The 71876-nt window shown below is 41.0% G+C and overlaps 3 protein-coding genes and 4 non-coding genes across 7 annotated transcripts in view; all 7 read right to left on the reverse strand.

Moving 5' to 3' along the window:
- Nucleotides 1-3690: 3690 nt before the first annotated feature.
- Nucleotides 3691-43352, reverse strand: BAZ2A (bromodomain adjacent to zinc finger domain 2A). Its single transcript, XM_053455684.1, has 29 exons — nucleotides 43250-43352; nucleotides 27044-27181; nucleotides 25970-26494; nucleotides 24427-24612; nucleotides 23692-23877; nucleotides 20714-20881; nucleotides 20008-20068; nucleotides 19656-19764; nucleotides 18362-18463; nucleotides 17678-17885; nucleotides 17161-17222; nucleotides 16900-16944; nucleotides 15942-16172; nucleotides 15559-15813; nucleotides 15158-15372; nucleotides 14798-14872; nucleotides 14441-14597; nucleotides 14286-14348; nucleotides 14007-14151; nucleotides 12753-13264; nucleotides 11366-11603; nucleotides 9461-9634; nucleotides 9099-9259; nucleotides 8214-8491; nucleotides 7960-8092; nucleotides 7674-7820; nucleotides 7217-7419; nucleotides 6641-6784; nucleotides 3691-4595 (listed from the first exon to the last, which is right to left on the reverse strand). The coding sequence occupies exons 2-29, from the start codon at nucleotides 27177-27179 to the stop codon at nucleotides 4427-4429; spliced, it is 5088 nt and encodes a 1695-aa protein (XP_053311659.1). The 5' UTR covers nucleotides 27180-27181; nucleotides 43250-43352; the 3' UTR covers nucleotides 3691-4426.
- On the reverse strand, nucleotides 29664-29850 carry LOC128481126 (U2 spliceosomal RNA). The gene has a single exon (XR_008350894.1). It is a non-coding gene; the product is annotated as a U2 spliceosomal RNA (small nuclear RNA).
- A 6410-nt stretch (nucleotides 43353-49762) lies between the features above and the next one.
- On the reverse strand, nucleotides 49763-54472 carry ATP5F1B (ATP synthase F1 subunit beta). The gene is made up of 10 exons (XM_053455685.1): nucleotides 54312-54472; nucleotides 53203-53385; nucleotides 52810-52984; nucleotides 52353-52474; nucleotides 51986-52170; nucleotides 51438-51596; nucleotides 51214-51336; nucleotides 50706-50918; nucleotides 50427-50628; nucleotides 49763-49990 (listed from the first exon to the last, which is right to left on the reverse strand). The coding sequence occupies exons 1-10, from the start codon at nucleotides 54427-54429 to the stop codon at nucleotides 49893-49895; spliced, it is 1578 nt and encodes a 525-aa protein (XP_053311660.1). The 5' UTR covers nucleotides 54430-54472; the 3' UTR covers nucleotides 49763-49892.
- Nucleotides 51815-51886, reverse strand: LOC128476030 (small nucleolar RNA SNORD59). Its single transcript, XR_008347058.1, has one exon. It is a non-coding gene; the product is annotated as a small nucleolar RNA SNORD59 (small nucleolar RNA).
- LOC128476031 (small nucleolar RNA SNORD59) lies at nucleotides 52236-52310 on the reverse strand. The gene has a single exon (XR_008347059.1). It is a non-coding gene; the product is annotated as a small nucleolar RNA SNORD59 (small nucleolar RNA).
- LOC128476029 (small nucleolar RNA SNORD59) lies at nucleotides 53050-53122 on the reverse strand. Its single transcript, XR_008347057.1, has one exon. It is a non-coding gene; the product is annotated as a small nucleolar RNA SNORD59 (small nucleolar RNA).
- Nucleotides 54473-66007: 11535 nt separating the features above from the next.
- PTGES3 (prostaglandin E synthase 3) overlaps nucleotides 66008-71876 on the reverse strand; it is an 8689-nt gene continuing 2820 nt past the window's right edge. Inside the window, exons 3-8 of the mRNA XM_053455687.1 lie at nucleotides 71604-71673; nucleotides 70897-70995; nucleotides 68011-68100; nucleotides 67238-67300; nucleotides 66366-66390; nucleotides 66008-66279 (exon numbers count right to left, since the gene is read on the reverse strand). Of these exons, the coding sequence (XP_053311662.1) occupies nucleotides 66260-66279; nucleotides 66366-66390; nucleotides 67238-67300; nucleotides 68011-68100; nucleotides 70897-70995; nucleotides 71604-71673 (367 nt within the window). The 3' untranslated portion in view covers nucleotides 66008-66259. The remainder of the gene's footprint in view (nucleotides 66280-66365; nucleotides 66391-67237; nucleotides 67301-68010; nucleotides 68101-70896; nucleotides 70996-71603; nucleotides 71674-71876) is intronic.

Raw genomic sequence — 71876 nt, forward strand, 5'->3', positions numbered from 1 at the left:
AGGTAAGCAACACCCTGTGATGCACTGTGTGTTCTGGCACAAATCAGAACCAGCATTAACCTTTTTAGGAATCTGAGCTACAGCCTTTGCCCCCACGTGCATCAATGAACCATGGCTGCCCATGGTTCACCGTTTTTCCTTCCTTGGACCACTTTTGATAGTTAGTGACGACTGCAGACTGGGAACACCCCTCATGAGCTGCAGTTTTGGAGATGCTCTGACTCCGTCATCTAGCCATTACAATTCGGCCCTTGTCAAAGGAGCTCAGATCCTTATGGTTGCCCAGAAGCAGGTTTTTCCTACTTCTAACACATCCACTTGGAGGATGAAATGTTTGCTTGCTGCCTAATACATCCCACCCACTGACAGGTACCATGATAAGATTATCAGCGTTATTCATTTCACCCGTCAGTGGTCATAATGTTATGGCTGATCGGTATATAAAAGTAAATACACCACCCCCCTTGACAATGAAAGAAAAACACATTTCAGTCAAACTTTTCTTGTTTTTATTATAGTTCAGCTGCTAAAAGGGCACACTACAGCACATGTGCAACAACGTGAATTTCTAAACTTTTTTTTTTTGTTTGTTTGTTTCTTAAAAATGAGATTGGTCCTAAAAATATAGAAAGAAATAAATTTAAATTCACAAAAAAACTGTACATTTATCAAAAAGTCACCATAACACAAGTTTGGTTACATATATATATATAAAAATAATATAGGAGAATGTGAGAGCCAGTGTGGGTTATTTTAAAGCCTAGTACAAAGAAGCTTTAAGCCGCAAAACAGAACCAAAAGGAAATCACACATTTAAGATTGGCATTTTGCAGCAGAAAGCCATTTAGTACCAAGTTGTAAAATGCCCCCCCTCACTCCCATTCAGTGTAGCAAAGACTAAACCTGTGTTTTCCTGTCCTGTTTTTATTATTTTAAGGATAAATCTAAGGGGGGAAAATCTGGTACCAGTTCAATAATGAGCCCCCATCTAAGTGACTTCATTCCAGAATGTAAATATATATATTTTTTTAAATAAACCCTTATTACAACCAAAGAGGCTTGCAACATGAGTAAAAGCATTTAGGCCTCATTGATGGAGAACTTCTTCAAAACAATTTGAAATCGGCTCAGTATCACTGAAGATGAGAGATAATCAAGTTCCTAAACAAAATGTTTTTAGTCGGAAAATTCTGGTGCGATCATGAAGACCAACCTCTTGAGGGCTTTGAGTGACCAGTCAATTTATCACATGGAATACTCTATTGTGGATTGCTCTGTCAGGTCCTGGGTTCTGGATTAAATATCAGCAATCGAGAACATTCTACATGGAATGCTTTCTCTAATAGTACCCCAAAAACCCAGCGGTATCCAGTTACACCAGACCTACAAAATGCTGGAATAAAATACGCCTGCCATTCCAGCCTTTAAATAAACAAAGAGCATTTAGAGAGGAAACAAGACCAAAAGTGATAATACATCATAAAACAGGAGCATCACATAACTCAAAATATGTAACAAAAACCAATTAATTTGTTACAGCGCCGCATTTAGATAAAATATAAATATTTATGCATAATATAAAGTCTATCATCTCTCACTGGGAGGAAAAAAAACAAAACCTTGAGGCTCCAGGATACAAAAATAGTTTTCTGCAGCTATGCCAGCATGGTCTCCATACCAGCCCAGTCTTGCCCAGATCTGCCAGGAGGATTTTATACCGCACTGAATTTTGTTCACCACCAAGGCCAAGCAGAGGAAAGGTCACACACTGATGTTTATTCAGTAAAGGGAGTTGCCGGAAGGACTGGCAGGAGATCTGCAGTTCCATTTTACATGGTGGGCCAAACCTAGCACGCTTCTGCTCTAAAAACTAGCTTGGATGGCCTGTATGAAACATTTAAATTAGTGAGACTTCTCAAAAGCCAACTCCTGTGAGCCAGTCTGACGATAGTTGTTCCTTTCATAATCTGATTCAGTATCTTTTGCCCTTAAATTCACATTACCTAGAGATTGAGTGCTCCTGACATCAGAAAGATATGTGTATGGAAAGAATGGGTAGGGTACATTGTTTATTGCTTTAAAATGCAGTATACTGCACCTCTAGTATTGCTTTATGTACTAAAACCTGCACTATCCCAGTCCTAACAACATAATTACATCCTGTAGGATTTGTTTAAGTACGTACAGATATCAAACTCGTATTTGTATTGCCCAATACAGAAGCTTCCATGTCAAAAGATGGAGATAAACACGCTATTTTAGAACACTTTATGCCGGGACAAAGTGTTTAGCCAATTGTGTATGTTGGTGCTATTGGAAACTTCTAGCCAGTTTGGATACATATAGAGAATAAACTGAACTGCTAATAATTAGAGCCATAAATGCTAGTGATTTTTAGGGCTCACATCATTACAGCTGCGATAAGCTACGGCAGGCAGAACTGGGCATAGAAGAGACATCGCACGCGGGCACTGCTGTCTAAGGGAAAGAAAAGCTAAAAAGAGACTTTTTGTAGAATTGTATAAATATCCTAGGATGAAAAGCATTTCCCCCAAAAATGTAAATGTTTACTTCTTAAGAGGCACCCAAAGCATTGTTTTGTCAAGTGGTGCCCCCTCCCTAGGGAGCCAAAGGCTAAGCTTTTTGCTTAAAGAAACCCAAAGAAAACTGAATGTTTAAAACATACAAGGTGCTTTTTATGCTATTCTGCAAATCCCACTACTTTACACAAACAGACAGGGCTTACACAACCCTACGGGGGAAATGTGAGAAAAAGAGGAAATAAAGACACGTATCTCCTATCAACGCTACCTGAAAGTTTTTGGAGACAGAAGGCTGTCCCCAATAGAGGACATCTGCCAGTATGACGATGATTTAGCAGTATATGCCACTAAAATAAGCAATTGTCATGGACTGTCCAACACCCACATTAGTGCCCAGTGAAATCATGGAAATGTAGCTGGGATTTCCAGCCACAGTATAGTTATGGGCTGGGTTTAATCATATACCATAGCCTGGTCCTTTGTAAAGTGTTATATCTATCTAGATGGCCAGAACACAGGAGCAGAGAAAATTAGTATGTTGCTCGAAAACAAGACATAACATGTTTACCTCTGAACACAAAAGCTGCAGGGAAGTTATTACATATTAGAAGCCTATACACTACAATGGACTATACATCCACAGTAAAATAAATACGCAATGTACATACAACCGGCAATGTACATGTAACGTCCCTGCTAATCAGTACAAGAGCTAAGAACAAATAGCAATGATTATCCTCTAGGAAGCATGTAGTGCTAACTGCCTATAAAAGCGGTGTAAAGGCTAGAGGCACACGGCCTACTATGTTTTTGGTGCCATCTATTGGCCAAAAATGGGGTAGTTTAAGTATTAAAAAAAAATACACAGGGAAGCCAAGAAGGGAACAGGAGGAGAAAAAAAAACACAACAAAGGGATGTACAAGGAACAGTGATCACCAGTGGAAGCAGCACGTTAAAGAGAGTCTTGAGTGGGAGTCCAGCCCAGGGCACCTGGGACTATTGTTAACCCTCACAGGACTGACACCCAGTATACTGGCCTTACGTATAGAAATGCAGCTGAACAAGTACTCTTCAGCAGTGGCCCCTTCTATTGCCCCCCCACCCCTAACAAATACAAAATTCAAAAGAAAAAACACACATTCACTATTGCTATTAAATATCACTCACTTTTTACTCTGCCAATATAACTAAGGACAGCAGGCAAGAAGTGAGTGGCTTTCAAATGTTACATGTGGTACATCTATGTGGAAGAGATCACATCATGTGACATACTTTTCCAAAGTATTATAGTAGTACATAAATGCATACTCATTAGGTAGCATCGGGTGCCCATACCCTCTTAATCATGTAGATCTGTAAATAGAATCATTAGTCCCATCCAATTTTGCACATAATGTACATGTAGGAAAGTAATATATGTAAAACACTCGGGATTGCATTGTGCCACGCGTACATGTGCACTCCAGTAGCATGGTTTCCTGTGCACTGATGTGCTTCATGTAGTTTGTTTTCTGAAATGTATGTACACGATGATGCCCTTGGCAGTAGGGTAAAATGCACTATGCCGGAGGGCACACATAAGACTGCTTGATGCTCCACTTCCCCGCTTTGTTTGGTGCGACACATTTCTTCATGATTTCCTGGGGCTCTATTCACCAAGTAAATAGAAGCAACGACAACATTTAAAAGGATCCAGATGAGATTTGGTGAGGAGGTCCGGTTCAAGATATTTTATTAACCTCTGAGTTGCAATATAGCTGCCCTCAACGCGAAAAGCAGCACCTTAAGAGCTCAAATGACAACCAAGGGGCTGAACCCGTTTTCAGTGATGCAGAGATGCTCAAACATGGTTGATTGAGAGAGCAAACAATTCTTGTCTCACTCAAAGTGCACCCTGGTTGCGTTCCTGACTGAACTCCTCCCAGCGGCTTTCGTAGAACTTTCTCATGGCCAGGCCGGCCTTCCCCACTTCAGAGTCATCCTCGTTAAACAACTGGCAATTGCTGAACACCAGCTCAGCATCCTCCGCAAATTCTTCACAGCTGGAGTACCTTATGGAAAGGTGAAAGTGTAAGGGTTGGCAGAAATTATGGATATCGATAATGAGAGTAAAGCTATTCAGCTTAGGGCTAAATGGTATAAAACCAGAAAACCAAACAAGGGTGGTACAAAACTATGAATGACAGATCTATATGTATGTATAACAGACACAAATGATAACTAAAGACATCTTTACATATCAAATGAAACCAATCTAATCTCTGACAAGTCAAAAATAGCATTAAGAACAGATAGTACCACTAACACTTTACTGTGCAAGTTGCAAGGAAATCTGCCTAATAACCCAGATCACCCCTTTATGGGGGGAACCCAGTGTAAAGTTTTAGCAGTATGTGAGCAATGTATCCCTAAACCTATGATCATTCATACAGACAGGAACACAACATCTGACATCAGATAAGAGCACACCTACTCTGTCCATTATTCCTATTTTAAGTTTCATTCAGTGTTTTTTTGCCTATCCCATACATATGTTTGTATGATCCCTTTAATACTTAAGGGAATTTAATACCCCTAACACTGGGGAACTTAAAGATTTTACCTGACCTAGAAGCTTCAGTTCTGGTGCTGGAGCTGCCCTCTACACCTGTGGTCTGACGATTCCTGCCATTGATTGGCTGTTTGAAGCAGCCAATCAGGGGCAGGAAAGTGCTCTCATTAAATCAATGGGAGTGCTTGCTGCACATGCACACAGGGGTCTGATTAGACTGCTATCCACAGCGTTTGCAAAGCCAGGGCTGGAGCAGAATGATGGTAATTATATCATGTGCAAGGAGGTACTTTGGCTGAACACATCTCCTGCATGCAAAATACCTGGGGGCAGTTGTAAGGGGCATCTGCAGATATCAGTATGGTATACTGAGTATCAAAAACGTAAGGCAGGACACATCCAGCTATGATTAATGCACAGCTGAACAACTACTTCTTGTGAGACGCAAAAAGGCTCAGTTTACAGATATCCAATCTTTAGCACAGTATCTCAATTTAAAAAAATCCTTAAAAGCTACCGTCAATCAAGGATACACACAATACATGGCCTGTTTGGGGCTCTGGAGTCCTAGAGCTGCACAACTCTGATTTAATGTAAACAGCTCATGGATCTGGTCGACAAAACTGAACGAACAAACAAGAAAAGAACGCGCTGCCTCAGACTGTAAAGAAAATATCATTTGCAGACTTCTGTCTTTGTAATTACTAAACCACATTTCCTGAAACCCACTGCCAGAAATGAGAGGTCTTTACACAGGTAGCCAAGTCAGATTTACCAGCATTTGTAAGATTACGTTTGAAAAGAAAGAGGTATCTTAACCCTAATTTACAGTGGGCCCCCAGTGAACACAAAGGAGCTTATTCACTAAATGGTGACTTGACAGGAGTGTTGTCATTTTTAACCTGCTTGCTTCACTATACATTACGAAGGACAATACATTGCCTCTACAATGCATAATTCCATGTATGAGTTAACTTTGAAGAAACCTCACTGATTTAACAGGCCTGCTGGAGAAGCTGCAGATTTTGTTTGAAATCACCTCAAACAAACTCTCCTACAAAATAAATACCTGCCCGCCTACGTGTTTCACGCGGACTTCAAGCAGGAGAAAGCACACGTAAGCCCTCACTTATAGTTACAGGTTCCAAAAACCTATCTACAATGTTAAGTGAAAAGACCTAACGAAGTTCCAAAGTCTTCCTAATTCCCCCCCCGACCACTTTTGTCCCTGTCTGCATTTCATAGGTTGTTCTTTCTTGGTCCGTGTGTCTGGCCTCTCGGTGCACTTCCGGGAACATCCTCCCCACCGACTGGAGAAACAGGAGAGGAAGCTCGGCAGGAGGCCTGATTCATGGACACATGGACCAAGAAAGAAGAACCGATGTAAGGCGACGAAGACAGTAGACTAACAAGCAAGAAGATGTAAGATCAGAAGGTAGGTTGCAGGAAAGGAGACATGTACGTTAGGTGTTAAGTTAGGACTTACTGTATAGCTAGTTTGCGACATGGCAACATGATTCTACTAAACATTTCCAATTCACTTACTTGCCATTCAGAAGTTTGTGCCTCATTGTAGAGAAGTCCATAGGGTTTTTGATTATTTTCCTATAGCCAGGCACAATCCGTGGATTCACAGGTTCTAAAAATGGCCACGCATCATCGTGTGACTCCATCTCCATTAAGATTATCCTGTGGACCCAAAAAGAGATATTCAGAGGGTCAAAGGAGACATTTTACAGCTTGTAATACTAAATCTCCGAATAAATAAAAAGGATGCCAATCCAGTATATCGTCTAGGACACCTGAAAAACTCAGCTACTCAGGGCAGTTACGACAGATAACGTCACTGAAGAGGAACTGTCATTTGTGAGACAAAAACGTAATGTAACAGGTTATTACTTTAATTTTGCTTTTATATTATTCAACTGCAAAACCACTGTCACAAATATCTTATTGTGAGCTAACAGTTTAAAACAGCAAAAGGGTATGTCTCACAGCACAAGAGACAGTAACAGAAATACTTTTTTTTATAGTAACACTAAGAAAAATCTCTAGACTAGAAAGATCCCTCTAAAGTAAAAGAGTCTTGCTGTCAATATGTACTGTGTTCTGGCTACTTACTCGCAAAAGGTTAAGTCAGGGCCATGGCTCCTTGTAACAATGCGCCGTCGCTTTGAAAGTGGAGCATCACCCAGTGAGTATTGGGATATTGTGGCCTGATCTCGTCGCCTTGATGATTTTGAAGGGCTGTCATCCTCTTGGAAGCATAACCTGGGTTTTTTAGCCCGCCGAGAAGAGCCATAGGATTTTATGAACTCACCTTGCTGCCAAAATAATTGAACAGTCTTAACAGCCACAGAATGATACAGTGTACGTAAGCTAGTACATGACATTAAATTTCAACATAAAAAAAGAACATATAACTGTAATGAAGTGTATGAGATGGACTCAATAGTATTTCTGCAACAGGTCCTGTATAATTTGCTTTGGATATTTTTTAACCTCAGCCATATATAAGAAAGATTTTTGTAAGTATGCGGTGTTTAAACAGATTTAGCTCAGGACCATTCCCACTTACCAATGAGACACAGGTAGGGCAAAACCAGTCACCTTCTGGAATCTCCATCATTCGTGGCCTGTGGCAGTAAGTGTGGCAGCCACGGTCACAGTTGTCACACAGCAGCAGGAATTCATCATTGTCTCCCTTCCGACAAACTATGCAAATCTGTAACACACATTTAAAGTGTTCATAAAGCGTAGTAATGAATGCTGTATACAAGTGCAGTGAGTTCTCCTTTAAAATTGAACGCACCACTAATAAACCATGTTACATTTGCCTATAGTGTAAACACTATACCACTTACCACTTTATTAACGGACCTCTCCCAGGCCACAGACCTCTCCAGCTGCTGTAGGCACAGCGATACCTGAGCAGCACTTCGACATCTTTCCAGTGTCTGTCGCCACAATCTTAGGCGTGGTGTAATACTGTATTCACTGACAAAAATCACACGGAAAATACAGGTGTAAATTACAAGTGTATTTTTTACCCAGACAGGACAAAAGAAAAAAAAAATAAAGAAAGAAAAGCTAGGATAGATATATAACCCGTCCTTACATCTCGGTGGTAGAGAGAGGGTTCTCTGGGTCTGTGAGCACAGCCTTCTCATGTTGGACTTCACTCAACACCCAGAGTGGTTCCTTAAGGTATCTTCTCTCAACGTTCTGCTCGAGGTCCAAAAGCCGCAGTACTGCTAGATCCAACGGGTTACATGGTTCTCTGTAAAGGGGCTCTTCTTTTTTCACCTTCACTGTAATATCATCAGTAGCCTCTAGATGGTGTTCAAAATACTTCAGATCACTCCGAACAGAGTCTAAACTTGGAGGTGTCCAGCCCTGTGAACAGCAGAACGTTCAAGCCATTTCCAAGCAAACGAATGAGATCATGGGTGCACATGATATTACTGCCTCATTTAATTTTCACTTCAGAAACTGAACATGTGTTATAATTTCCTAGGAGTGGAATCTTTAGAAACGTATCTCATCAATCGGCGATCGACCAACAGTGTGTTCAGCACACGGATTCATTACATTAACACTACATCCATTGTACTGGGGAGATTACAGGCCAGTCCCATTTACTGGGCCCCATATTAAATTAAATGAATGTAGAAGAAAATGGAAATTTCTCCGATGCCTAGCTCCATCAAAAGTAAAGGCCACATGAGGCCACATTATCCCCCCCCCCCCGCAATTAGTTTTAATATCACTGAATACTTAAGAGACCCATGTAAAATGTTGAGGAAAAACATTTCTGGAACAAGTAAACCATGTAGGAAACTATATCTTACAGTAATGCTACGGTAAATTATTAGCATAAGAAACACACCTCTGCCCAGAGGCATAGGTCTGGAATGACCCGTCAACTATGGATTGAAAGTAAGGAGCACAACATGTCTTTTCCCTTCTAAGATGGCATTATGACACACACAGAAGGACTGACCCTTTGCTGTAGATCAGACATTAAAACCCGTTGCTCCAAGTCCTCCACCCACTGCAGAATTGACAGGTCCACCTGGAATGTCCAATCTGTAACTGACCACTTGTCCAGTGTCTCCTGGCTCACAGGATTTCCTTCGGTGGGGTTGAAGCTGAAGATTGAATCTGTGTAAGGCAAAGGGGATGGCGATCATGAGAGATAATCATCAAATAAATATACATTTGGTTCAAAGAAACATCATGCTTTTTACAAGTAAAACACTAACAACGCTCCTAGTTTTACAACTTTACGTCCACCACTAATGAGAACATGCCATTTTATTAATAAATTATGCCGAAAGGACAGTTTCGCACAACACTGTAAACTTTTATGAGACGTCTTACCACTGGCTGGCCGAGAACAAAATTCCTTGAGGTGCTCCAAATGTTTTGTGAGATGTTTGTGCAAGTTTTTCTCCCGTATGCCTCTAGGGTGCAGAGCTTTGAGCATGGATTCCATCATCGCTGGGTCCTTTATCCACCACCATTTCTGCTTCATGTCTTCATACACCACAAAATGAGCCCAGAAATTAAGGCGTGTTATTACTGAACACGTATATACTTGGCAGAATACAAATACACAAGCTATGTTGTCAATACATCACAACTTTCCGAAATGGACATTGTACATCAAATGTAATCCTATGACTAACCATACAATGTAATCAAACATTTAATAATCTGATGACCCGGACACCTTTAGATGGAGTCAAGGAGAAGTGGAAATGTTCCAGAGACGTTCTGCTAAAGGCAGCAGAAAATTGCATTAAACTTGTTAGTAAGACCAAGGGAAAAGGAGATGAAGGTGGCATTTACGACTGAGAATGACAGAAGCAAACTTAAAAGACTAAGGTTAAGAAGGCAAAACATTATTAGATGCACACACAGGGAAGTAAATGGTCAGGTTAACAAAAAGGGTGATAAAGCTTTTGTAGATATAAAAGGGAAAGGAGAAAACATAAACAAGGAATACTTAAAAGACAAATGGAGACTTAAACAAAAATACTCCTGCTCAGGTTTAACAGGGAAAGGCGAAGTGACGTCATGAAGGAGAAACAAAGAGGCACATAGAGCGTGTGTATTTACAGAGGAAGACGTTCTACTTGAACTCTCCAAAGTAAAAGTTATCCAGAAAACTCAAAGTTTGCAATTGCAGTACCATTACAAAAAAGCAGTAGGGAAAACTGCCTTACAGACCAGTATGTCTTAGAGACCAGTTAGTTTCTAAAGGGTTGGAAATATGGATGTAAATGGTTTGCAAGATCAGAAACAGCATGGTTTTACTACTAAAATGTGAATATTGAATTGACAAGGCAATAATTGAGTGATGGGTGTCAGAAGGTTGTTAATGGTGTATATGCAGAGAAGGGTCTCTTAGGTACTTTAATATTGTTCTTAACGGTACCAAGGTAAAAAATATCAAAGCACAATTTAGCACTGGGGCCACTGTCAGCGACATCAGAAGAGACTGACTTGGAAGTAATTATTTATGAGGACTTAATGGTAAGCAGGCAATGCAATGCAAGCAGGCAAACCATTGGAAAAGGCATGCAGGATGCTTGGTTGTATAGCCAGAAGCTTTAGTAGGTTGAAGAGGGTGGCGATTGTGCCACTTGGAAGATCTCTGGTCAGACCTCAGGAAAGACTACATCTAGAGCTTGGAGGAAAGAAGAGGGAGGGGAGATGTGATAGAAATATTCAATGAACAAAACAATATACAATATGAAATTCGTGTTGGTATTCCAAATATGGGATAATAAAGGGAATCCTGGTTAAAAAGCCCAGAGATTTCTTGTGATTTCACCATGTTTGTTAAACCAGGATTCCCTTTATTAGCCCATATTTGAATGCCAACACAAATTTCATATTGTATATTGTTTTGTTCAAGACAAGAAGGGTCTTATTTTCAAATCATACAAAATCGTAATTCGTTATATGTAAAATAAAATAAAAAAAAATAAAAAATCACTGGGCTTCAAGAAGGTGGGAGCTCCCTCTCCTCCAACTATGCTGATCACACCGATTAATAAGCAGAGCTCCATAGCCCTACATTGCAGTGCATGCGATCAGATAGCAGGGGGAGCATTTGGAGATCTCAGAAGGGTCCAGAAAGCGATGCTGGCTTCTGCCAACAAGGGAGAGTCCCAGCTGTCCTAAGGGATGTTAACGGGTTAAATAAAGCACAGAGATACATACATTGATTTGTTTAATGAACTGCATTCCGAAACTCACCAGCTGGAATAGGCCTCTCTATGAGCTGGCTGTTATACTTCTGCTCTATTTCTTTAAAGAAGTTGCTCGGTGGCCGTCCCCTGCGCTTCTCTTTTTCAGAGACATGGGCAGGATTGACACTCTGAGGATTATCACTTTTCTGAAGATTACCGCAAATAAGGCAGGGAGTGGAAGAAGAAGAAGGCGGCAGTGGCGTGCCAGCTAATGGTTGCTGCCCTTCCTCTGGGAATCCATTAACCTGTAAAGGGCTACAGCTGTTAATCCGCAGGACATAAGCAGACCATATATCAAAAGCGTAACACAAACATAAGCAAAGGCAGCAGTTGTGTGTTCTTTTGTTTTGGTGACGACAAATAACCAAAATTTATTTTATCAGGGCAAACATTACAACCAGATTAAGAGCAATAGCTCTGTAAAAATCCACCATAGGGTGAATCACTAACACATTTGTAAGGAATGTTTTTGTTTAATTATACATATCCTGGCCACAGATCTAAAGAAGCTTAGGCACATCCAAGTCACCGGCCAGTTGGGCCACCCATGTCTTTGTATCCCATTGCACCTTGGCTGCATTATACGTTCTGCTGCATGAACTGAACAAAGGCAACGGACGCAACAGCAGGAACCATCCGTAAAGACACGGAAGAAGCGGTGGGGACAGCAGGACCTAAATGCCATCTTACAATGGTGCAGGGTTAACAACCACCGAGTACTTTTTTTAGCCCTCATAGTGTTTCTCATCGGGCAAAAGGAAAATGTAGAATGTTTTAAAACTGCTTGTTCTGTTGAATTTGTGACAACATGGAGTGTCATCTTGGCAACAGCTTGAATTTATTATTGCTAAACAAATGGCCCACATGGTGAATTCAAAGCCAAAGACTTTTGTTTCTGAATAGAGTGTTCCTTTCCTCATTTAAATTATTGTTTAGGTGATTGATTGGTTTAGGTGACTGACAAAAGTATTAATGGAGACCCAAATGGTGGGTGGTGGTGCTGATACCACTGTGATACAATTTAGCCCAGAGTCGTTTTCAACCCAAGAGCTGTTATTTTTCAGAAAATACATCTACAATAAATGTACATATAAGTCACATCTTTATAAAAAGGACATAGTATATTTATCTATTTACATAAACTGTGTGGTGTCCTGAAACCACTACACAAATGAATGATAAATAAAGAAGCTTTACTTTAGAATGTAATGCAATGGAGTTTTACTGTGTGGGGAATTTAAATGTGCATGGGTAGACCTATGACTATCCTAAATCTAAAAACATGACCAAGGACCGAGTCTCTACAGTAGATATGACAGCAAACCGGATAGGCTGGTTCCTTATCTGCCATCCAATTCTATGTTTCTGTTATTAAAACAAAATAATAATCTCACCTGCATTGGAGGGGTGGCTCCTTGAGGATACAGTGCAGAAACGAGGCTGTCTGGTTGGGATAAACGTTCACGAGAGGAATCAGTGCAAGGAGTTCTGGGGATTATGTTGACCAACTGGCCTTGTTTCTCAGTGGCACCCGTATCGTCTGCATTGGGCCCACTGGGAATGGTCGGTGTTGCTTCAGTATGAGGTGGGCTGCTCTCAGGCGTTAGTACAGTGCTACTCAGCAATGTTTGGTTCTGATTCAACCAAGACATAAATGCAGATTGGTTTAAGTCCTGCTGGCTCCCAGAAACAGGTGCAATCAGGGACCTTGACTCAACAAGATCATTTGATGGGCTTCCCTGAGACTGTGCACAGTTACAAGACTTGCATGGAAACTCTGTAGCCGCTTCGGGCTTCCGTTGCCGACCCCGCGTGCGACTGGCAGAACTGAAAGAGTTGGCCTCCATCATTTCAGCTTCTTCAGTCTTCAATGGTAACAGAGTATCTTCACTCTCTGGAGTATGCCCTGCAAAAATTAAAAGTTCGGGTATTCTTAAATTCAGTGATGAGTTCAATGGTACCTCAAAATGTTTGACAGTGACTAACATCACATGTAGGCAAATTACAGAATATGCATAAATTAGACTAGGATGCATTTATTCTGGAGTACACCAGCAATTTTATACACTTTAATGCATATTGTAGAGGAGAGGTTCCTTTAAATTTTCGTGATGCATTTACATCTTTCCACACCCCTAGCTATTTTCCATGCCGGAGATATGCTCAGCTGTTCAGCTAGACTATCATTAACGGGACAGAAAAAAAACTCCACTTCATACACAAAAATCATAGAATTTGACGGCAGATAAGAACAATTGTGCCCTATAGTCCACTCATTTTCCCCGATGTAAACAGTCATACCCACATACACAAGAACACTACCCCTTTTAAAAGGTTTGTAAAATTAAATTACACCAACCTACTTAACAGAGTTATATTACGCCCCTCGCAGAACTTCTCAAACTAATATATAGATATACACACATATTATACATACATATATTCTTATGGCAATACTATAGTGTATTTAGTTGATAGAAAATATTGCAAGTTATTAAGCCATGCATTTGCGTAGATGTGAAGTTTAATGGGGTGCCAAAGATCTAGCCACATTGACTGGAAATGTCTAGCTGTGCCAACATAATTGCAAACTTTTCCAATTTTCTAATAAATGAATTATGCCCTTCAATTCTCCTTGAAGGACTTACCAGCACTTCCCTGTGAACCCTCCACAAATATACCACCTAAATGTGGCAACAGCCAGTAGAACCTGCAGTAACGGTCTTGTCCCAATGACGCACAACGGAGCCTCTGTGAGGAACTAAGAATCTTCTTCCGAAAAAATATTTGCCGCTGCCGCAAAACAAGAGGAAAAAAAAAAAATAAGGCATTTAAAATTTGGGAAGTAGCCTGCTCTGGTTCTGCTTGTGGACAGGATAGCTCCATTCCCAGCAATATACAATTTTACTTCCCACTGCATTTAGTACCTTTGTGAGCTTTTCAATCTGCCTTTCAAGTTCCACAACGCTTAAAGAAGATGCCACCTCCTCCTGCAATGCACAGCATGGAATGAATATTACAATTGAAAACAAAATAAAAAAAGACCACACTGCAGATAAATATGAATTTAGCATCAACCGACCTCTTCAATCACACCCAACTGTTGCAGGGCACTCTCATCACCCTCCTGCTCTTCATTCTCATCAGTAATCCGTGCACTGCGCCTCCTGCAGCCCTCTGGGACATTAATTACCCGAGTCTCCGGAGTGCCAGTTCTTTTACCCAGTGCAAATTTTAGTCTGTCAGAAAATCAATCAGTCAACAACATAGAACATGCAAGTACCAGTCCAAAAGATAAACTTACAAGCAAGTAGCCATTTGTTGTATATATTTTCTCAAAAAAAAAAAAATCTCATGTGGCTTCAACTGCAATCTTGCTACCAATAAGCAATTATTGGCATTCTATAAGAGTATCAAAAATACTACATTCTCTACTGACCTGCGAAGTTTTCCCTCAATGATCCACTTGTTCTTTCGGTAGTGAGACATGTTCTCCAAGGTTTTATCAATTTCACTAAATAAAGCAAGAAAAAAAAGTAAAGACAAAAATAAAAAATAGACTTTTCAAGAATGAAATGTGCATCTGTTTATTGTCCTTAAGCAAACGAGCATGAGATACTTTGTTTGCATCATATGATGTTAGACAAGGGTTATTTCTGTGACAAAACACTCTTTCCTAAAGGATCACAAAATCACAGACCAGAATGCTATGCAACGTTACTGTTGTATCATGAATGCCGCAATTTATTTAAGAATACTAAGGGGACAGTTTACTGAGCCTTCGATATTGCAAGCTTACTTGATAATGAGGTTGCTTGAGTTCAGTTCATTCACAAGAAAAGCAAGAACTGCAGCCTTGGTGAAAGGCGGATGGGCTTGAAATGGACAAGTGCGCAGACTTTCACATAGTTCACCGTCTCCACCGTATGCTTCCAGGAAGAGTCGTAGGGCTTCAGATGCATTGTCCCGGTTCAGGCAGATTTCAGAGACTTTTTCACCCAAAATCTTTAGAGACTGAAAAGGCAGGATATTGTGAAATAAGAATTATTCAAATTTCAGGGCATTATTAGCAGAAATACTGAAGATTAAAAAGGTTTAAAAAGGTTCATGAAAAAGTTCATGAAACTAAATCAAGAAAAGACAAGGAGAGAAAACCCAGAAACACAAGTCCTTCCCAAGATCACATTATGAACCAAATACCTGCCAATATGGAGGTAGTCCAGGGTCCACCATTGCTGCCCGCAGGAGTTTCACCAGCAAGTCTTGCACTTCTCCCAAACTGTCCCCAACATTGAACAGGCCCTCCTGCAAGGTGAACAGGCTGGGGATGTCCTTTGTTCCATCTAATCCCAAAACCTTGCCATAGGTTTGCAGGAACTCCACAGTAGTGAAGCAGTCAGCAAAGGCACTGCTGGGCAGAACCACACCTGGCACATGTGGGAAGTCCGGCAACGGCTACAAAATAAAGTTATTTAAAACTCATGCATTGCAGAAGCAGAAAAATAACCACTTACACAGGCCTACAAAAACATCCGAAAAAGAGCATTTAAGAAGCATACAAAGATGCCAGTCTATATGCTTACCTGGTGATCAGATAAACACATGTCTTCTGTGGGCTTCTTGAGTTCCTCCAACATAAACTGCTGTCGCTTGCGTTCCTCCAGGCGACGCTGTTGAGCTAGCTGTTTTCGATCGGGTTTGTGGACAGTTGCATTGGCTTTTTCCTTGGGCCTCCTCTTCACTTTGTTCTTCTCTTGCTCCTGTGTAATCGCCTTGGCCTTTTGTTTTTGTTCTTTATCTTTCTTTTCCTTGAGCTTACAAGAAACAATAATGAAATGCATTTTGGGTGCTGTACCTTACAATACTCTTTTTACTATTAGCAATATGACCTGTGTGTTTCCAAGATTATTTAGAAAACATAGGTCCTCCTTAGAAGGGAACTCCAACTAGAAAACCTACATTAAACTTTGCATGGATTTTCCTTAGTTTCTTTTTTTTATCCAGTATTTACAGGCAGTACCATTCAGTGTTTGCTACAGCTTTGTAATTTACTTCTCAAGATGGACTTCAGACTCTAAGGGGCAGTATTAGCCTAACTAACCCAACATCAGAATCTCTATAAGTGAAGCCAGTGCATTGTTGCAAACAGACACATTGTGCTGTTTTTGCAACATTACGCGGCTTGCATATGAACATTTCAATCCTATCAGTGGCATAAGTATTTACATGATTACGTCGCACCCAGCACTACATCTGACAAAACCAGGGCCATGTTCCAATCTCCAAGAGGCGATTCCTAGCTTCTTGAATACCAGAGGATCATGGGCATGCAAATACTAAAGGAAATAAATTTATAAAGGTACTATTTATGCAACAAATAACATATGTAACAGAACAATAACAAATTGATAAATATACGGTGGAAGTTTCTTTTTAAATTTAGCTTATTTCATGAGAAACACTGCCACAAAGCCAACAAAAAAAGTTGTGTCGACTTGTGCAACCAGTAGGCAAGTTAGTAGTTTAAGTACTCACACTCACCTTTAAATTCTTTGCAGCCTCAAGTTTAGCTTCTTGATTTCTAGCCTTGAAATTAAAATATTTTGTGTAAATGCCACTAAACAAAAACGTAACACAAAGCAGGTAGCTATAATAAATGTTGACTAAATTCCCATAACTATATAAACTAAGAACAGATGTAGAAATGGAAACAAGCCAGTGCTTTTGTTACCCCCCCCCAAAAAAAAATAGGAACACTAAAATAGCACCTAGTATGTTTACATCTTAAACAACTTTACCTACCTTCCTTCTCATCTTCTTCCTCAATTTACTTAGCTGCACTTTTTCCACATCACTGAGAATATCTGGATATTTAGCAGAATGAAAAGACAAGTAAAAAAAAAGGCCACTGCCGGTATAAAATATAGTTTCAGCCGTGTTTAGAAATTAAACAGAAGCAAAAATGTAGCTATACATTAATAGCCCACATGGCATGTGTCACTAGACATGGCAGGCAACATCAAAGACGGTCCGCCAGGTGGAATAGTAAATCAAGAAACACCAAGATGTGCTTGGCGCGGCAGCCAAACTCAGGAGCCAGATAATGAAAGTTGCGTTAAGGACGCAATACTACACAATCATTTTGATTGCCTCATTGCGCAAAGAACTTCCCATTGGCGTGCATTTGTAAATGAAACATTCTCATTGAAGCCTACTACACGACATATTATTATAAATTAGATACTGGTAAATTGCATAGTGGATAAAAGGAAGCAGGTGAGGCCTTCACATTATTAACGGGAGCGATTGTTAAAACTACCTTGGTTTTCCAACTTTCTTAGGAGTTTAGCATCGGGCTTGCTAAGCAAGTCAATCATCTTCACTTTTGGAGGCCGTCCCCTTCCTCTTTTCACTTTGTTTTCTTTTAATTTGGCTTTTTCCATATTGCGAGGACGCCCTCTTTTTCCTGTGATGGCCAAAATCCGGGAGGGGATTTCCTCAGAATTCAGAAGTTCCCACTGTGGGCCCTGGAACAGGAACGGTGTAAGCGGAAGACAGCAGAGAAGCATTCATAATCACCACACATAATACATTCTAGAGGAATGGCCAATTAACATACAAATACTAAAAGAAACCAGACAATCGGCTCTTCTTAAAGAAGAAGAAAAAGTGATATCCTTACAGGCTGGAAGCAATAATACGTTAAGGCTTGCATCAGGCCCATGGAAAGCCATAATGTAAGATAACCAAAGCACGAGTAGAAACATACCACGCACCACTATACATACTATTAGAGCCAAAAAGATAAGACTAAAAACACATACACTCTTCTGATATATGCACCTATTTTAAAACATACACAATAACTGCCAGTTAGGAAGAACTAAGGGCCTTCACAGAAATATCTCGATCGTTTCCCGATCATTGATTAATCTAATTCTATATCTAAGCATCGCCTTCTTTGCAGACGTCTCAAAGGCGCTAGGTCAACACAAATTCGCACCTCTGCTGTGTCCCGAAGCTCATAAAAGTCTCCAACAGGCATCCTGGGACTGAAGCTGAAATGCTCTCTGCGGACAATGGGATCAGGCTTCTTTAACAGATACTAAAGAAAAAGAAAAAAAAACATAAAAATAAACTTTTGAGAAAATGAGGTTTCGAGAAAATGATTTTCATTACTGGCACCAAGTTTTTTTTAGCAGATGACAGACTTGTTGGGACACTGAAATAAAGGCACAAGAAGCAGCCACATATTGCTAGAAACTTTTATGTAGACCTAGCTTTACATCTAGTCTTCTACTGCAACATTTTTCAGAGGAAGAGAAAAAAAATAACGAGACAGTAGAATGTCTGACTCTCCCTGTGAAGTACTCTGTGAAGTACTCCGTGAGTTCCTTAATATGCATTCGTCCAAAATGAAAAGAAGAAAGGAGAGCATCTGTCCTCCTCCAAACTATTTTAGCCTATGATTGACTGCTTGAAGCAGTTGAAAAATGAAGTGCCAAAAACTTAAAGGGACCACATAGGTGTCATATGCATTTAAGCATACATGATGGTTGGAGTGTCCCTTTAAATGATTTTCCAGTATGTAGAACAATATACAAAATACAGAATGAATGGAAAGCCCCAAGTAACTATAAAAGAATATAAGCTTAGGGTCTTTTAGGGTCTGGTGTTTTCAGCCAGTGAAGGAACAGAAAGAATAATAACTGATGACTTTTGCCCAATTTTCTAGGAGATGTAGTTATTTCCTTTCTCCAGCACTACTGCTACATTTAATTAAATATAATTTAAATTTTACATATCTGCTCCTAGAAACAGTTTATAAGTTATGGAGTAACTACAGCAATGGCCAATGGGTATTTTTTTAGTAGAGTATGATATATTTGATAAAACATTAAAAACAGTAAGATTACCAAATGGATGGTAGTGGGACACTACTATTGTCCCAATATTGGGACACTAAAAAAACCCCCAAAAAAAACAAACAGTGGCAGTCCCATCCGTTGACTTTTTATTGCAAACCCAATGCTTTGATTATGCTATCGTGCAGGACAGTGTTCGGTCTGAGGCCATATGGAAATCCTATGTATCAGTCATTTAGTGCTGGCATACAGCATTCCCTAAATGTGGTCCCTTAGCTGTGAGGTCCTAATTCTGGACAAGGAAACTTGCTGTGATTTATGGCCTTGTATAAAAACAGCATTATTATTCAACCATCATTTATGGATTCACAGTTGCTGGCTTAAATCTGTATGTGTTTGTCTTTTCAGATTGTTGCTAGAAATCAGTCCTACCTTGATGACTTCAGGGAACTGCTTCATCCTCTTCCCACAAGGGGCATAGTACCAGGTCTCCCCTTGCCAGCGATGGCTTCCTTTCTTAATTCTGACCTCTCTCTTCCAGCTGTATTAACAAAAGATTGCACATGCTGTTTAGTTCTGAGTTCAAACCCCAGTGATTTCAAAAATAAAATAAAAAATAAAAAATTGTACAGCAGCGTCCTAACCCACATCTGTGGTTTCAGCATTTATCATTTCTGGATGCCTACAGACAGAAGTAGTAACTCTACTAAGAAATAAATAGAAGATGCAAAATCACATGTCTGATGAGCTCTCTATGCACAAAGCACAGAATGATGCGACTTACCCATGCAAGAGCGGAAGACGCACCTCTTCAGCTGTGGCCATCCTTCTCCGCGAAGCATTACCTAAAGCAAACATCAAATGGCTAAGTGGACTCTTCAGTACTGGAACTAAGCAACACATCATAATCCCACACTACACAATGCTAGTATTTTATATATATAGCATTCCACCTTCTAAATTCCTAGCTAGTAAATGTAGTAATATTTAACCGGCCAGCACATTATTAAACGAGCATGCAGGCAAAGTAAATGATCTTGTTCTGTCAGGGGTCCAGGGCATAGATGGTTTATAGAAATGCCTTTTATCAAAGTTAACGTACTAAGATCAGACAAGGCAGAAGGGCAACACATTTGGTTTCGATCTAGGAGCCAGCTTTATTTTATTTTTTTCTTCTCTATGATTTTTTTTTTTCTGGCGTCCGGGCTTTGCTGAGCCTTGCCACACACCAACACTATTCATTAACAGACACGCTAACATCTTAGCATCTTCAGAAACCCCTTACAATAACATACAGGCTAACATTCTACGCTCATTTAGACACATCAAGGCCATACACACAATAGGACTCATGCAATTGCCATACTGTAGCATAAACACCACCATACACACTAGCACCATACTCTTATTCATATGCACACACACAGTTCAAAACCTAGCCATTAAGATTGAATATTTTAAGCACAATTATGTTTTCTTTGAGCATTTACCTTTTATTTCCCCAGGTTCTAATTCATCCTCCTCTGGTTCCTGGGCAAATATTGGCTCAGGGCAGATCTTTTCTGTGACCATTTGATCTTGGGAGGTGTTCACTGGGGACGGATGCGGTTCCTCATCCTTGTTTACCTCGGCATCCTCAGCCATGCCAGATGCACTGTCTGTCAACAGGAAAAACAACCACTCATAATAGAAATTCTGGAATAACCAAAAGCCTATAGAAATATCTACTTTAGCAATTACTGAAATCACTCACAAAGACTATGTGGCATCACAAACTACCATTTCATAATCCCATACCTCATTTATCCCATAATCAGAAATCTATCACACTGAAAACGAAAATACTAATTTTAAATTCCAAGCAGGCTTAAAGAAAGCTTCGCAGCTTTCAGCATAACATTTAGAACTACCTATGCTTATGACTTGCGATTTGCATGATGCATCAGCTTCCATAAGTTAAAAAATCCCTTATGTTATACCATTAAATCTGGCAGAACCAGTATATGAATTAACTTTCAGTCTTGATATTCTCTCCAATCCTCCTCCAATTCTTACAAAGGCTACTAAAACCCGCTTCCAACAAAACAAGGCAGTAACTATGGCAAAGCATACGAATGCATATTGTCAGTGAAACTAAACTGTCTCTTTAAAGGTGCTGTCCTACTTATACAAACATTTTTCTCTAGTATGTCAAGCAAAGTAATATCAGATATTTCTTTTTATTCTTTTCTCTGATAGCATAGAAACTGAAAAAGCTTTCTAACAACCTATCACTGCCTGCTTTTATGTCACATGACATGTGAGGTTTTCATCATTATGGGTATGGTCGTTCAACAGTACAAGGAAGGAGGTTTATTAATGAGATATACAACCATTAATGGGTGGAAAAGCCCCTTTAAGAAAAGGAATAATCATTTAACGCAGGGAAATAAACATGTGACATCACCTTGTGTAGGTTTATGTAGCGTACGTAACTGCAAATTGCAATATTTGGTAAAGGCAACAGATCTGCATTGAGGATGTGGCTGATAATTCTGCCGATACGATGCTATTACCAATGCAAAAATAAATATCTTTCTGATACACATTAGAGTTTTCTTTGTGAAAATCTTTTCTACTCGATTTATCGTATTTCTGGGGAAAAGGATGGGTTTTAGTTCTTTACACAGACTGCCCAAGTCTATTATACTGTCTTGCAGCACTAAAATAAGCTTTTATCACTGCTATACTACATTACAGTACACTGTACAATGGGATATCCCCTATCCTCCAAGAGGCTTGTTCCAGCTTTATTGATCTGGGAATATAGGTCCAGATTTCAGCGTTTTGGACAACGTTTAAGACCAGGGCACAATACTGGGCATGTTAAACTACACAATTTATAGGCAAGTCAGCCTGTTGTGAAAGGAAATGTAAATTCATTAAGGAATTAGATTTGGCAGTATTTCCTATAAATGAAACAGGTTTGTGTACATTTATAAGTTGTTCCTCCTCTAAAAGCAAGAAAGTATATAAAAGGTTAAGTATTACATACATGCATGATCCAAACAGGGCCCAAACTTGTGACGGCGCTTAACAGATTTCATGCTTGATGTTTTCACGGCTATTAGCAAAAAAGATACACAAGGCATGATTTACAGGCTACTTCTATCGCAAGTACAAATGCCAATAATCATTGACGACCCCTTCCCTTACTATTAAATATACAAACGTTTTACACTCAACATCTACTAGTTGGGACTGACGGCTAAGCAAGTTACCGTAATATGGAGGATAATTGATGCAAAATACATTTAGATTACTTCTTATCAGATTAAGGGCCAGCCTCAGCCTGTCATAGAAGAAGAAATGCCCCTTCAGTGGAACATCTACTGAAAGCTCAGGCAAGTTGGTGGCCTGTAGGTCCAGCACAGTTAGCATGCAGTACGTTTTTAAGGGATGAACTGCACAAGCTCTCAAACCTTTGCCGGGAAGCGCAGGAAGACAAACGGAAGCAAATTCCTAGCTCAGGTGGGCCAAGCTGGCAATTTATGCTTCCTTGCTTAAAACAAATAGTACATTCTTACAGTATGTTAAGTAAATAAATGGAAGATCAGTGATTTTTTTTTTCCCTGAATATTTTTCCACTACCTATCAATGTTTACTTTTATGTCACCCAAAATGAAATCTTTCTGGTCTCAAAGAAATTAAGTAGGCGACATTTTACTTGCTTCCGAGTAGGGCTTTTGGATTAGCAATTCTAAGAATCACAAATGGGTGAAACACAGGAGTCTTAGTGGAACCAGCGCCTTAAGCGGAGACAGAATCATGTTCTCTTGGTGTACAAGCCGTAAAGAGTTGCCAAATTTCCCTAAAAATGCAATTCCTGCCCATTGCACTAATCTTATGTCACTAGTGCCATTGGGTACCTGAATAATGGTCACGTAATTAACAACTCCTATTGAGACAAGGGCATTCTAAAATACTACTACTAATGAAACAAGTCGATGGCGAACTTCACAGACCTACATGCAGTGCCACAGAGTCATGTTTATACACAGGGTAAGCACTGTGTACCATCCTATAAAGAGCTGAAAAGATCTGAAAGTGGATGTTTAACGCTAGTTTTTTCATATCCGACTGCAAAAGTGCACAAACATCGAAGTAAAAACATGTCAATTATTGAACACTCTACTGAGCCTCTGTGTGTTCTACATTATGCAGATCTGCTAGGATCCACACCGCCGGTGGTGGCATGTTAGCCAGTCTAGTATCCCACTGGCACTGAATGATCGCAACAGGGTGCAATCTTCTGGGATGTCTCAATATGACATTGGCCATTGTGACTGCATCAGTGTAGATATGTGGCACAGAATGCTTCAGTCTTGCTAGGTGTTTTAAGGAACAAGAAAAGAGTGAAACTGGATCCTACAGGGACTAACTGAACTAGCAGAAAACATGTTATAGGGCTGGTCACATGACTGCATACCTCTGACAGACTCTCCAACAACAGGGGAAGCAGCATTAAACAAAGAAACTTTTTGACGGTTTTCTGTTAGGACTGGAAACGCACTAGGGTTGGAGCATGGCGAGGAGTCCAAGCTAGGTTGCGCGGCCTGTTGCGTCTTATCTTGCTGCTGGATCTCCACATCATAGAAGGCGCAGCTGCCGGGATCTAGCCGTAGTAATGAAAAAAGGGGACAAGGACCATAAAACAACACGCTACACTGAAACGTAAAAAAATCTTTGCAGTTAATCCTCAGTACACTAAAAAAGCAAAAAATAGCATGCAGCTATGTATACTAACCAAACTATGCATGATACAACAAATGTTTAAGAACTCATAAGTTGAACATGCTGAAGTGCAATTTGTACCCAAGCTGGTCATACATGGATGCAAACACAGGGATAAAGAGTTAAGATTTTTGTGATCTAAGAAGGAAAAGTTCTCAGACTAAATTGCATAAATACTAATAAAAGGTCACAAAGTCAATAAAAGACTAATAAAAATGTTTTAACACTAGAGGTTGATAAGCCAGTTAGGCAGTAGCAGGACAAGGCTAAGCCAACACACAAGCTGAACAGACCCAGCATTTGTGGCATATGCTGCTATATGAAGCTTTCCTGTGATGCACATTAAACAATGGCAGTAATAACAAACAACAAATCCTAAGGACAGTCACACGCACAATTCAACAGGACTAACTCAAGCTTCAGATTTTACCTTGCGCAAGGTCTATTCCAAAAGGCTTCAGAGAATCAGAGTTGAGAAGATGGGGACCCTCGAGATGGGATGGAAGCTGGGATGGGTCATCCAAATTGCTTACTTCAGGGGGAGGAAGTATACTGGATGTTGCCTGACAGAGAGGTGCTAATGCTACATTTGCTCCATTACAGTGACTTCTTAAATCTGCCCAGGGGAAACTGAGAATTAGTGAACTCTGGGAGGCTGTGTGAGTCTCTAAAGTCAATGTACGCGAGAAATTAAAATGTAATAAAATACAGCTATACAGATCTCAGTTTTACTACCAAAAGCCTTCACCCTTAAAAGAACATTACCAATAAAGCTCATGTGATCTTTAAAAGAGACTAACATTTTTGAGCAGATCATGATTTTTGAGCGTGTCGTCGTTATACAGCAAGTGTTGCCAACTCTGATAAGAATGAAAACTCATTTCCTTGACTTAAAAAGGAAGAGAAACAATATGAGGGGCTGCTTGATCCCTACACTTCATCGACAACCTGGCCCACGTAGCAAGCTGGGTCCAAAACTGAGCACAACAGTAAGTAGGAGTAGGACTCATATCAAGAGGCAGCCATTGGACAAGCAACCCATAAACATTTTATTGAAATGCTACTTGAGTTTAAGAAATGCAGGGACCATTATGATAGACCCCGCATAATGCAGACATCAAGTCAAAGCAATAACCTCACAAGTTTAAAGGGGGGGACTACTAACAATCTTTTTTTTCTTTTGTTATTGACTGATGGTTGTAAGGAACATGAAAGAGACTTTGAAGTCATAACATGGTGCTAACTACATGACGAGGCACAAATAATAATGCTGTAAAATTCCTTTGGAAAGCCACATCTGTATTTGCGAAGATGCTCTGGCTTCACATACTGCGCATGTGAGCTTGTCGGAAAAGCTTGCCAAGGCTAGCCTTTCATTAATACATAGTTACAACAAAAACGTTTGAGATCGCCAACACCCGTTAGTAAATAACTCTGTAAAACAAGAGTTTTAATATCTATCCACAAATGATTCAATAACTGATTCTTACTGACACATAACTCCCCATTTCCGTCTTAACTTTTTTAGTCCATTCTTTTCAGCCAGCATGGTAGAGTGTAAGCTGTCAGGGAATGGACTGATTTACCTTGCAAAACAGAGAGAATGCTCTACGCTACTGGCCTTATGTTCCTTTAAAACCAGCGATTGAGAATAGCATGGAACATCCATAGGCAGAAATGTTTTTTTTTTTTACCCACAACATCAAAAGCCTTGCATATGGTGGACTCGATTCAATAACCCTGAGGTAACTGAATATTGATTCTCTGATAGACATCTCAAGATATTGACATTTCGCAAGGCGAGTGGAACCTGGGGTGGTGCTCCCTGCTTGGGCGGCAGAATTTTAATATAAAAATAATAAACATTAATAGCAATGAGCACTGAATCATAGGCCCAGTAAGAGTAGGGCAAATCATGCTGTATGGAGGACCTTTAAGGTCTAAAAACAAACAAAAAAAAGACACTTCCGCACCTGCTTGCACATCACATGGCTTCAATGCCTCCACTAGCCCTGAGTCCGTTTTTGCTTCTTCCCTTGTATTTGATCCCATTGTTTCCGTTTGTTTCCTCTCATTCGAGGAGGTAAGAAAAGACTGCACACTGGGTGCTGGTAAGGGAACTGGTCGAGATGACTCCAAGTAGTCAAGATTTGTTCCATTTGCTGCAGCTGCCAACTTTACGGAAGCTTCACTGAAGTTGTACAAACCCTGACCGCTGAAGCTGAGAGAAGCAGCGGGGCTGCTAGCGCAGTTCTCCCAAGTTTCTTGCAAGCTTGCCTTGCAGGAGGGGCCATTGGTCACCGGAGAGGTTGAACCATTCACTTGATACTGGCCGAGTCCATGACAGTCTTTAAGTAGGGGGGACTTGGTGAATTTCCAGAGGTAGTCATAGTTATTGGATACAGGATGGCGGGTGGTACTGGGATCCAACGTTCCATTGGCATTAGTGGACATCGGTGGAGATATTCTGCCATTGACTGGCATGTCGCAATTCAGTCCTGCATAAGGAAAAAAACAAGGAAGACAAAGCTTTTATTCTATATTTAGTGGATACACTCTAATTCTATTATAGTATACGGCACATGCTTGGCAAACTAAAGAGACTTTGAAACCTTATCAGCATTGCATCCTAAGGCCTCAATTAAAGACATTTACTTGTGTTCCAAAGAAATGTCAGATGTCAGTCAGGCCAGATAAGTATGAGTTATGGCTTTATTTACATATTGTTTATCTTTAATTTGCTGTGGCAATAATAACCTCAAAAAGGATGCACCACAAACCATAAGAGACCAACAATTTCAGCCAATATTATCTCTCTTGCAAACCAAATAACTTACCATACAAGGTATCCTTGGGGTTAGCGAAGTAGATCTAAAATTATTACAAACTTACTAAAAATGATACTAAACAAAACAAGGTGTGTCGTCGGCCTGTTCTAATTTCCTTCGAACAGGCCGAAGACACACCTTGTTTTGTTTAGTATCGTTTTTCTTCCGCTCATGGCGGACCTTGGCTGCTTCTATCGGATTTCTCTGTGACTTACGTACCCTTTGCTTGTTGAGGAAACCTCACAAGAGAGCTGGATATGTAAACTGGTTCCACAGATTGAGGCAGCTGTTTCAGTCCTGAGGTGTTTGGAATGGTGGGTTTAGCAGTGCTTTCAAAATGACTGTTGGCCTCCATATCTAAAGTTTAAAAAGAGAAGTACAGACCTGTGAGCATAAACACGCCAATAACGCTCGAAATGACATCGGTTACATAATATATTCCCAAAAACGAGAGACTCCTACACACAATGTGAAAAAAAGAAATGTTTGCCGTTTTGACATTACACCATTCGTAAACATTATAAGTAGTTTGGTTCATCTATGTCTATATGTACACAAACACAAATGTTATTGGCCAAAACAATGGTTGCCTATTCAATAATATCCCAACATCATTATCACACATATGCTTTGTCTCTAAATAAACAACATTCACTGAGATCCACGACGACACTGGATGTTTTAAGGACAAACGTGAAAGATGGAGTCAGCAGGAGAGTTATGTACCAACTTTGTGAATTAATTATTGATTATGAAGGTCCGACTCCAGTGAGCTTGTAATGCTGGGGCTGGCTGGCCCTGTATAATGCATACTGCAATCAGAAAGATTTCTTCAAAGTCTACTTAGAAATTATAAAATATGCAGAGCCGCATGACTGGTTCCTTGCTGCAGAAGCTTGCTAGTATTGGCCATTTGTAACGAATGGTTAAGTGAGAAAGTTAAAACCCCAACCGTCTTTCCAACTCTGCCTTTAGTGAATAGACCCCCAGTAAATTTTGGGTCCTTTTCCTTAGTGGCGTAAAAAAAAAAAATTATAGCCATCGCATGAGCTTTCCATCTTTACCCACCGTATCATGCAATCCAAACTACAAAAAAAAAAGCATCAAAAGCAACCTGACCTGTGATAACAGGTTTAAGAAAACAAAAAATGAACAGCTTTTCATGCCACCTAAAATGATTGCATTTTCCAGGCCAAGTTGCTTTGTGGCCCCACTCCAGATATTTAAAAAGAAAAAAAATTCAGGTTTTATAGAGGAACTTCCCAGAGAAAGTTAGAGAAAGGCCCAGGTGCGCCGCATTGGCTTCAGTTCTGTTTACCAGACGCATTAGAGAAGGAAACTCGAGGCGTCACAAAAATGGAGAGCTCTATTATTATGAAGATACAAACAAGCTCGGTCTCTAATAGGAATAGACGGGTGTCAGGAGCGGCCCGCCTGGCCCGTGACTTATGGGACACCTACCGTTCAGCCGGAGTTACGCAGCGCACAATGTAACTACAACACATCGCCGGCACAAGTTTTTTTTTTTTGGACCGTTTATCTTTTGTTTCGGGTCGCCTTTATTTTAACACGGGCTCCTCCTCATGGGGGATAAGGCGGTGTGATGGCTGTGTAGTCGGACAGAAATAGGAAAGAGGAAATGGATGCAACAAAACACGAGCGCTAAGAAATTAATGAGTGGCTGAGTCAGATTAACACGAATAAAATGGGAGGCCATTAAATGGCTGATTGGGGCCTGCGTGAGCACTTGTAAAGACACGATCCCGGATAAACATAAAGACGGGAGGAGGGCGCGAGATAAACGAGTTTATATGACGATCACGCAGCGGATAAGTGATGAGGGCACACAAGTAACCGTCTCGGTTCGCTCGCGGATGCTGTAACGTTCACTACAGAGTATACGTGAAAGATTACACCGATGCTAAGTCACCAGTAACCGGGGTAAAGCACCCGGGAGCCCGAGCTGCTCATAATGAAGTTGGCGAAGTGCTCCCAGCTTCCCGGCTCTTGGTTCACAGCGCCTGCTTTCGGCTTCCATAGGGGAATGGGTTGACCACGGGACCCCAGGCCGCTACCTGCTCGTCCTGGGAGGTCGGGTACTCACCTGAGCCAGGTTGGGAATCTCAACTCCTGTATTCGCGGCCTAACCTCACATGGTGTCCCCGGCCAGGCCTGCGGACCTATGAGAGGCAGCAGGACGAGGCTACGGCTCCAGGGGTTGGAAGGCGAGACCGTGAGAGCGAGGCAGGAAGTACTACTGGAGACCACAGGGTCCTAGAGGCCGCCCGATTCTATGCGCTAACCCCTGCTCTGCCAGAACGAGGAGTCCCCATCTCTTTATTATTATTTGTTATCATTATCGCTCGGGGTTTTTTCTTTCCCAACTAATACGGCTATTTTATAAACTCTAACTCTACATCATATGCTGTAAAAATAAATATTCATAATAATAAAGCATGAATGTAGCCAGAAATGTGCGAAATGAGAAAACACTCAATTAACTAGTAAAAATGTAGCATTTTAACACGATATATATATATATATATATATATATATATATATATATATATATATAGTGGTACAATATCTGATTTTGCTTGGTTCACCTTGAACCCTGTGAGTGCTGGGGCACATTTTGCCCTGTGGGAGACCAGGCCAATTTTCAGAGTTTGCTTTAGTTACATTCGTTGACTAGAAATTGCTTACACTTTAACTGGGGAACTGAAGTGTACTGTGTAAAATCTTTAGGCAGTTGTGAAAAGATGCTACAAAGTAAGAATGCTTCCAAAAAATACATGTTCAGTTTATTTTTTTATTTTGCCAAAATGCAAAGTGAATGGACAGGAGCACCGGTCCTGGAGGTACTGCAGCACCATGTCATGGGTAGAGTGACAGAGAAAGCTCTTTTCCATTTCCCTGTTCTAAAAATCCATTAAATATATAGTTCTCACATAGGGGAGGTATCTGATATTAAACGGATAAGAAAAGACACTACACTTAATCTTAGCTTAAGGCCGAGAAGCGATGCACAGTCCACAGATAGGTTGTTTCAAACATCTTGGAGAACTAATCACTGTTCTGTGGATTTAGACAGCCTTAGTTGCTTCTCTCTCTTCATGTAATCCCAGACAGACCCGATGATGTTCAGATCGCAGCTCTGTGGGGGACATTCCAACATTTCCACGACTCCTTGTTGGCCAATCAGATGCCTCCCTGGTGGTATGGCATGGAGGATAAGTACTGTATCTGCTTGTACTTCTCAGCATTGAGAAGACCATTAATTCTGACCAGTACCCCAACTCTATTTGCAGAAATTAGTCCCCAAACATGCATCACCTTGCCTGCAAATACATATCAGTCCAGAGCACATGCTGCCATTTTTCTTCACCAGTTCTTAGGTTTTCATGAATAGTTGAGTCGCTTGGGCCGGTTTCTTCGTCAGCAGTATGGCTTTTTGGACACAAGTCTTTCTTGAAGACCGTTTGTGACCAGACCTCTACAGACAGTAAATAGATGGACCAGGGTCTCACTGTTTTCTGACGATGTTAAGCTGAAGGCACTGCTGGACTTCTGATTGCGAAGGGGTTTAAGCATGATGTGTCTTTCATCTTCAGTACTGTTTCTTTGGCCGAACACTGCGTCTATGGCCCTCAACATTGCCTGTTTCTTTGAGCTTCTTTAAAAGAGCTTGGACAAAACATCTGGAAACTTCTGTCTGCCTTCAAGTTTCTGCCTGGAAGAGACCTTGCTGATGCAGTTGTGTCTTGTTGAGTGCCCAGTCTTGCCATGGTGTATGACTTTTGGTCTTCGGCAACATCACCTTGTTTGTGAGTTTGGATGTTCCTCATCCAGTTTTTATTTCTCATACACAGTTGTTTTAAATTCAGTTAAAGATTAGCACCCGTTTGGAAAAATTGTTTGTTCACTCAACTATATGCCAACAAAACCCCTGACCTTATGTAAGAACTTAGAAGAATTGATGCAGTTTTGAAGGCAGAAGGTGGAAACACCAAATATTGATATGATTTACATTTTTCTTCTGTTCACTCACTTTGCATTTTGTTAAATGATAAAAATAGCATGTCTATTTTTGAAAGCATTCTTACCCCTTATACCCTAGACGTTAAACTATTGTTCACCTGGATATCTGTTAGCCAGACACAAGCTTCCAAGGTTTTAAGGGTTGCTCTCACCCTCTCTTGAAACACCACGTGTTATTGTATTATAACACCCCTGCTTAAGAGCTACAGTTCCTCTTCTGGACCTTGATTCTGCTGCCCGTTTCCTTTCCTGATGTCCCACTTTCCTTGAAGCTCATAATGTTTGATGGCTGTGAGTATATCTACAGCCCCAAAAGTCACAATTATGTGTATAGAAACTGAATAACGTGTTTATAAATGGAATTCTGTATGTAAATTTTTTTTAGGCAGGGGCGTATTCTGGCCTAGGCAGCTTTTCATTAAGGGAAGTACAATTTTAATTATTTTTGATATCATATTCATCGTTTTATTTAGGGGGATCCCTGTGGTATTGGAGTGTCCCTATCATTTCATAGAGCTAAAGCTCATGAATATTATTAATTCCCATTAAAAATCTGCGGTAAGTGGGCATTCAGCCCTGGGGATGACCCATAAGCCAAGAAGCCCAGAAAAAAAAAAAAAAAAGCCCAAGACACATCTAAATGGTCCAATTTATGGAGAAATTCAGTCCCATGGCATGCTGCTGGATATGTGTATCCATCGGTGCAGTGTTACTGTTGCATGTGGTGGTGGTCCTACAATGCAAAACGGAGTCTGGATCTCTCCTTAAACCTTAAGGTGCTATTGTAAGTGAAAGGTGAGTGCAGAAAGTGGCAAGGGCCTACCCCTTTGAGAATACCACTGCAAAGTTTGTTTCCAAATCAGAAATGCCCACCAAATTCCGGCTGAACCATTCAGAATCAATTTTGCTTGTAGTGCAGAAGTCTCATTTACAATTATAGCTGATCTTTTACACCTGTGAAATCCTACCCTGTTTACTGCCCTCTGTCGCAGGCAGGATGGGCATAGGGAGCAATGGGTTTTGTGGATGCCATCATGCCAAGATCATAGGATATTATGGCTTAATGTAATGAAACAATAATTTGCAACAGTCAGCAATGGGTTTAATGTAACAAGGAAAGTTTGGCAACAAAACAGACCCATTAGTTTATGGTAAGACACCCTAGAAAATGAAAACTGGATTGGCTAGTTAGAAAGATAATACGCAAACACGGATCACTTTCTCCAGTTAAATAGGCATCAAGAGTCATGTCTGGCCCCTGCCTGGGGCATCAACGTCCACCATACACTGTATGGCGACGGATGCCCGTTTTAAAAGAGTCTCCTAAACTTCAATGGTGACGCTGGAATGCCTCGATAGTGAGGCATTCAGCGACACCAAACTCCCACCCCAGGACGTGCCGTGACATGGAAAGAGTTAAAATAAAAGCATTTTTATTTAAAAAAAATGAATGGTTTGATGGGGTAAATTGAAGTAGCCAGGGTTCAAAGACTGACCAAAACGGGAAAAAAAGCTATCTTCCCAAATGTGGCCTTTTAGCCCCCAAACATCAAACAGACCCATGCATGGGTGGTATCACTGTAATCAAAAGATGTTGGTGAACACATATTTGGGTGTTGTTTGACAGAGACATATACCAGGAGCTGTAAATTCACACCTGAATTACAATTTTTGTGAAAAAAATACCAAACACTTTGGCAAAGGCTGGTGGTAGAATCTCATGCATGGAAAGGGTTAAAATACTATTTGAAATACCTTGGGGCGTTTAGTCTTTAAAAATATATGGTTTGACTGGGCAAATTGAAATAGCTGGTTTAAAGATAACCCATTTAGGGCATGGGGGCAGTAGAACCAGATGTCAAAGTTCCAAGTTAAAAAATGCGCGCTTCCTAAATATGGCATTTTACCTCCCAAACAACCTGACAAACCCACGCATGGGGGGTATCACTGTACTTGGAAGATGTTGCTGGATACATATTTGGGGGTTGTGTGACATCGACATACACCAAGAGCTGTAAAGCCATACCCGAAGTGCATTTTTGTGATAAAAAAAAAACCAAAAACAAAAAAAACCACAAAATTAATTACTACCACAAAGTTTGACAAAGGGTGGTAAAATTATTGTATGGAAAGGGTTAAAATATCAGCATTTGAAATACCTTGAGGTGTCTAGTTTTCAAAAATATATGGTTTGATGTGGTAAATTGCATTGGCCAGCTTTAAAAGATACCCAAAATAGAACAATTGGGGCAGAACGACCAGATTTGGAAAAAAAAATTGGTTTTGAAATAGCAAAGCGCAATTACCCAATAAGCAAAAAACATAAAAACATTGGGTATTTCTAAACACAGGACAAATAGTAGAATAGTTTTTTATAGGAAATATGTTTTCATAATACATTTTGATCTTGAATTCAAGAATTCTACTTTGCTTGCATAGGATTATGTATGTGAGCATTCAAGCATTTTTGCCGTTTAGGGGTTTGGATTCTGTACATTCATCACAATTTTCTGACATCTTTTTGACAACAGCAGTCCACTGAATATTCAGTCAGAAACTTGGGTTAAACAGAAAAGGCTCAATCCTATGAGCCACTTAAATCTTAATAGGTGAATACTGTGTTTGAAATTATTATTATTATTATTATCTTTTATTTATATAGCGCCAACAGTTTACACAGTGCTTAATTAATACAATACATAAATTCAAGGGGTATGACAATGACAAGAATTGACAGACTAAGACAAACCGATACATTAGGTGGAGAGAGCCCTGCTCGCAATTCAACTACAAGTCCAAAAAACAGGTTTGTAGGACACAACTTCACCTACGCTATTAAATGCTTAAAGCAGCCAATCAGTGACAAGTATTGTTGGACGAGCTGCAGCTTCTAGCTCAGGTGTATTATTATTATTATTATTATTTTTGTACAAATGCATACTAAGTTATTTTCTTGCTTAGTGGGGTATCAGGGACATTTAACTGTTCCTTTAAGGTTGTTAAGTTTGCTAAAAGTAGCAGAATTTGTGAAGCAGGATTTCAACATTTGAGTTACTAATTCCTTTAAAGAAGTTCTGCATGCTTTAAAGTCCACTTGGATGTTAAAAGGATCGGGTAAGCCTTCAGGGCAAGTTTTTTCACCCAATGCCCAATACTCAAGGATAGTTTAAGCAGAGAGGGACACTTGTAGCATACATGCCTGCTACCTGATGCAAGGAACTGCTCCAAGTCTGAAGGACCCTTCAAGCTTACAGCAATCCTCAATAACTGGAAGATTCATATTCATGTCAAACTCCTTGGATTATATAATGATGGCAACCGACTGCTGGAATCTGAAGTAGGTCAACTAAATGTTCAGGAACCATAAATGCAAAGGTTCTTGTATTTAAATAACCAACAAATTATCTTAACCGACTTGAAAATGAATAGTAGGGCTGCAACAACTAATCGATAAAATCGATAATAATCAATAATGAAAATCGTTGCCAACGAATTTCATTATCGATTAGTTGAATAGATTTTTATCGATTATAAAATTATTATATAATCCGTTTAGTCTGACTCACAGCAGCAGCTCCTACTTACCAGTCCCTCCCTGTAATCACTGTGACAACTGGCCCCGCCCCTTCCTTCTCCCAGAAGGCCAGAACCACATGGCTGTGACACTCATCTAACTGTAAGTATAAAATTAATATTTGGGCTGCTGAAAGTTAGGGGAGGTGGGGGTTAATTTAGGGGCAGTTATGGTTAATGGGGTGTTTAGGGTTAATTTAGGGGCAGCTATGGTTAATGGGGTGTTTAGGGTTAATTTAGGGGCAGTTATGGTTAATAGGGTCTTTAGGGTTAATTTAGGGGCAGCTATGATTAATGGGGTGTTTAGGGTTAATATAGGAGCAGCTGTGGTTAATGGTGTGTTTGGGGTTAATTCAGGGCTTGACAAATTTGTTGTGAATCTAGGCGCCAGGTAAAAAAGTTAGGAGCCAGGATTTTTTTTTAACTAACAGTTGGTCAGGAGTGATCTGATCATCATCAGCCCACTTACTAAACTCACAGCGTTTGACCTGGAAGCACCCTGGACTTTCAGGTCAGTGCTGTTTTTTTATTTTTTTTTGTTTTTTTTAACTCTTTCGATGCTGATGTTCCATTGGAGCACAGCATTGACTGATATTTAGTCCCCACAAGCTTGTGGGGACAAATGTTAACCCCTGCAATGCCACGAATGTGTCATACACAGTTGTGGCATTGAAGGGGTTAATGCTGCACTGTCGCTCTCTTGGAGCGATCAGGCAGCAGGGGGGTGTTGGGGCTGGTCTCTACACTCATGTGGAGACCAAAGAACCCTCTCCCCCTGTCCCTGAAGCTGCCTCTGGCAGCTGGGACTCAATTGCTGGTCTATAGACCAGCCACTGCAGGGAGGGGAGTCTTTGATGACTGCTGTAGGCTTCCATGCCTACAGGAATCATCAAAGGGCTTATGGAGGCTCGTTTTTGCTGTTGCTGGTCTGCCTGGGCAGCAGAGCCCCGTGCAAAACGGGAATTAACCCCTAAATGCCGCTCACATGGAGCGATTAGGCAGCTGGGGGGTGTTGGGTCAGCACACAACCCCCTTCCCTGAAGCTGCCTGTGGCAGCTGAAAACACGATTGCTGGTTTTGCAGCAACCGCGTTTTCAGCCTACAGAATCACTCCGTGGGAGTGATCTCAGGCTCAGGCGCGGGCTCTGAGTGGCTGTGCTGTCTGCCCAGACTCCTGGGCAGACAGCACCAGCAGCGCCCCCGTGTGGTAGCTCAGCCTCTTACAAACACAATTTTTTCTGGATGTAAAAGGCTGACAAAACCTAGGCGCCAGGACAAAATTCTCTGTCGCCATGGCGACCTGGGATTTGTCGAGCCCTGGGTTAATTTGAGGCAGTTGTGGTTAATGGGGTGTTTAGGGTTAATTTAGGGGCTGTTGTGGTTGATGAGGTCTTTAGGGTTAATTTAGGGGTAGTTATGGTTAATGGGGTGTTTAGGGTTAATTTAATGATGAGGACTGAGGGTTAATTTAATTAATTTAATAAAGTTAACTTAAGGTGCAGTTAGAGGTAAAGGGGGGGGGCAGACTAAGGGGAATCTAAATCCTGGGGGCAGTGAAGATTAACCCAGTACTTATTTATAAAAGTATGGCGTCAGTGTGATGCGAACGGGTCTGTGACTCTATGAGGGGACTATGAGATATCTGGGGGGTATACGGCATATCTGGGGAGGATGGAGTGACATATCTGGGGGTATAAGGCATATACGGTATATAAGGCATATGTGGGGAGGGCAGCGTGGCATGTCTGGGGAGGATGGAGTGGTGTATCAGGGGGTATAAGGCGTATCAGGCACAGTGGCATATGTGGGAGGCAGCGTGGAGTGGTATATGTGGGAGGCAGCGTGGAGTGGTATATGTGGGAGGCAGCGTGGCAAGCCTGGGCTCAAATGTGCATAAATTGGGGGGGCTGGTTGGGAAATAAAGACAAGAAATGCATTTTATCAAAGTTTTTTTTTATTCTGCTGTTTGTATTTAACATCATTTGTTTATTAAATTATTTTAAATAAATGAAAAATGTACATTCATTTTTTTTATCCGATTAATCGAAAAAAATAATCGGCCAACTAATCGATTATGAAAATAATCGTTAGTTGCAGCCCTAATGAATAGTTAGTTCTCGCATTTTTCTGAATTAATCTGAACTACCCTGTAATATACTTAGACAGTGTATCACCCAGGCAATCATAGGAATGGTAAAGTACCGTATTGGCTCGGATATAGGCCGCCCCCGTATATAGGCCGCACCCTAAAAGTTTGGTGCTTTTTTAAAGAAAAAGTTTTTTTTCTTTAAAAAAGCACCAAAAAAAACATGCTGCCACTCTGTCCCCCCCCCGAGATATGCTGCCACTGTCCTCCCTCCCCGAGATACGCTGCCACTGTCCTCCCTCCCCGAGATACGCTGCCACTGTCCTCCCTCCCCGAGATACGCTGCCGCTGTCCTCCCTCCCCGCGATACGCTGCCGCTGTCCTCCCTCCCCGCGATACGCTGCCGCTGTCCTCCCTCCCCGAGATCCGCTGCCGCTGTCCTCCCTCCCCGAGATCCGCTGCCGCTGTCCTCCCTCCCCGAGATCCGCTGCCGCTGTCCTCCCTCCCCGCGATACGCTGCCGCTGTCCTCCCTCCCCGCGATACGCTGCCGCTGTCCTCCTCTGCCCCCCCCTCCTCGACTTACCGGAGCAGACTCCCGGGTGTCTTGCGGGGCCGGCGAGGGACATCTACGCAATACGCGTATGCAACTTCCGGTACCGGAAGTTGCATGCGCGTATTGCGTAAATGTCTCCCGCCGGCCCCGCAAGACACCCGGGAGTCTGCTCCGGTAAGTCGGGGGTGGGCAGAGGTAAAACGCTTAGATAACCTCCCGTGCCGGCACCCCCCCCCCCGTGGGAAGTGCTGGCAGGGGAGGCTGTCTGAGCGTATCAGACAGTAGGATGCAGGTCCCCTGCACCGCTGCGGGGGATCTGTATCTTAACCCCGCTGCCTGCCCGGCGCCCGGGACTGCATGTCCCGGGCGTCGGGCGCTAGAGCCCGAATATAGGCCGCACCCCCACTTTAAAAACTTAAAGTGGGGGAAAAAAGTGCGGCCTATATTCGAGCCAATACGGTATATCAAACCAAATGGATGGATATGACTTAATAGACATGATAGTTTTATTTTTATGTATGCTTGCTTTTATCTTTTGCTCTTGAAAAGGAAGTTTATCTTGTGAACAGAAAGTAGGCATTCATCCTCAGGAGAAACCTTACATTCAGGATAGTATTATGCCTATACCATTCATTGTGTTAGCCTCTACTGCTTTACCTTAGAGGCTAGTCCCTTAATCTAACAGCCTCTTGGTAGAGTAATAACTTCCTTACATTAAATCTAAACCTCTGGCCGATTGTCCTTACATTTCTCCTCTTTTACTCAAAACTACACATAAAAGTTCAGACTCTAAAGGAGAAAGCAGCTTTGATATCAACAGATGCCTTTAACTACTGGACCTTTAGTTGATATATGAATCTAAGATCCTGTTTTGTAGCTGGGCAATCTTTGGCTACCACTTCTTTCATGTAGGAGGTACATACAGTATTCTTTAAAATAAAAAAAAAGCATCTGGCAGAGTGGGCTTACGTGCCAAACTGCTGAGATGTTTTGATCTAAGCACCTAAAAATTTAGGATATAAAGAACAGAACAAAAAGCTAGAAGATGCCTTAAATGCTCAAATAAAATACCATGAGGAAAATAAAAAAGGCAGCATTACTTTCAGCAAGGCTCAGCATACATGGTAATAGGGAACCAAACCACCATGGGGTCTGATGGACTTGTGAAATAAATTTAAGACAGCATGATAAGGTTCAAAACAAACGATCTATATGTAAATGATGAAATAGGCAATATGATTCACCAATCAGAAAATTAGCCAAAAAGCTGAACACATCTCCCTACACAGAAAATAGGTGGTGCTTGGGCACAGGGGCAAATGCATATGGTTGGATTCTGCAGCTCCTCCCCATGCATTTCCAAGGGAGACCTCAGAAAAAAAGGGACCTCTCAGCGATCATTGGGTGGGAGTGTCCATTTAACAGGTCAGCTTGAAAAGAGTTCAGAGAATATATCTTAAAGGCACACTAAAGTGCCTGTCTGCTACATGTATACAAGCAGTCTGGCTAAACCTTAATGCGCTCATCCAATGCCAATTCTGGGAAGCCTCTTCCTCTACTGGGAACTAGCCCTCCCACTCCTATCAAACCTCCGCTCCATGACAAAACCTATTAAATAGTGTTAAATAGGGATGCACTAAAATGAAAATTCGGGACCGAAAATTCAGCATTCACTTGGCCAAAACCGAAAATGACCCCCATCTTAAATTTGAATTTTTTTGTCCAATTTTGGTGTGTTACTTACTTTTCATAAAAGTGTGGTTAACACCCCAAAATTGGACAAAATCAATATATATATATATATATATATATATATATATATAATTGCTAACAGCAATCACACTCTTATCATGCCCAGACGGCCAGTACATGCTCAAACCTGGGCATGATAGGAGTGTGATTACAGCCTCCCTATGCCATGCTATCCCTCCCATGCCATGCTATCCCCCACAAACACACACACACATTTACAAACATTCATTCACTCATTCATATATTCATACTTATTCATTCCCTTAATCATGCATACTTGCTATATATATAAGTGGTGTGAAAAGGAGTGTGTGTTTGAATAAATGTGTGGATGTGTGTGTTAGTGAGTAGCATGAGTAAGTGTATGTTTAAGCATGAGTTTGTGTGTTAGCATGTGTAAATTTGTGTAAGTGTGTTTACTTATGTTTGCCAGGGTGTATGTTGCAAGGGGCAAAGAAGACACAGACAAGCATTTTGGGGGCAACAATGGCACAAGAAGAGTGTTTATGATGGCACTGATTAGCTGCTTGGAGGCTAAGGTGGCACTGTTGTTCTTTGGGGCAACAGGGCAATTTTAGCACCAGGGCCCTGTGGTTTCTAGTTGCGCCCCTAGACCCAAAAGCAAGGGTCTGTTTATACAGACATTCGTATAACGCTTCTTTTTGATGAGGGGTGGCTTCTTATGTTGTGCTCAGCACTGAAGCCATACTCACTGAAGGACCAGAAGGATGTTTCTTAAAGGAGATAGAAAAGTAATAAGACGAGGAGACTAAGACAGGTGAATAAAAGTTGGAGGAAGAAAAAGAGGAGCTGCAGGAGAGGAGAAAGAGACACGAGAAAGGGAAAGAAACATTGTGAAAGTTAGACAACATGAAGCATGTGTGTGATGGCTCTCTGACGGTGCCATACAATAACCCCCATCATTGATGGGAGTTATTAGTAGACTTGTGCATTTGTATTCGGGCGAACACGAAGGATGCGTTTTCGTTGTTCAGCCCGAATACCGAAGAAATGAACATGGCGGCAGCAAAACGTACATGAAGATGAAGACACACAACACAAAGAATCTTCATGTTCGTCTTCGTTAGTATCTCCTAACTTATCTCCCTGGTCCCTTTCCCTTCTAGCCTACCTTAACCCCTGCAATGCCACATAGAAAACGAGAGTGGGAATCCTTAGGATCGTGCAAGGAGTTAAAGGGTCAGTGTGAGTGCCTCTATTGGTCGCCTGCAGGGGCCTCCTCTGGCATCAACCAATTGGTTGATGCTAGAGGAGGCCCCTGATGGAGACCAATAGAATCGCTCTTATGAACCTTTAACTCCTGTTCCCTCCCCAGGCCAAGTTTCGGCATCAGGAGTTAAAGGTCGGTGCGAGCGACTATTGGTCGCTGGCAGGAAGCTCCTCTGACATCAACCAATGACGGGCAGCTGCCCTTTATTGGTTGTTATTTTTTTTGCTACTACAAATACTGAAAAAATAGATATGCGGGGGTGTAACCAAAAACCAGAAAGAGGTGCAGTCATGATGGGGTGTGGTTAAGGGAGGGGCATCACAACAGGGGGCCATGACTTTTTGTTGCCTGTGGCCCTTGATGGTCTCAGTCCGCCCCTGGTTGGACCACAGAAGAGGAGGGCATCTTATGCAGAAGAGCTGTGAGGTCAGGATAAGTGCTTTTTTCCCATTTGGAGGAATGCATACTAAAAAAAACACCTAGTACTTTAACACTTTAACATGCATTTTTCTTTACCTGTCCTGGGTTCAAGGAAACATTCTGGCGTATAATCTGCTATATAACCTAATATAAACCGAGCAGAGACAGTTCTTTCAATAGAGGCCAACATTCAAAGATGTCTCATCCCTGTAAACAGATGCACACTACAGCTTAACAGGGGAGCAAACTATAGAGTTGCAGCCATGTTCACTTTAGCAAATACCATAAGGATTTTCAGTGATTAGGTCCTTCAGATGTATGCCAGTAAAAAGTTTCTCCTCAACACTAATTTTGAAAGACAGAATGGAGACCTCTACTACTGTTCATCCAAAGCCATGGTCAATGCATTGTACATACCCACTTGGCAACATTTCTTAATTACTAGTTTTAGATAAGCTCTATTATTTTAGCCCAATATACTAGATAAAAGTCTATACATGAGCTGCTTGATTAACATTGCCAACAAGAATGAACTCATTGTGGTGTTAAAGCAGGGAAAGTACCGCAAGATTCTTTTCCGTTTTAGAACAAAGTTAGTTTTTACATCATCACATTTAGTATATATAAGTGTTCTAGTTGTTACGACTACTTCTGTAGCCAATCTACTAGGCAACCACACCGTCTACTTATCATACTGCATTGTGGCGATGAACCCAATAATACCTCAGTCTTAATCACCCAGCAGGACCCTCTGACTCATGACTGTCTATGAAGGAGGAACTTTATTAAATATACATGATATTCTCCTTTCCTCCTCTTTTTACCGTTCTCGTCTCTATTATTCCTCTTCTGTGCGTTCTTAAAACCAAGTATTTGACCGCATGTCTGTTACTTTTTTGGACTATTATTGCGATATGTCACAAACGTGCCATGTTTCGGGTTGTGTACTCGTATTCTCACAGTTGTATTATTGCAATGTCACTGTATTTTATTTGACTTATCAAATATTCCTTGTAAAATTCCAAAAACTACAAGTGACAAAAAAACCCATACAGGATATCATTAGCACTGCCATAAACTGTCAGCTCGGTGTGGTGTTAAATATAACAATTATCTAGAGTAGTGACCTAAAGGTCTGCAGATAAATGAAGCTTATTGAAAGAAAATGAAATTACACTTTTTTTTTATTACTGAATTTTACTAAATTGCCATATACAGCACTGTAAGCAAGATGAGAATAAGAAGAAACCAGCCAAACATCATCTGCAATGGACAACTCCCATCCTTCTCATCCACCCCAATGCAATTACGAAGACTTCTGCACACTTTCAAACCAATTTCAATGAATGTTACCCCATATGAAAGACAACCTCCTGCACACTACAGCTGTTGGCACAACTCCCATCATGCTCAGCCAACAAAAGGCTATTTGATCGTTCCATGGCAGCTGGAATGCAGGAGGTTGCAATTATCAATGCTGTTATTTTACAGAACATCTGGCCTCCTGGCAGGCAAGTGACACCCTACCTTTCTCTGATGCAAGGTGCATCATAACAGATGGGACACATGCTGAGACCGAACACAAGCTTCATTCCTACCCACTCCCCGCTAACCTCCTACACAACCCTCCATCACGCACACGCGCGGGGCTTCTTCCAGTACCCCCGCCTCTTACCTTCCCCCTGCAAAGCTCACAAGCTCAGACAAAAACTAAAATTGTCTGAATTCATTCATTCATTCACAAGCAGACAGCCTTTGGGGGTTTTTTTTCTCTCTCCTTTCTTTAAAGCGATCGTCATAACCCACCCACCCAGCCAGATCTCAGACTCCATGGGCTCTGGCCCATCCTACACCCTTGAGAACCCAGCAGCCAAATCACTTCCTAATGCAGGAAGCTACGACGTATTATTACTAGTATTATTACTATATACAGTAATCGGTCGGGATCGTTCCGCGAAATATGACGAAACAACGCAGCGGTTGAACTCCGGAAAACTTGTCAATCTCATCACTCTAAGGCACACAGGACTTTGCCAGATAGCTGAAGATACAGGACACGGGGTACCGAAAGGGCCAGCATTAGGCCCTCTGTAGGACAATAATAAAGTGGCCTAGTGATTTCAAGAGTAAGTTTAAACCCTGTCCTTTCCTTACACATGAGGCGTCTCGTCTTGGGCAGAAGACAAATCCTTAAAGAATCCCGACCACCAGTAACTATTCCGAGACCCCCTTCTTTATTTACTAATATACACATTTCCAATGTCAAGTGAACTCAAGCGAAATATTAAAGCGTTCGCAATGTAACCCCTTCGCTTCCTATGGCGTTATGTAGCATGCCCGGTATCTATGGAGTCATATTTTGGGGTAACTAAAATAATAAATGGCTTCAGTGGCGAAGTGATTTGAAATGTGGGTAGTCCTAAGAGGGGACGTCAAGTTCTGGGCATAGGAAGGGCTGATGGTAACTCCTGCAGTGTGATATAACGGGGTGCTTGGCTATGATTCCCCGGCGCTTTCTAGCTGTGCCCGGGGGCGTTTAAATTGGAGGAGACATGTTCAGCAGTAGCGAGCATCACAGAGATGGATTTAGGAAATGCTAAAGTGTGAGCAGAGGCCTCTGAGACCCAGCAGACACCGGCCTCTGTCGGCAGCTGCAGGAAGCGGAACGAGGTCTGGTTCCAAAGTGTTGTTCGGAGGGTGAGGAAGGGGTCAGGCGGGAGTTTAGGAGGACTGAGGTCACAGAGGTGCCTGCGGGGCAGGTCACTCACCTGGATATCCTGTCTCGGAGAAGAAGTACGATGAAGAGTGAGGAGGGGGTGTATCCCGCTCGCTCCCTCCCTCTCTCTGTCTCTCCCTCTCTCTCCGGGTGTGTGTCTCGGTGGAAGCAGGTGGCTGTTATTGCTTAGCTGCTGATGTCACTGTGTTCACAGCCCGTCATTTCCATCCAGCAGTTAGATTAACATGAATTATTTAAAGATGCAGGATCCATTTTCATGATTGGAGAGAGGAGAAACAGAGCTTTATTCAAACACAGACATGAGGCCCGTCCCTTATCCTAGTATGGGTTTTCACAGAATCGCACTGTAGGTCCCAAATACACTATATGGACAAAAGTATTGGGACACCCTACCATTATACCAACAGGGACTTCTATGACATCGCATTCTATATACAGACATTAATATGTAGTTCGTCCCCCTTTTGCAGCTATACCAGCTTATATTGTCCTGGGAAGAATTTTCACAAGGAATCGGAGTGTTTCTGTGGGAATTTTTGCCCATTCATCCAGTAGATAATTTGAAGGTCTGCCTCGCAATCTCCATTCTAATTCATCCCGAAAGTGTTAGATGAGGATGCGGTCGGTGCTCTGTTCGGCCGGTCAAGGTCTTCCACGCCAAACTCATCCAACCATGTATTTATGAACCTTGCTTTGTGTTCTGGGGCACAGGCATGCTGGAATAGAAAAGAGCCTTCCACAAACTCTTCCCACAAAGTTCTAAGGATTGCAAATGTCTTGGTATGCTGAAGGGGACACAGAACCATTCCAAAATCTTGCCGAAAGCCTTCCCAGAAGAGTGAAGCTGTTATAGCTGCAAAGGACCAACTACATATTAATGTCTATGTATTCAGAATGCGATGCCATAAAAGTCCCTGTTGGTGTCATGGTCAGGCTTCCCAACACTTTTCTTGATAAAGTGTGCCTACCAAGTGGTCCTTCATTGGGAGCCTGATAAAGTGTGCCTACCAAGTGGTCCTTCATTAGGACCCTGATAACTCTTTCCTCCCCAGGCCCATCTTTTATGTGTCCTATCCAAGGATTTGTTACATGTTGGATAACTGAGAAACAATTCAGGTAATTGGAGCTCTCCACCCATAACAGTAGAAAAGTATTAAAACTTTAATAACAAGTGGTGAGCTTTGATATTGTTTCTAAACACATGTTGAAAACAAAATAATATTTTCATTTAAATGTATTTAAGGCACAATGCAAAAGCAAGGCTTGCAAAATTAAACCATAACAGGTACTGAAATTGGTGCTTGGCTTCTATTTTTATAGCCCTTGTTTACTTAACTACACGCCTAAAACGAACTTGCATATATTGTACTATATTATACTTAAAATGCATCAAGCATCATGAAGCCACCGTGGAATATGAAGAAGCTGGGTTCAAGGGGTAGACCACAAGAAACCCTGAGGCATGAGGTCAATGAGAGACAGCTGTGCCTTTCTCTTATCAACGATTAACATTGACGTGTTACTACAATGCAATCCTCAAAAACAATTTTGGAAAAAAACCCAAATCATTTTTGCAGGCATCTAGTTCACTACAGCTTCCTTAGTATAGCTTGAATTCTGAAAAGTACCTAGGAAGGAAAAATCATATAGTTCATGAAAAATATGAAATGTAATAATCATTTTGTGTCTCTATGATACCAGATTATAACTCCATATGGCACTAGGCAAGGCAAAAAATCGGCCCACCCTACACTTCTGTTTCTTTTTAGCAGCTTACAGGAGATCGGGTTCCTAATGCACGCAGCAGTAACCCCTGGGCAGAATTTAATCTTTATATAGTGTGTCGGTTTGGCTTGGTCCCCCAAATTCACTGGGGACTACACAGTCCCTTATGTATGAGCCAGTTCTGCATGATACCCGTTCTTCCATGCCTCAGTTCATTTCCATATTCCTCCATCACAAATTTCCACCTGATCATTTAATCTTGCTCTAAAATTGTGACTTAATGTAATCAACCCTTATTATTAACCTTCCATTCCTTCTCAGTTATGCTCCATAATCAACACTCCAACAGTGCCCTAGTCACCCCATGTTTTCTATATAAAAGTCTAGGACCAGCCCTGTGTGTGTGTTTCAGTTATTCGTTTTCAGGCCCTAACAACTGTAGTGAAAGGGTTAATAGCACTCCCTTGTTTAATTGCTAGGACTGCCCAATTTCTTCAGTGTAGGAGAAAGATGAATCAAAGCGTGTGATTGGACAGAGCTCTTCACGTGATGTCAGCTGCTCATTGTCTTTAGAAGTGTGGTGGTGATGAGCTGAGGAAGTCCGCTGCAGGTCCCAGCGGACCTAAAAGCAGCTCTGGCGGGGTGTGACGCTTCCAGTCATTAACTCTGTGCTGCTGGAATACTCAATGCCATGTTCGTCTTGGGTTGTAGACAGTGAAATCACATGAAAGCTCGTTTTGACAGTTCCTGTTATACCCGTTAAAGGCATACCCGGGAACTCTCTGGGTTTTACCTTGGGTCTTACGGTTTTTCCTTCAATCTCAGGGTCAGAGGGCAAAATCTCAGGGTCACACAGTCCTAAGCTGACTCATTCATACTTCATATTGATCTGATGATATACAGGACTCCTAATTAGTATTTTTGCTTTTGGTAAGGCATGGTTGATATTCCTGTTATTAGAGTGGTTTGAACACATTCAATGGGTCGCCACATAGAATCTGCACGATGAGCCATTAAAAGGTCAATATTTAACGAGGCTCAGGGTCAGCTCATTTAGGATTTTTTAGGTGTTACTATAAGGTAGTGGACTATGACCGATGAAGGGTTGTGTGCACCTTTGTGCAGTTGCTCAATACAGAGCATGGCATGTGATGTCACCTTGTGGGCAGACACATTGGGGGTGCCCCGCTGATGGTGCTGCCCTTTGTGAACACTCTCTTTCCTTTTGGGAAAAAATAAAACATTGTGCTCTAGACACATATCTTTTCTGCACAGTGGGAATTCTGGAGAAATCTGAGCCGGGGAACCTTGCGCACACATCCCTGCAGACACGGTGAGGACCATCCTACCAAAGGAGGAAAAAACATTTTAGCTGATTACCAGTAATATTTGGTACAATGTACCAGCAGCAGAAGGCATTCTCAAACAGATCACCGTCCCTAATAAGGGAGTTGGGCTACTGGATTCAGCCACACAGCTGGAATCTGTGGCAGTGAAGAATTGATAATGTTGGTTTTCTGGCTTTTCTCAGTACTGCTGGTGATCGGCTGCTACAGTTTACTTACTAAAGACAGTAATCTGGCAAAATTGAAGAGCAATAAAGTGGTAACTGGTTTATTCTTTTTTGGCCTCCCACCTCACTATTCCTCCCCATCTTCTACCCTCTTTTTCCAGTATCCTTACAAATAAGCCACCTTCATTAAGCCACCTATTCAGTCTCTCTCTTTCTACTGGCATGCTCCCACTCTCCATGAAACACAATAGCACCTCTTTGGCACCTATTTAGTCCAATTTTCCTGATGGAAAGATTCAGGATAGCAATATGCCTATCCCATGGATGTTTAAATTTCCTTACAGTATTAGCCTCTACCACATCTGATGGTTGGCGGTTCCTTTTATCTACCACCTTCTCAGTAAACTGAAAATATACAGTATATGGTTGTTGTTTTACTGGCGTCCACTAGATGGAGATGTTTTCTGCCCTGTGCACTCCATGTGCTCATCACAAACAAAAGATGCTATTGTTTTAAAATAGTGTAAAAGCCTTAGGAAACCTGACCAGACACCAGCAGGCTGGAAACAGCAGCTGATGTTAATATCTTGTAATCTTTCATGTAAGATGGTATAGTTTGCATCACATCCTAATGATAAAACAAGTATGTTTATGGCACTTTGTTTCCTATTGGGAAGATTTGGTAACCCAAATGATTTCAGCTGAGGTAACCCTTTATCTTCCTTTACTACTCTCCATAGCAGCAAAGAAAAAAACAACATACAGCAATGCAATAGTTAAGAAGTTTTGTCAGTTATAGAACGTTCAATTAACCAATGATATCACAACAGATAATATATAATATAAAAACGTCCATAATCCTCTTTCTTCTGCTGGTCCAAGAGGTCACCATCCGGAAAAAGTGGTACTCTTCAGCCTCGTCCCCCAAGATGATGTAACAAAGGTCTTTAACCCTGCGAAAATAGAGAAACAGAACGAGGGAGGGTTAGTAAATGGACCTAAAACATCCAGGACTTTGTCCTGGCAATTTTTAAGAGAACGGTCAATACCCTTCCTGGGATCTTTACCCGTCCTGTATAAATATTGTATTATGGGAGGATCGATAATGGGGGTGTTTGCGACCTTTTCACTTAAAGATGGTCTGGGGCATTCAGCCCGTAATTTATTTCTTGTAGTTCTTTCTATGGGCTTACGAATCCATGTCTTAATATATTTTTCAATTTGAGGCATAGGTTTCCAAGCAGATGATCAGGGATGTCTGAGTCCATCTAGATCAAACATATGGGACCCTGAATCATCATGAAGGGTAGCATCCCCTTCAGCAACTTCCCTTTCAGAGGGGTCTTGGTTAGAAGAAGATTCCTCAGAAGGATGAATCAGAATTATCTATCTCACATAAAAAGGATTAATCTGAATCAGAAGAATCAGCATAAGAATCAGGCATCATTCTAGCTTGCTTGGTTTGAATTATATCTTCCTCATAAGAGGGTCTCGTGTGTGGTTTTGAAACACACTGATCAATACTGCTCAATGGTTGGAGCGCGTCAAATGGATCCTGGTCCTGTGTTCTAAATGATCTCAGCCTAACAGACTCTGTACCAGGGGCTGCAGGACCGCACAATGTCGCTTTTGTTTAACATTGTCCCCCGATGAAAGGAATGTCTGAGGAAGCTTGGGGGTAAGGGGGTAATATTCCTTGCCCTGGGGATGTCAGAACTTGTTAGAGCCATAGATATGGATTTGGCAATAGTATCAGACATGGCCAACATAGCTGATTGAAAGGCTTTGGACATAGTTTTCATAAAGGCCTTAAATTGTGGGCCAGAAAAACGAACCTCATTCTCCCTATAAGAGAGATAGGACAAGCAGTCATAATTTGAATTGGATCACCACACACATCAGGAAGACATAGTAAAGCAATATGGCGCCCACAAACAGCAAGAAAACGAGCAATAAAAAGGTACCCAGAAAAGAAACTCCAAACCAATATAAAGCAATAGCCAGACAAAAAGAAAATGAAAGTAAAACTGAAAACAAAGAATGCAAAAACGGCACCTAAATACAGGTAAATATGAACAAGCAAACAAAAAAACACGAGCATTACAATATACAATGATACACAGCACTTTGAGGGAGTAGCAAAGAAAGGATTATGGATGTCTGGAGGGGGGGGGGGCTTTATATATTATCATTGGTTAATTGAACATTCCATAAACTGACAAAACTTAATTACATTGCTGTATTTTTCTTGTTTGTTGCTATGGGGAGTAGTAAAGGAAGATAATGCATAATATGAAGCCTCCTGTCTTGTGCCAAGATCTGGATTTTTACTGCGTATTAAGCAGTTGTTTAATTTCACATGTGGGCATATATACATACGGTGAAAGCTCAAACTGCATGCATTCGGCACCAGAGATAAAAAGAGAGATGAATAGCTGTAAAGCCTTGCAGGAATTCTTCCCTAGTGGGCGAATATTTATATTTCTGCCATTCAAAAGGCGTCGTTAATCAGCTAAGCATTCTTGGGAAATGTAAAGCTTTTTGACCCATCTCCGGGTTACAGGCCAGAGCAGACTCATTCATACTCTACATTAATCGGAGGACATCTAAGACTCCAAATTAGTGTTTCCTAATGGTATGTCATGGTTTATACTCGTGTTTGAATGGACATTACAAGTGAATTAAAAAAAAAAAAAAGGTTTTTTTGGACATACTTGCTAGAACTCATGGTCAGATCGTTACACCACTTTTTGTTAAATTCATGTGAATTGACATTAACCACCTCTGGACTTTGGGTTTTCTAAATAGCCCGTTTCCATTACTCACTACTACAATAAGAAAAACACCTCTACAGAAGTAAACTGTCAAAAGGTTAAGAACTCCTTTGTTTGCAAGTCTCAAGGTTGGTCTTTAAAATTTAATTTCTTGCAGGGCTCTCCCAGGTTCTAATGGTTTATTTACCCCATATGTAACATAAGGATTACGCTAATGCCTTGTAGTTCAAAATGTGTTCAGCACTGCACTTAAGATGCATTACTCTGGGATATCAAAAACATCAGACTAGGAATGCTGAAGGTTTGTAAGTATGCTCTATACCATTCCCTTCTAGCTGGTATCACAGAAACATAACATACAATATTTATGTTTGTGCACAATGTATATATTGTTGGTGCATGAATTCATAAGACACTATCTTCATAGGACCACTTATGAAGATGCCTCACTGTAGTAACAGTAAATACATAGTCTATTGCCGCAATCATGCAACACTACACCAAGGACAAAATGACTACACAGGAGCACAGGTGTGGGTCTTTTTACAGAGATGTTTTATTGGAAATTTTAAATACTTTGCCAACACGGATCCAATACAGAAACAGGCTTAAAGTTACTGTGACGATGAAGGTGTTTGAGTGCTTTAACAGGGTATTGAGTCTTAAGAGTGCTCTTCTGCAAGTTTCTCAGCCTTTGTTACAGCTTCTTCAATAGGTCCAACCATGTAGAAAGCCTGCTCTGGGAGGTGATCGAACTCTCCTGTAACAGTCAAGCAAATTGGAAAGTTAGTCATGCAGAAGTGCCAGCTAAAATTTCAGCTACATACAAAGTACATTTAGACCAAAAGAACCAGCTTAAAAAGCTCAACTGACACCCACAATTTTGCCTAAAGCTGAATAAAAGGGACCACTCATGATGGCATTCAGAAAACACCAGGGAGCACAAGTGGGAACATTTTAGAACTTAATCTTTGTTTAAAAGCAACTCCTTGTCTTATGTTTTCTAACATATGGCTGAATTGCTAAGGCAAGTTAGATGGGGAATATCCACAATAGGCACCATCAGCATGCCTAATCATGCACACTGGTGATACCACCGCAAGGCCATTAAAATTAGGACGTTTATGGTCCAAATACAAGTTTATCACTAACCAAGTTATAGTAATGTAAGTACACATAATGACATGATGTTTTACCTTGAAGGATCTGCTGGAATCCCTTGATGGTATCTTTCAGTGGGACTAGTTTACCCAAGTGCCCTGTGAAGACTTCAGCAACCTGGAATGGCTGAGAGAGGAAACGCTGGATCTTCCTAGCGCGGGCCACAGTCAGTTTGTCTTCTTCAGACAATTCATCCATACCCAAGATGGCAATAATATCTTGCAAAGATTTATAATCCTGTAAATATAAAATAGATACCATTACAGCTTTTGTAAGCTTTGATTTACCTACATACTTAAATCATAGCTACCCACCTGCAGAATTTTCTGTACTCCACGAGCCACATCATAATGCTCCTGACCAACAATGTTGGGATCCATGATACGGGAGGTAGAATCCAGGGGATCTACAGCAGGATAGATACCCAACTCTGCAATAGCACGAGACAGGACAGTAGTTGCATCCAAGTGAGCAAAGGTGGTGGCAGGAGCAGGGTCAGTCAAATCATCAGCAGGCACATAGATAGCCTATTTGAGAAGGAAAAATGTTGTATATGTTATATATATATATAAAAAAACACTTAACAGCAGAAAACCATGTATAAATTCCACTTGTTGCCTTCACAGAAAGTAAATTGCTTCAGTGAATTCAGAACAAGAGCCAGATTAATGCATCATTGCAGGCAGAGGGCAACCAGTTTTGACCTACCGCTACAATAGTTGCAGTTCAGGTTTAACAAAAATCAGAAGCACCCAATAGAGGACCAAAAAATTACAGGTTAATTCAAATGGGTTTTAAGAGACATTTGTCCCCAATACACACCTGCACAGATGTAATAGACCCCTTCTTGGTGGTAGTGATTCTCTCCTGCATGGTACCCATATCAGTAGCCAGAGTTGGTTGGTAACCGACAGCTGATGGTATACGCCCAAGCAAGGCAGACACCTATAAAGAAATCAGAAGGCTTTAGCTTTTAGTTTTCATTTTTAGATAGTTAGATTCAGCATAGTTCTGTGTTAACAATCCAGGACTTTGTTGGAATATACCTCTGATCCAGCCTGGGTGAACCTGAAGATGTTGTCAATGAAAAGCAGCACATCTTGTCCCTCCTGGTCTCTGAAGTACTCAGCAACAGTTAGTCCAGTCAAAGCTACACGAGCCCTGGCACCAGGTGGTTCATTCATCTGTCCATACACCAATGCTACCTAAAACACAGAATAAAGGCTTATTCATGAGTTCCACAGCAAATGTTTTTACAAGGCATGCAATAAGTACCATTTGACACCAGGGAATTCTACCTCTAGTAGAGTTACATAGAATTCTGTTTGGGGGGGGGTCACCTTGCAGCTTTTTGTAACCCATTGCTGGCATTACCTGGTGACAATATAAACAAAGATGCATAGCTACAAAGTTACAATCATTGCCTTGTCAGAGTCAATAAAATCGCTTCAGCAGATTCAGAAGAACGAAAGTCAGAGTCACTCATCACTGAAGGCAAAAGGAATCAAAAGCAGTTTTGCTAAAAAAAATTTTAACTGAAATAAATATTTTCTACACAACTTAAGTCTATAGATAGTCACAATTAAGCATGTACCTTTGAAGTGGTGTCCTTCAGGTTGATGACACCAGACTCAATCATTTCATGGTACAAGTCATTGCCTTCACGGGTACGCTCTCCTACACCAGCAAACACTGAGTAACCACCGTGGGCTTTGGCTACATTGTTAATAAGTTCCATAATCAGTACAGTTTTACCAACACCAGCTCCACCAAAGAGTCCTGTAATAAATAGTGAGATGTTAAGATTCAGTGTATCACATGACAACTCCTACCAAAATGTAATTTCCTCGTCAGATTAAGAGTTGCTTCAGATAACTCAGAAGAACGAAAGTCATAAATCATGAATCATCACTGGTGGAAACAGTCACACATATCAGCAAACAAAAACACAAAACTCATACCGATTTTTCCTCCTTTAGCATATGGGGCCAACAGATCCACCACTTTGATGCCAGTAACCAGAATCTCCTGCTCAACACTCATTTCCACAAACTCTGGAGCTTCGGCATGGATTGCAGCAAATCTAAATGGATAAGATTCATTTTCTCAGAAAAGAGTCGCTTTATTAGCCGCGTTTCAAACATGTTGAATTATTTGTAAATTTAAACAAAAACGTAATCCATTGTCTGTAAAGCGATAGTTAGAAGCCCTAAAGACCGTTGCTAGACAGTTCACAGCAACCCTAAAGATCTTACAAGTCCAAAACATAGAAATCTGTTTTAAGATTGAAAAGGCTATATAGAGATACATACACCCAGCCACATAGCCTATGCACCATTACAATGTGCGGACCAGTGAAGTTTTGGGTGTATTCACTGGAGAGAAGAAAAAAAAAAAAAAAAAAAAAACCCCACTTACTGCTTTGTTGTAATAGGGCCTCTTTCATCAATGGGTTCACCAATGACATTCATAATTCTTCCCAGGGTCTCAGGGCCAACAGGAATTCTGATTGGTGTGCCAGCATCAAGGACTTTCTGTCCTCTTACCAAGCCCTCAGTACCATCCATAGCAATGGTACGGACTGTGCTCTCACCTGTGCGAAAAGGAATTTGTTAAAAAGGCAAGAGCAATCATATTGTTTTAATAGCTTCAACATGTCTTTCTCAGATAAGCTTGGTGGCTTCAGAATACTCAGAAGAACGAAAGTCATGACTTGACATCATCAAAGAAGAACATAAGCAGCTCCAATATAGAATCTTACCATTGCTGCATTTAAAAATAGTAATTTCATAAAGTTAAACTAGAACTTACCCAAATGCTGAGCAACTTCCAGTACCAGCCTGGTGTCCCTGCCCTGAACCTCCAGAGCATTCAGGATGGGTGGTAAACCTTCATCGAACTGGACATCCACAACAGCACCAATAACTGCCACTATGCGCCCTGTGGCAACGCCAGGCTTGGCAGCTGCTGCTGTCTGTGCTGCATAGTCTCTTCCTAAAAAAAATGGAGAGTGAGCAAAGATTTAACCACATCCTTACCGTGTAGCCGAGTATACTTGACATTATGTGGTAGGACTGTGCTATGATATCTGCACTATTTCAGTAGAAACAAAGGTCAGAAGGCCTATTTGACCCTTTACTGTTCTACTATACACTGGCACTTCAACACATCATGAATCTATTTATACTGATGTTTTTGCAAATGAGGGATAAGTAGTTTTAAGTCAGTCAAGACCATACATTAAAGAAAAAAGGTTGTGCTAGAACATCCATCAAAACAAGATTTAAATATTTCATGCGGATGACTTTCTGCAAGACTGTTCAATCAGACAAATGGTTCAGGGCAGACAAGAGCAAAGGTGAAGTAATCATAGATTAGAACAAAAAGTGGTATTCTAAGTAATAGCATAAGAGCAAGTAAGCCATCATAAGACTATAAGGAGGAGTTTATATGCATTTCCCATAGTTTTGCCACCACATGGAGATGTTCAAGTTCATGTCACTTGGTTGCCACAGTTCTCAATGTCAAAGGCCGCGCAGCAGAGACTCATGATCCTCCATTACTGAAGAATGAATGCGCCAGGTGAAGCCGGCACACATGAGATCTGCCAGTAACTTCCGCTCTCCTTAAGCATGGCGTGATCGGTACAGCGCAAGGCCTGCAAGTTAAAAGGGCGCTAGACTCGGGACAGCGCAGGCCGGCGCCACTACTACCCAGAGCACAAGATCGGTCGTGAAACCAAATACAGACCAAGGGGACAATACGTTAATAAAAGACAGGCTCCCTGTGACTGGCTAGGCCGAGTATACGCTGCAGGAGTTGCCTGACGTGCACAACAACCGTAGAGGCCTAGCCGCCATTCAATGACACTGATAGGTCACAGCCTTTCACACAGCCCCACCCGCCGCCCGGTAACTTACGAGAGTGTAATGCGGCTGGAGAACTCCTAAGCAGGTTCTGGCCCAGTTGAACGGGGCTGGAAGCTGGTTTCAGAGCCCGTAAAGCCCCAGCGGAGCAGCGTCCCACAGCTCCTAACATGGCGACGGAGTGAGGCAGAGACTAGCAGCAGAGAAGAAGCACTCAGAAGCTGCAGCTCCGGGGGCGGGTACAAGAAGGCACCAGCGTGTGCGTCACAAGGCGGGATCTTATTTTCGAGTGGCACACATAAACGCCACACAAGTGCTTTCTCTATTCTGATAGGATAAGAAATCCGTTCTGACATTTGTACGTTTGGAGGGCGGAATGTGGCGGCAGTAATATGCTGGTCGTCAAAAAGAGGGCGGGGCTAAAAAAGCAGCTTGACCTGTGCGGTCATGTCCTTCAGTGTCTTTCAGGCGTGATGTGTGCCGGAAGTGCAAAGGGAGCTTATACTTTACAGCATTGTACTTCTATCCCGTTCTAATTTTCACAATACATGCCTGAATTTGATATAGACATAGAATATATATATATACACGTATATATATTGCACTTGATCTCGCAGTGATTTCATTTTCTATAGAATTCGCTATTTATTTGGATCTGCTCTCTCTATGCTTTCCTCTACATTCAAAATGCATATTCCAGTTTGCTGATTTTTTAGTGCTATCTTGAATATACTTTTTGTTGGAAATCTGTAGTTAACCCACCGTGCCAGCCACTCGTTAAGTCACATGTTTATGCCTGTTGACACTGTGACTTTACTCAATGTCACGGACATCCCTGTAGTGTTGTACTTACTTTAATGCATGTGATAGTTGAGAGGTCACTTACAGCCCCCCCCGCCAATGTGCATTTGCCCCCTGTGCAGGAGATGTGTTCCGACAAATGCATCTCCATGCACACGATCTACTCTCCTCCAATCAGCTTCAGTGGTGGCTTGGTCAATGCTGTTTGTGGGGATCAATAAATGGCAACAAATCAGTGATAGGCAAAGTGTCCATATAAAGACTCCAGTGTCCATGGCAAGGTTTGTGAGGGCCCATAGAACATGATTAAATTGCCCAACACAGACCCCAGTAAATGCCCACCATGAGCAATGTTGGTGCCTAACCCTGCATCAAATGTCAGAAAAAGGAGGCATTGCAACCTCTAGTTTAGGTAAGCGTTTTTACTTTAATATGTATAGTTTAGAGGGTATGTGAAGGAAAGTTTAATGTATCTGTTATCCCTGCCTGCAGACGTCTCCAAGCCAGTGCTAGAGCTGAGAGATAGTGAGAATATAGCATAAATGTCATTTGGCATGGGGGGGAGGGGTTACAGACCCCCCATGCATTTGCAAAACAGTCATCACATAAATGTAAAGGGTTCACACAGCTATTACAAGCATTAAATACATATCCTGACTGTAGTGTTCTTTAACCACTCATGACGGAAGACGTACAAGGTACGTCATCACAAAATGCCCCTAGAGGTTTGAAGCTTAACTCCAAGATCGCCGATTTACCAGTGATTGTGTCCCAGCTGTAATAGGCAGCATCAGGGTCAAAGCCCATGCTTTGTTTAAGTCCCCCACATAAGTTTGGGGACCAGCCCCAGCCCTCCCCTAATGCCAAATCACACCATGAAAGCAATCATGCCATGTTAACCCCTTCAATGCAGAAATTGTTTCTATGACTTAGGATTTATGGGGTTAACGTTTGTATCTTCAGTACCCACAAGCTAGTAAGATCCTGAAGTCAAACGTGCTACCAGGTCAGTCAGTTAAGACTCTGCTGCAGTTGAAACTGCTGCAGAGCAAAGCAAGAGTTGGTTGATACTTTAGGTCACCGATTATGGATCGGTCTCGGCAGGTAACTAGACGCCTCAGGGCCCGGGTGCGAGAATCTGTTAAGGGCCCCCCCACCCCCTCCACCCCGCCACCCCCTCACCCCGCCACCCCCTCACCCCCCCCAAAAAACATGATTTTTACCCAACAATTTTTTTTCAACAAATTCAACAAATTTAATTTACATATTGAATCATATCTGTAAAAAAATCAAAGAAAAAGGGGCGCATGTACAAAGGGCATAATCCAGGGGTGTTTTTTCTGCAGTGGGCCACTTCATCAGAATTGTATACGTGCGCGGGCCGCACTCATTTTTCACTGTGACAAAAAATATGGCCTTTAATAAAATATGCAGATTAAAATAAAGTAAAATGACACAAAACCTTTACTCTTCCTCTCACTGATTTCTGGGCCTAGAAAGTTTTGCGACTACAAATTCAGGATTCCCTAGATTTATTCTAGGGATGAACTAAAATGAAAATTCTGGACCAAAACATTCAGGGTTCACTTAGCCAAAACCGAAAATGACCCCCACCTTTAAAAATAATAATAAAAACTCACATTTTTAATAAAAGTAGGTAACACACAATTGGACAAAATTAGCAATATGACTTGGCATGATAGGAGTGTGATTGCTATCAGCAATCACACTCCTATCATACCCAGGCAACCAGTAAATGCTGGTACCTAGGCATGATGGGACTGTGCTCGCTGTGATTGCTGTTAGCAATCACACTCCTATCATGTCAAGTCAGCCAGTACATGCTGGTACAGGGTGGCTGTAAGTGATGTGCAGACCCCATACTGCTGGCAGCATCACTACACAAGGGGGGCAGCTAGCTAGGTTTCAGCATGTACTGGCTGACTTGGCATGATAGGAGTGTGATTGCTAACAGTAGTCACAGTCCCATCATGCCTAGGTTCCAGCACTTACACATCCATCCAGTAAATGCTGGAACCTAGGCATGATGGGACTGTGATTGCTGTTAGCAATCACACTCCTATCATGCCAAGTCAGCCAATACACGCTGGTACAGGGTGGCTGTAAGTGATGTGCAGACCCCATACTGCTGGCAGCCTCAATACACAAGGGGGGCAGCTAGTCATGTTTCAGCATGTACTGGCTGACTTGGCATGATAGGAGTGTGATTGCTAACAGCAATCACAGTCCCATCATGCCTAGGTTCCAGCACTTACACATCCATCCAGTAAATGCTGGAACCTAGGCATTATGGGACTGTGATTGCTGTTAGCAATCACACTCCTATCATGCCAAGTCAGCCAGTACATGCTGGTACAGGGTGGCTGTAAGTGCAGACCCCATACTGCTGGCAGCATCACTACACAAGGGGGGCAGCTAGCTAGGTTTCAGCATGTACTGGCTGACTTGGCATGATAGGAGTGTGATTGCTAACAGCAATCACAGTCCCATCATGCCTAGGTTCCAGCACTTACACATCCATGCTATCACACACACACACTCATTTATTCATATAATCATTCATTCACAGATTCATTCCCTCAATCACACACACTCATTCAAACAACCTCCCCACCCCCTTACCTGCACTGCAGCTCCTCGATGCCGCTCACAGACTTCAGCAGGGGGCGCGGCCTCCCTCTGCCTTCTCTGCTAAAGCACAGAGGAAGTAGGATGTCACGTGAACTCCGCTTCCTCTGTGCAATCCAGAAGACCCTCCCACAAGTAAGTAGCAGGGCTTGAGGTGCGGGGTCTCGCGGGCCGCATGTTGGACGCCCCTGCCCGATTTCGGGCGGCCCCTTGGCTTGGGCCCCCCTGCCGCCGGGGCCCGGTCGCAGTCGCGACCCCTGCGACCCCGGTAGTTCCGCCACTGGGTCTCGGTGAGCTGATCTGAAGAGTGCTGTGCACAGGAGATGTCATCGCAATCTGACAGATTTGGAGCGCTTTTGCAAAGAAGAGTGGGCATATATTGCCATGTCAAGATGTGCCATGCTAATAGACTCCTACCCAAAAAGACTGATTGCTTTAATAAAATCAGAAGATGCTTCAACAAAGTATTAGTTTAAGGGTGTGCACACTTATACAACCAGGTAATTGTGTTTTTTTTTAAATTCCCCCTCAAAGATTTCAGCTTGTTTTGCAATTGAATTGTTCATGTTATAGGTCACATTAACGGTGGACGTGATTTATCTTTGTCTCATTCTTTAACATCACAAGAGCCTGGCATTTTAACAGGGGTATATGGACTTTATATCCACTGTAAAATATAATTTTAATCTTATTTTAAAAAATATAAAATACAGGTATCTGTATTTCTAGATGATGCTTGCTAATGTGTGTATCTGTTGTGAACGTTTAGGTGCTAGCAAACAATGGTATTTAGTTTTGTGTGCAGGCAATGTGATGCATAAGAACAGTGTATTAGTTGTGTGATATTAAATATAGTAAATAAGAGGATACAGTTCTTGTTGTTCAATTACCGCACTTGCTCAATTATAAGACAACCCCCCCAAATTTGAATATTAATTTAGGAAAAAAAGAAGTTTTACTAGTAAGTACTAATTCACATCTAAAATATTTTTGTCATATTTAATAAAAACTATGATAAAGAAAAATGCATTTTTTGTTTTTATTTCCTTTTATTTGCCAATCTGCCCCCAGTTATGCACATCTGCCCCCCAGATATGCCTTATACCCCCTATATGCCACTCTGCCTCCCAGATATGCCTCTTGACCCCCTATTTGCTGGTATTTTAACCATTTCCATAGATGAGATTCTGCCACCAGCCTTTACCAAAGTTCGTGGTAGTAATTGTTTATGTAATTTTTCACACAAATTGTACTTCAGGTGTGAATTTATAGCTCTTGGTATTTGTCACTGTCAAACAACACCCTAATATGTATTCAGAAGCGTCTCCCCAGTGCAGTGATACCCCCCATACATGGGGTTGTCTGGTTGTTTGAGGGCTAAAAGGCCACATTTGGGAAGTGCACCTTTTTCCATTTTGATCAGTCTGTGCCTATGCCCTATCTTTGAACCCAGTCACTCCAATTTACCCCATCAAACCATAATTTTTTTTGAAAGTAGACAACCCTTGGGTATTTGAAATGCTTTTATTTGAACTCTTTCCATGACAGGATTTTTGGGAAGATGCAGCACTAATTTTAGCATTTGCTCATAATAAACATTATTTAATTCTATTTTTTGGGACTTTTTTTTTTTTTTTTTTTAACATTTTGCCGGAACTGGATGGTTCCCCTGATGGTGACATCACTGCATAATTATTTTTGAATGTTACCGCATTTTTATTTATTTATTTTTTTAAAATATTTTACTAATCACAATGTGATTAAAATTCTGGGCTCCATTGACTTGCATGGTTGAATGCAGTACCTGTATTCAACCCGCAAGGAGAGCCAGAGTTTTCAGGAGGGTCCGGAGAGACTCTTGGAAATTTGGTTATTTTTTTAAGGACAGATCGTCATCTTGCGTCATCTTCACTATCGAGGCATTTCAGTAACACCATTGAAGCCCTGGGAGGGGCCAGACATGACCACTGATGCAGATCTCGGTGTTGCTGAATGCCTCAAATATCTTCATACAGCCGCTACTCGTACTAGCATTCAAAAGCTCTGGACTGGTTTATACAATTATCCACAAATCAGCTTAAATATCCGAAAGCACAAACAATTTTGATTTCCATCGCTGTTTGTTCCTGGATCAACAAATCTTTTTATTTTAATCAACAAACTATTATTTATTGTTTTATATAGCGCCATCAAATTCCGTAGCGCTGTACAATAGGTAGGCAGGACATAACAAATTGTTAGTCAATTTGTTAAGTTACATACTGAGACAACAGGTGACAACAATCTAGAGGGATTTAGGATGCATTACACAATAGGTAAAAGTGCAAGTGTTGGGAATAGACCAGCCACACTAGTAAAAGTATTGCAGGAGAGGGACTAGGAAAGGGGAGCTAAAAGAACGTGGTAGGGCGTTAATGTGCTATGTTGTAAGCGTCCTTAAAGAAGTGGGTCTTGAGGGATTTTTTGAAGGAATAAAGGCACGGAGAAAGACGGATAGGCCGGGGAGAGCATTCCAGAGGATAGGGGCAACCCTTAGGAAATCTTGTAAGCGGGCATGAGATCTAGAAATCAGAGGAGAGGATAGAAGGAGATCATTGGATGAGCAGAGACACCGGTTAGGAGTGCATATAGAGATGAGTGAGGAGATGTACGCAGGGGAACCGCTGTGAAGGGCTTTGAAAGTAAGAGGATTCTGAAATTAATCCTGAAGCACACAGGCAGCCAGTGAAGAGACTGACAGAGGGGAGAGACGTTAGTAAAGCGATGGGAGAGGAAGATAAGTCTGGCAGAAGCATTCATGGTGGATTGCAGAGGGGTGAAACAGTTAAGAGGGAGACCAGGTAAGATAGAGTTACAGTAATCAAGACGGGAGATAGTCAGGGCATGGACAAGAGCCTTAGTGGCATGCTGTGTTAGGAAGGGACGGATGCGGGCAATGTTTTTAGAGAGACTGAATATGGGGTGTGAACGAAAAGTCAGAGTCAAGAGTGACACCAAGACAGCGTGCATGAGATGATAGCACCATTAACATTGAGGGAGATAGATGGGGGAATCTTAGCATTGGAGGGAGGGAAGATGAGGAGTTCAGTTTTGGAGAGGTTAAGATTCAAGAAACGTGCAGACATCCAGGTAGAGACAGATGCAAGGCAGTTAGTTACATGATCTAAGACAGATGGAGAGAGATCAGAAAGGATAGATAGATAGATAGATAGATAGATAGATAGATCTGGTTGTCAGCGTACAGGTGGTATTGAAAGCCAAAGGATGAGATCAGTTTGCCAAGGGAGGAAGTGTAAAGAGAAGAACAGAAGGGGTCCTAAAACTGTGCCATGGTAGGGAAAGTGTCACTGGAAACAGAGATGCTGAAAGTACGATCAGTAGAGCCAGCAGAGAGCAGTGTCACGGAGGCCAAGATCATGAAGCATTTGAAGGAGAAAAGGGTGGTCCACAGTGTCAGAAGCAGCAGAAAGGTCCAGTAGGATTAGCATGGAGTAGTGGCCCTTGGATTTAGCAGTAAGTCTAATATTAGTAACTTTAGTAAGGGCGGTCTCTGTATAGTGTCAAGGGAGAAAACCAGATTGAAGAGGGTCAAGCAGGAAGCTGGAATCTAGAAACCTAGTTAATTGTATATAAAAATTATTTCAAGAAGCTTGGAGGTGAAAGGAAGCAGAGAAATTGGACTAAATTAAGACTGTTACTTTTTCTTCACATACCTCTAAGTAAGCAGTTTGTCAAAACACGTCAGGTTTCAATCAGAAGCCGCATATTTTTGCTGGAGAAAGTTATTGAAAACCAATTTTATACGTATTTTTGTATACTGTATTTTAACCCCTTAAGGACAATAGGGGTTTTTACTCGTAGTATATTGTGGGACAATGGCTATTTTAACATTTTTCGGTGTTGCTGTTTAGCTGTGATTTTCTTCTTTCTCATTTCGTGCTCCCACACATATTATATATTGTTTTTTTCAGGACAAACAGGGCTTTCTTTAGATACCATTAATTTTATCATATCATCTAATTTACTATAAAAAAAATGATAAAATATGGGGATTTTTTGTTAAAAAATTACTTTTTCTCACTTTTTAAACAAAAAACTTTTACTCATCTGCAAAAACGAATGAAAAAACCTGCTAAATAGATTCTACTATTTGTCCTGAGTTTAGAAATACCCAATGTTTTTATGTTTTTTTGCTTTTTTCTGCACGTTATGGGGCAATAAGTACAGGTAGCGTTTTGCTATTTCAAAATCTGGTAATTCTTCCCCCCATGTGCCATTTCGGGTATCTTTGAAGCCGGCCAATGCAATTTACCCCATCAAGTCATATATTTTTAAAAACTAGACACCCCAAGGTATTTCACATGCTGGTAATTTAACCCTTTCCATGCACTAAATTTACCACCAGCCTTTGTGAAACTTTATGGTAGTACATTTTTTTGTATTTTTTTCACACACGTTGTACTTCAGGTATAAATTTATCGCTCCTGGTATATGTCCGTGTCAAACAACACCCCAATATGTGTTCAGTAACATCTCCTGAGCGCAGCGATACCCCACATGCATGGGTTTGTTGGGTTATTTGGGAGGTAAAAGGCCGCCTTTGTGAGGTGTGTATTTTTTGGCCATTTAGACATCTGATCCTACTGCCCCCATGTCCCATATTTGGGACACCTTTGAACCCGGCCAATTCAATTTACCCCATCCACTCATGCATTTTTTAATACGAGACACCCTATGGGCATTTGTAATGCCAATATTTTAACTCTTTCCATGCTGGAATTTTTGTAAAGATAAAGAATTTTAGGACTTGCTTATTAATTTTTTTTTTTTTTGGTGACAGTGGGGATTTTTATATGTTACCATATTATTTTTTTTTTAAAGATTTTTTAAATTTTTTTTTACTAATCACTCAGTGAGCTGGGCTCCATTGACCTTGCATGGTTGGATGCAGTACCTGCATTCAACCTGCAGGAGGAGCTCGAGAGTTCACAAGAGGGTCTGGATAGACCCTCTATGAACTCATATTTATTGTTGATGCCATCCTGTGAATGACGGCAACGTCATTTACAGGATGGCACTTGTGGTTGCTCTTCGGAGCAATCACAAGGTGATCGGGGTAGGGGGGTAGTGTTACTGACATGCCTCGATATCGAGGCATGTCAGTAACACCATTTATGCTTGGGAAGCGATTCAGATCGCTTCCTAAGCTGTTTTAGCCGGGCGCCGCCGCGATCTTTGATGATCGGTGCGGCGGCGGCCATTTTTCTTCCGGGGAGGGTTGCTGCAGCGATACTATTCAACAAATTAACAAACCAGCCCCGCTCATGCCATATTTCACCTTTTCTCTGCTCTCTCCATTGACTTCATATTAAATAGAGAATGACAGTACACACTGTCATGCTCCTCTATGGGACTCTCTAACACATTCAGTCAGAGAGGCCGCATCTTTAGACTTTTACAGCTAGACTTAAAACTCATCTTTTCTCCCCAGCTTTTAGCTAATTCACTTTTTGTTCCAGATCTACTTCTTAACTTCCAATTATGTAGCTATATTAAGTACAATGTATGTGTATTTATATAAACAAACGCGCACACAGACTGAGAAATAGACTACATAAATGTCCTGTGGAGAATTAAAATGGCAGCATACTGCCAGCGGATTCATTGAAAGATCAGCTGGCTCGCCTTAAAAACCCCTTAATGACAAAGCCCGTACATGTACTCAAAATACATTGTTTTCAATGGATTCAGGGACCGCCCATTGTCCTTAAGGGGTTAAAAACTGCTCCTAATCAGGGATCAGGTATTATGCCCCATCTACTCTTCATAACACCCTATTTTGTGTCTCCACAGGCTAATACAATGTGTACCATCACCTAAATTGGCTCTGCATGCAACAGACATAAATGTACCACTAATTGTATACAATACATTTATTATGGGGGTGAGGGCTTTATAGAAAATTAGTTTAATACTTTCACTATTTGTTTTTAAATGTATTGGTGTTAGCAAGGGTGGATTTTTTTGGCATTTTTGGTCCTATATCAGGTGAACCGATGCACTCAATAGCTTAATGTGCCCTGAATAAAACCATTTATAGGTTCCCCTAGGTAAAATGTAAACTGTTTAAATGGTTTTCATCGAAATCTAACTATAGGAAGAATGCATCCCAACCTCTGGTGCTAAAAAGCATCATTTCACATACAAGGTAAATGGTGCCTGGATTTCTTCGATTATATATAGAGACGGACATTTCAATCCAAAACATTTAGTGGAAGAATATTACAGCCAGATTCCAAAATCTCAGCACAGCTTTAATGTGAACATGAATGCTTGTTTAAAAAAAAAAATCATGACGTCTCAACAGTTTATTAGAAATAATGTAATGTAGACAAAAAAAAAACAAAAAACCTCACAACTTCCAATACATTTTAGGCTTTACTTGATCAAAAAGAAAACAATTGTGTATTAACATTGTTACTCTTTTTATATATATGGATAATGCAAATACAATTTGGTCTAAATGTACAGAGAAAATGTACAACTGGCTAAACACATCAAAGGTAGAGATTCAAAGGGGTCAATTCAGAAAAAGTGTACAGGTGGAATACGAGTAGGCTTGGTTGCAATGTTGCTATAATCACAACCACCTCATGTCTGCAGTCTCCATTATCAACACAAGGACCGGTGGACTAAAATGTAAGCATTTTGCTCACAAATAAAGCAGACAGGTGCACAGAATGCAAACCCAACTCAGATTTAGATATAAAATATGACCGGTTTCTCATCCAGCATGCAATGTTCAAAAGAAAAAAAAAACACTGCAACAGAATCCATTGACCCTACAGTATATATATGGTGGAATATTTACCAGTTATCGGTTACCATACCGAAGTACATGTCAGTTATGCTGTAAGAGCACATTTTTAAGGCTGTGTTTCAGCAAGAGTATTCAAAACTCTTGGTATCACATAATAGCAATCTTAAGAGTGAAGGACCTTGAACATACATGTATTACACAAAAAAAAAATCACAATAACTGGCAGCTCGCATAAGGGATTTATGTACTTCATAGTTCCTTCACTCAGATGGAATAATTAAGGTATTTTACTTTATTATAAATGTAAGAATGCTTTAAAGTCAAGTTTAGACAAATTAAGACTTCATAAAGTATATAAAGCTGCAATTTTCATTTCAGATTAAATGGAATGACTATTGTGTCTTAGAATAAAATTAAACACCAATTTCTGCCCACATTATCAGTTTAATGCCTATATTTGTATTGTAATTCTGTGCCCACATTGTTTTGGCGATGGGCAATACATTTATACTATATATATATATATATATATATATGTTTAGGTTAATATAGTACCTCTGTATGGAAACAGACGTTCATGAAGCAATCTTTGAAAATGTAATGATACTTTAATACTACCGCTGTTCATGAGTACATTACTTTTCATTCCACGTCTCTGTACGGATTCACCAATTATAAAGCAGTGCCACAACAAACAGATGTGATCAGAAACACACTTTAGTGATTACATATTACACAAAAATAAAGTGTTTAATTACACTCACAATGTGTACCATACAGACGTGGTTCAGGACACAAGGCTAAAGCTAGGTAGGCAACCTCAGCCTTAGTTTGCAAGGAATGACTGATGGCTGCTCCCAACAACCTTAAAATAACGTTGGCTTGTTTTGAATATGTGAAAGTTAAGTTGCCCTTGACATTGTTGAGAAATCTTTTACACCTTTAGTTACAAACATCCTTTTCTGAGCAGCCAGCACTATGGTTGTAGATAATAATCCAGTCTGTCACAGGCAGTAACACTGCTCTAGCAGTGAGCCACCCGATTTTTTTACTGAAATTAATTTACACGTTTGACAATTGAAGTTGACGTTTTCCCATAACTGCATTAAAGAAATTACATTAAAAGCTCAAAAAAGTTTAGCTCAATTGGAACCAGATACAAGCAAGGTAAAAAAGACAAATATGGCAGTACCGGAAGCTGGGAGTTTATACTTTTGATGAAGACAGTAAGTTTACTGCAATACCTTTCAGTATAGTGTTCACCTGCTCAGAGATCTTTTGATCAGCACTGATTCCGAGCCACCGGATTTTACTAGAAAGGGTTTTTTTTTTTTTATATATATATATTTTTTTTGATGCATCTTAAAAGATAAACTATGACTTCCCCTTAAAAAACAAAGCTCTTAAAATTTTTCATGTCTCTGACTACATTTTGTTACCACTAACATCAAACCACTGCAACTACACAAAACAGAAAACATTTTTGGGTGAATTTCCCTTTCAATTGTACTTTATTTAAGAAGTGTTGTGGTGCTAAATCATTTGATGTGTGCCCAGGGCAATTAAAATCTCTACCTTTGGTGAAAGCCAGGTGGTGATCATTGACTAACAAGGTTGACTGGAAGTATTCAGTAAACTGTATTTACAACTTGGGTGTAGGTATTTGTTGCAAAGTGAACCAATTTAATTTTCCTAACCACCCCCCACCCCTTCCCAAAAAGATGTTATCTTCTTACTCCAGGTCAGGCATTTCTAGGAGGAAACAGAAAAAGATTTAGAGAAGAATTCTGCCACAGCTGGGTGTTTGTGGCATGACAGTTAATTTTGACATTACTTACTTTCATCATCACTGTCAGGTGAATCCTAAACAAAAAGGTAAAATAAAAAAATTATTTTTTTCACCAAGACAGATTTCACCACAAACACCATAGACAATTTCTTTTAAATAATGTTTGAATCAGCCAACTTGCAAATGAAGCTAAAATAACATTCAAAAAGAGTAGCTTACATATACATTATATATATATATATATATATATATATACACACACACACACACACACATATATATATATATAAATATAAAAAAGAGAAAAACATTTCACTTTGATCCACTGGCGCTAATCAGAGAGACCAGTAAGTAGGTCTCCATTGTCGTACCAGCTGTGAACAGCCTGTGCAGCGAGAGGGTCATCAGAGCTCTCAGGAAAGTCTAAATAGACGCTCCGGCAACCTTTCTACTTTGTTTCTGGCGGTATCAGCACAGACACATCAGCAAAGGATCAGAGACCTCAGGCTATGTAATCATCTCTATGTACCGTCAGAGGAAAAAACATACAATGTACTCTTATGCCTTAGCATTCTAAATGATATTTTATAGGATGTAATAGTATGTCCTATTGTCACAAATGGGTTAATTTACCTACTAACAAAAAAAAAAGTGTATCTGAGCTTTCTCTGACTGGACGCCAACATATGTAATAGTTTAGCTTGTATACTTATGACCCGAGCAGCAGCCATTTGCAAAAGTGTTTTTTTTTTGGGGGGGGGGGTTCTCATATTCTACTCATATTCGTCTGTTATTCTGGCCTGGTGTAATACGTCCACAGTACTTTTGTACAGATGTGTAGTAGAGAATGATATCCAATCTTTAAATAGTTAAATCATCCACATTTCAGAAAACTAGTAAAAAGGAAATTTGAACACTTACATCATCTGCGCCATCTACTTCTGGTAAGTCTACATCCTCATCTCCTCCCATATTATTCATCATCTATTAAGGAAAAAAACATTAAATGGCATTTAGAATATACAGGGAACTGTTACCATGTTTACCATAAGAAAATTATTTTACTAATTTACTGTGTAATTGTTTTGGATATTTTATCTCATATAAATTGAGATTATAATAAGCAATATAAACTAAAATCTGCCTAATAAGTACACCATAGGTCTATGCAATGATTCCACAAAATAATTATTTCTACTGTATTGTTAATAGCTCAATGTTGTTGATTGGTTCAGATAGACTTTGATTGCCGACAGTTCAGCTTGGGCCGAGACAACTAAGTCAATATAATTTACCCCCTCCCCCCCTTCTGTCTGATCTGGACCCCAGTTCCGATCATTAACTCCCACAGTCCCATCATAACCCGTCCCAGTCTCCTTCTCTCTCTCACATCACGTCATAAACTAATTGCAGCTCTAGTTTCAGCATCCTTTCTGAGACCGGGTGCAAAGACGGGAGAATCTCAGGTGGGAAATAGATAATGCTGGCCCCGTCGCTCAGTCACAGATCTTAACTTCAGTGAGGTTAACGGTTAAACTAAATATGTTCAAAGCTACAGTTCCCCTTTAAAATAGCTGGTTGTAAACACTATTAAAGGTTTCCTTAGTGCTTAGTGTCCTTAGTGTAAAACATAAGAAACCAACAGCAATCAAAATCAGTTAACACCGGGAAAAAGTGAACAGTCTATATCTTACCTCTGAGAAGCGGTCAAAGTTTGACATATCTTCGTCAGAATCATCCTCCCAATCTTTCCAGTTGTTGAAATCGACACTAAGCCAGTTGAGCTGTAAAATTGTTTTGTTAGAATATGCATTTTTGGAAATTATCAGAATTTTTAATACTGCAAGGCAAAAGTTGATATTGAAAAGTATTCTTCAACTTTAAAACCAAATGGTGGATCTTTAACATTTCCAAACTTGCCTTTTCAGAACCAAAACATGCTTTTTTAAATTTGTTAATAAGGTTGAAATTGTAGTATGTCTGCCATTCATTAGCAAAATTAAAATGTTGATTCCATTTTATGAAAGCTTATAAAATGGCAAAATTGGCTGGTGAGCACCAATAATTAGGTAACATGCTGATATCCATCATGCACTTCACATTACACTCATCAGAATAGTCTTGAAAATTTAAAGGGAAAGTTTAATGTCTGAAATCTCCAGCAAAAAAGAATACTTCCCCCAGTATAGCAAAAGTTTTGCGCATTTAACTAAACACAAAAAGCTTACATTAAAGAGGAAAGACTCAGGTTCAGTAAAAAAAAAAAAAAAAAAGTATGCCCCCTCTACAGTACGAGGGAATGCTGCAGGTCAGACACAGACTAATTACACATATTACATGGTCTTGATAAAGTCTGTAATGGGTTAGCTGAAAGAGTGGATCATGCTTGTTTATTTGTGCAAATCTCTTGCTATATCTACGACTGACAACATGCTGCCAGATGATTATCAGCTGGTTGACATCCTGGTAAAGAAAAATGAAACCCGATTCCTCACATATATGTATCAATGATCTGTGGTGTCATAGGTGCTGCCTGAAAGAAAATTTAGTTTGACTACTCAGTTGGTATATATGGGAAATATGTTCTGGATGGGTATTTTTAGTATTGTAACATGTTAGTATACATTGTATATATATTGTAAATAGGGATGCACTGAAATGAAAATTCTGGACCGAGACCAGACAAGACACCATGTAATATTTTATATTATATATCAGGGCTTGACAAATTTTTGTTTAAATCTAGGAGCCAGCTAAAAAGGTTGGGAGCCAGGACTTTTTTTTTTGCCCTGCACCCACACTTTGCCCCAGCACTCTGCCCTGCACCCACACTTTGCCCAGCACTCACAGTCTCACACTTTACCCTGCACTTACACTTTGCCCACACTAAAAAGCACCAGTGCATACTTTTAATTACCATGAATTAATCCCATTAATTAACTCTGTCCTCAGTTTCCCATAGGCATCTTTGTCACTAAATAGCTTCCCATAGTCCCATGTTTAGTGACAAAGATGCCTATAGGAAATTGGGGACAGAGTTTGCCTTTGCCCCAGTCTCCCATAGGCATCTTTGACACTAAACATGGGACTATGGGGAGCTATTTAGTGACAAAGATGCCTATAGGAAATTGGGGAGAGTTTGTCTTTGCCCACAGTCTCCCATAGGCATCTGTCACTAAACATGAGATTATGGGAAGCTATTTAGTGACAAAGATGCCTATAGGAAACTGGGGACAGAGTTTGTCTTTGCCCCCAGTCTCCCATAGCATCTTTGTCCCAGCCTGACCCTGGTGTGCACTCTGTTGGATTCCCGCTGCTGCAGCCGGCGGCTCCGCCCACCCTCCTCACTGAACGGGGCTGGCACCGCCCACAGAGGTCATTGAGCAGCGCTGGTGCCGCCCGCGAAAGTTATTGAGCGGCACCGGCTGACTCACTTCTATTTTGAATCGACAGGGGTGGCATTTTAAGAAGTCGTCCCTGTTGATCCGAAATAGAATTGAGTCAGCTGGCCAGCGTGACTCAGTGACCTTCGTGGGCGGAGCCGCCACCAGCAGCGGGGTTGTCTGCATTGCAGACGCCCGCTGCTGCCGGAAAGGAGGATCCAAGTCCCCTGCAACGGCGCGGGGGATCTGGATCCTAAACCCAATTATAGGTTTGGCTCACAAACACCTAGACGCCAGGACAAAATTCAGTCGCCATGGCGACCTGGGATTTGTCGAGCCGTTATATATATACACAATATTAATATACGATTGTTGGTAGCAATCACGCTCCTATCATGCCAAGTCATCCAGTACATGCTGGAATCTGGGTATGCCTGGGCATGATAGGAGTGTGATTGCTGTTAGAAATAATTTGTATTTAATATAGCAATCACTCTACTATCATGCATAAGCAGTCAATACATGCTGAAACCTCGCTAGCTGCCCCTCTTATGCATTGATGCTGCCAGCACAGACAAAAAGCTGCCTTGCAGGATGGGGTCTGCACATCACTTACAGCTTCCCTGTGCCATGCCCCCACACGCACACATCTGTTAATTTACTCATTCACAAACATTCACAGATACTCATTCATTCCCTCAATCAGGCATACTCGTTCTTACACTCTCCCCCACCCTCTTACCTGAACTGCAGATTTCCCGGTGCCGCTCGCAGAATTCCGCAGGGGATGCTGCTTTCCTCTGCGTTGCTTGTGCCCTCCAGGGGAAGCAGGAACTGAGCAGAGTCATGTGACAAATTCACATGACTCCACTGGGTTCCTGCTTCCCCTGGGTGGGACAAGAGACGTTGCTCGCACAGAGTACGAGCAATGCAGAGGAAAGCAGCAGCAGCAGCAACTGCCCCCTGAATTGAGGTAGATTTTCGGCCACCAATATTTCGGTGCATCCCTAATTGTAAATATGTATAGGTTTTCCTAGGTAAAGTGTAAATCTCACTATAGGAAAACTAACAATATCGGTCTGAACCTCCACTAGAAAAACGTGACCTAACCTAAAGTCAGGTTTTGTGGTACAGGTAGATGAAAAGGGCTCACATGTATTTACAGATGGAAAGACTTTGGGGAAAATTTTAAGATACCTTTGCCTTTTCTTTTGTCAACCGCGGCCAAGATTGCCCAGATTCTGCTTTTCTTAAACAACATAAAACCGATCTGTCTGTCCTCTTATGTTTGGACTCCTGTTGAGAAACGAAAACAACCCAGCGCTTAACAATAACTTAGTTTTTTTAAGCATTTAGTGACCTTCCCCAGTGCTCGAACTAACATGCAGCAAAGATTACAGGTTATTATGAGTGTATATTGTCTACAGACTCCCAAAGCTTGGAATTTAGCTTTTTAGGACCAGACCCATGCAATGAAAATATAATGTGATTTGACTACCTAAAATAAGACTGTTACTAAATATTTTACCTTTAATATATTGTTTTTACTTACAGTGTAAAAAGTTACTGCAACACAATTATAACACAGTATAGATGCCCTAGAAATATGGTATCCCTTTAAATGCAACAGAGCAAGAAACTTATTTCCAAGATATGAATGTTTTAAAAGGCATTTCTTATTAAAACAGTTATAAAACTTTACACAAAACAAATTTGGTTGTAAAAAAACCTTTTAGGAAATAAATAAATAAAATTCGGATAGCGCATTGTTCAGCGATCTGTAAATGTTAGAAAAATTTGCACAAACAAAAATCATAAGAACAATGGGTTCTAAATTGGTTACAGGGGGGGGGAAACAGATAAACAGTTTAATATGGAGGCCGAAGGAAGCAAAACCAACTTACATTGGGCTCAATGGACTGGAAAAGTTCAACTTCATTTAAATGTTTAAGACTATCTGCTCCCCCAAGACAACTGTAAAATAAAGTTAATATGTCTGTCAGACACGGCACAATATATTTATGCAACATGAAAACTTTAGTGCATGATTTCAGCGACTTTGATTTTACAAGATTCAATAAAATTAACAGATATACTATGCTTTACATTTTAAGACAGAATATCCTGTTTAACAGCATAAATATTTACAATAAATACTATATCAAAGTGAGAAATAA

The sequence above is a fragment of the Spea bombifrons genome, chromosome 2 (assembly GCF_027358695.1).
Source record: "Spea bombifrons isolate aSpeBom1 chromosome 2, aSpeBom1.2.pri, whole genome shotgun sequence".
NCBI classification, from domain to species: Eukaryota; Metazoa; Chordata; class Amphibia; order Anura; family Pelobatidae; genus Spea; species Spea bombifrons.

What these genes read in the sequence shown, in the direction of transcription:
- BAZ2A (XM_053455684.1), bottom strand. Translation starts at nt 27,179, where the DNA reads ATGGAGGCCAACAGTCATTTTGAAAGCACTGCTAAACCCACCATTCCA. An exon ending in GGAAGAAGATGAGAAGGAAG is followed by an intron (nt 16,945 to 17,160) that starts GTAGGTAAAGTT and finishes TTTAATTTCAAG; the next exon opens with GCTAGAAATCAAGAAGCTAA. An exon ending in ATTGAGGGAAAACTTCGCAG is followed by an intron (nt 14,598 to 14,797) that starts GTCAGTAGAGAA and finishes ATTTTCTGACAG; the next exon opens with ACTAAAATTTGCACTGGGTA.
- ATP5F1B (XM_053455685.1), bottom strand. Translation starts at nt 54,429, where the DNA reads ATGTTAGGAGCTGTGGGACGCTGCTCCGCTGGGGCTTTACGGGCTCTG. An exon ending in TCCAGCCGCATTACACTCTC is followed by an intron (nt 53,386 to 54,311) that starts GTAAGTTACCGG and finishes CATTTTTTTTAG; the next exon opens with GAAGAGACTATGCAGCACAG. An exon ending in GGCCCTATTACAACAAAGCA is followed by an intron (nt 52,475 to 52,809) that starts GTAAGTGGGGTT and finishes TTATCCATTTAG; the next exon opens with ATTTGCTGCAATCCATGCCG.